Below are 72089 nucleotides of genomic sequence, written 5' to 3' on the forward strand. Positions count from 1 at the left end.
CAAAGGTATTTCTCATGAGAAGCTTCTGCTATATCACATCATGCTCCTTGCCTTTAAATTTTCCATACTAACGAAGGTTCCATCAATATGGAAGTGTTAATTCTCCTGGAATTACGAACAGGTTAATTCCCACATAATTATTAACTGGTTAATTCCCCCAGAATTACAGAAGGGTTTATTCCCCCAAAATTACGGACGGTTTAATTCCCCCAGACTTACGGACGGTTCAATTTCCCCCAAATTATGGATGGTTTAATTGCCCCCAGAATTATGGACTGGTTGAGTCCCCCATATTTACAGACGGGTTAATTCCTCCAAAAGTAGGGACGGGTTAATTCCTCCAAAAGTAGGGACGGGTTAATTCAGGGTGAAGTGGGGTGAAGCATAACTAGCAGTTTTCAACTCATTCCATACAGTGGTTCAAGAGTGCATACAAGTCAAACCTTTTAAGGGGTTAAAAAAAAATAGGTCTTGGGGGTTCAGAGAATGACTTTTTGCAGATTGTGGGTTTAATTGGTAAGATCTTATCATGTGAGCTTTTTCAAACTGGTGTCAAATCAGAGGTGGTGGGGGATGAGGGTGTGGTGTTACATTGTCCGAGATGTCCCCAAGGTGTCACATTGTCCGAGATAGCAGGTTGTCAGTCGAAGTAATTTTTTTATCCCCAAGTGAAACGATTAAACTGCCCGTCAGAACCATATCAAAGCAAAGCCTGTGAATTTACTCAACAGGATTTTGTTCCTAAGTCTGTTTAAAAGCATGAAGGAGTCAGAACCGTTTCTGCTTGAACCATTCCTTTTGTACAGACTGTTGAAGAGATGGGATTTTGCATGAGCTGCACTGAAGAGAAAATACACTTTCCACTTTTACAGTGAAACTGTCTCCAATTTCTGTGCTTGTGTTCAAATCATTCACCACCACCTGCCGCCGGCCGGTATGTTGATGAGCATAAATATACTTGGAGAACATCTTTAATACTTGTGAAATCAAAGATTCGCAAGTATATTGGTTTGTCCTGGTCTGTTATTACCCCGTGCGAACTGAAAACCGGGTGAAGCAATTGGTTCACTTTGTCTGTCTATATATCTGTCTGCAGACATCAGTCTATGATCAAGGAACAAGTTGATTTCAATTGAATGTTATATTTTGAACATTCTAGAACACAAATCAAAACCAGAATCGGAATACGGACGAACCTGCAGTTTAGCAGTGCTTTGGTTCTGAATTTGGCAAATTATACGGAATCTCGTCCCGAGCACGCACGCACATTGTGCTCGGTAAAGCAATTGCTTCAGTCTGTCTGCCTGGCAGTCAAATAAAATTGAAAATCATTCCAAACAGAAAACTTACTGTTTTTAGACGTCATAAAGGGCACAAACAACAAATTTAACGAATTAAATAAGGTGGTGGCTAAGAAGTTGCGTCAATTGTGACAAACTTCCGATTAAATGGTTTGTTTTCTTTTCTTTTCCAGCCTTTAAAACTCTTATTTTATTTCATTTGATTTATATACTTGAACACTACAGAACACAAATCGTCTCCTTGCCAATTTATAAAACCTCCAGTTTAGCAGTACTAGGACAAAATATAACAACATTTTACATCATCTTGACCAATGAAATTTGCCGCTTGTGTTCTCAGTGTTGGGGATTATCGAGATTCAAACAAAATCGTGGCATGTTGGAAATATAGATCATGTTCGGAAATGCAAAGCGAGAGTTGAAAAGAACCTACCCATGTCCTTTTTTTCAATACTGCACAAGGTAAGGTGTTATAAAATTTTTTTTTTTAAAAATCGAGTCATCGACTTCTACTCACCATTAAAGGTTGATGACTTTGTCCAGTCTGAGCGGTGTCCCAAAAGCTGTTGAAGCTTGAGTGCAGGTGAATAAAGTTACAAGTTCCAAAGGAAGCAAGAAATGGCGTATCACCAGTGGGCCAATACGGCATCATGTCCATGAAGTGATATGATCCATTTGAAGATGCGGGTGTCATAAATGTCCAGTGCCTGTGGGAATAAACTGCTCCCCAAAAGGGATATGATAGAAGTCCTGCAGTTAAAAGGAGAGAAAACCCACTGGAGATAGCGATCTACGATGCGGCACATGGTACAAAGCTCCATTAGTCAAGAGAGGAAATGCATCACTGACGATAGGACTGCAAATGTGTTTTAACTCCAGTGAACTCCAGAAAACCTCTGTTTAACTCCAGTGAAACTCAACTTTGTGAATCCTTTCCATGCCGGTGTAAAGTGGCGAGCTGCCAGGCAAGAAGAATGAGTCACCCTTCCGTTGAGGCTTTTCTCCCCGCTCGTCACCCTGAGGGGGAGGTCCTCGAGCCCAGTAGTAGTGTGGGGCAAAACAATTGGTTAGAAACACGTTAAAAACAACGCCTATGCTAATACTATTGGTTGGATAAGCAAATGGAACAAAGATCCTGTTGTAAAAGTACTAACAAATTGGCACAGATGAAAAGTACACTAGTGTTGTCTGAACTCTCCAGTTCTGTCAATTTGTTTGTCATCGCTTACTTTTTTGTTACTTTCAAAATCAAAGATGTGCCAGTATATTGGTTGATCTGGTCTGTTATTCTGTCTGTCCATCTCTATGTCAATTGCCTATAGTTCACAATTTTACTCCGATCTTCACAAACTTAAGCACCTGGTATGGGCAAGCACAAGCTGGGTTGCCTATTGTTTTTGAGGTCAAATTTCATCCCACTCACTTGATATCAATACCATCATACCTCTTATAACACTCAGGATGTGTTCCAGAGGAGTGAGTGCTATGTGAAAATAGCACTTTTTAAGATCGTTATAACATTGTGCTTTTGGAGTTGGCCACATCTTCCCCCCCCCCCCCCGTCACCCCATGAAATCATGACAGACCTCTGATTATACCTTCTGCCACGAGCTGTTTCTGACAATGTTGTTGACATTCTCTCAAGCTCCATCAATGATTTAAATTGCTTTCCTGGTGTTGAAATTCCTCCAGAACTCCTTGATGGACTCCTAACTCGAACCATCATTTTCATGGAAGAGCTGCCTTAACGTACATCACAGGTGATATGCCTTGAAGTTGGCGATTATCCCCTGGTCCATGGGCTGGAGGAGAGCATGTGCTGGGAGCAAGAACATGATTTCAACAGGTTGGGGAGTCCGGAGGCTGTCGAAGTGCTGTGGGTGGCCAAGAGTACTGTCCAGTAGCAACAATGCTTTTGCTTCACATTTTTTGTTCTTTGAAGTAATGCTTCACAGCAGGGAAAAATATGAAGTGTACCACTGCTGAAACAATTCCCTTGTCACCCAGGCCTTCTTGTTTGACCTCCAGATGACAGCAGTTGGTCATTTGACAGCACCTTTATCGCTCGTGGTCAACGGTGTACTGTATTTATAAAACCGGTAATTTCGAAAATGTATTTTTCGGTATACACACTTAAACCGAAAAACACAGATGGACACTGAATCCACAGAGATGAAGCCTCGTCAAAGTGAAGCCCCATCAAGGTGAAGCCTCTGTAGACCCAAGTGAGTGTCTTAGTTACATACTGGTTGAACCAAGTAAGACCGTAAATACATCTATTAATGGACCATGACTACCTCGATTAATTACATACTATTGGAATGTACCCCTTCAACACTTTGGCACCCCTTTAGACTCATTCGAACCTTTACACTGAATAGACCCGATAGTATAGACCACAACTTTGATTGGAAGATACCCTTTAGATGTTTTAGATATTTTAAGACCATTTCGACCCCTTGACCCTTTCTATCCTATCTACTCTTGGAACAGTCCCTTTAGACACTTAACCCTCATAGACCCTTTATACTACAATGGACCCTTTACACCCATTAGAGCTTACACCCTTTAGATACCCATTAGACCAATTTAGGCACACACCACAGAAACATCTATGGAATCTTTTTGCAATATACAGACTATACTTTTTTCAGCAAGTAATGCACAAAGGCCACTCACCCAGTGGGTAGGTACTCGGCTGGTTTGAGCTTAATTAACATATCGGTTCACTGAATTGGTTCATCAATCAAAAGGTCGAAGCCTGTTGTTTTTGAAGTCAAAGCGTAAGGTCAAATAAGTCGTTAATTTGCATCCAATTGACTTGAAATTGGAATAGGGTTTGCATATTGGATCAGCGAAGCGTATTGGTTTTGGGGTCAAAGGTCAAGGTCAGATAAAATCGTCAATTTTCATCTGATCAACTTGAAATGTGAACATAATTTGCATACTGGGTCACTGAATTAGTTCAATCAAAAGCTAGAATCCCATTGCTTTTGAGTTCAAAGGTCGAAGTTGCACAAAATAATCAATTTTCATCCAATTGACTTGCAATTTGAACAGGTTGTGCATATATTGGGTCACTGGATTGGTTCACCAAAAAACAGAATGAACAACAAAAAGAGCAAGCATACCCTCACCAAGATGTCTTGTGTGGTGTTTGTGTAGTTTTGCAAGGTGTATTTTGTGTGGCGTTTGTGTACTGGTGTGTTATGTAATTACGAGACATAATTAGAACTGCCACTTTATAACTGCTGGCAGTGATGACCGGGTACCAAGACGTCCCACTTTGATGCAACCCCACTTTGATCGGACACCTGACCCTGACCCATGACGTTTTTTAAAAATCATTCAATTGAATTTAAAATGGCATTAAAATAAATTCAATTCAGATCAATTGGAAGACCAAAGTCTTGCATTGGAGTAATCAGAAGGAACCCAAACAAGCAAAAAGAAAAGATGAAGTCATCAGGAGGAACTTGGATAGGATGCACATTTCAGCAGATACTCCTCTACCCTCAAACCAATCCAGGCACAGTCAAGTGAGCTTTATTACAATATATATATATATATATATATATATATATATATATATATATATATATATATATATATATATATATAAACCCACATCAAAAAAATTCAATAATTCTGGCTGCCAGACCATGTGGCCGATCAAGTTGATTTTAAAACGTATTCCCCATCACGACGAGATATCAATTGTGAAGTTTCATGTCTATTGATTCAGTGGTTCCAGAGAAAACATTATTTAATATTTTTGGTAAATCCAATATGGCTGCCAAACCATGTGACATAAATTATTCTTTAACAACCTTGTACACGCATGCCTTGGAGAACATTTATGTGAAGTTTCCCCTCGATCTGTCCAGCTGTTCTGGAGAAGATTTTTAAAATATATTTATGGTAAATCCAATATGGCTGCCAAACCATGTGACCTTCGACATCATATGTGTGAACCTTTTGTTCCTTATAGATAGACGGTCATATGTATGGTCCTTATAGATAGACGGTCACAAGTTTCACCTCAATCTGTTCAGCCATTTCAGAGATTTTTGAAGGTTAAAAAAAAAAAAAGATGGCTGCCAAATCACATGACTGATGACATCAAAAAAAAATTGCGACCATTTTATCCCGAGACAACCCTCAAAAAGTTTCACACTGAACACATGTGGCGTTCTACATATGCAATTATGATGTCATAATGAAGGCACCTATGACATCATAAAAATATCACAATCATTCCCCATGAGTACTTGCTATGCGCCAAGTTTCAATTTTTTCCGTAGTACGGTTTCAGAGACACAGAGGTCCAACGTTTTTCCAATACGGCTGGCACACCACTTGACCTATGACATCATAATTATCATCAATACATTCTACATGAGTAGTTGCAGCTATGGTGAAAATTTCCTCTCAATACGACAAGCGGTTGTGGAGAAAAACACAAAAGTTCTGTACAGACAAAGAAAGACAGACAGACAAACAAACAAACAAACAAACAAACAAACAAACACACCCAAATGCAATACCCTCTCCTTCGGAAAGGGTAATTATTTAGCCGTTTTAACATATCATTGGATTCTATGACAACAACTTCACCCCATTATAATAAAACGGAACTTTTTGTGATTTTATTATTCCATCCATCGTTATCATACTCTGTGCAGAGTGTTGGTGCTGCCTAAGCAGTCTCCTTGGTTATTGGGCACAATCCTGGACGGATCGCCACTCCGACACAGGGTACCAGCAAGCTGGCACTCATTTTACTGACCTCGAAAGGATGACAGGCAGAGTCAACCCCACCTGGTATTCATTCAACAGCCAAGGGGGATTTGAGCTCAGGATCCTAGGATCCCAAGCCCACCACCTGAACAATTAAGCCAACACCAGGCATGAGGTAACCCCCACGCCACCATTTTCCTTGTTCTTCCCTTGGGTGTTTGTTTCATATATTTCCTCTTGTATACATCAGTCTCGGTTTTGATTTATGAAGCGGAGACCCAATAATTTTGCCGCTGATGGTTGCAGGTAGGTCACGGGTATGTTTCTCAGGTTGGTTTTATGGATATGAACAACATGGTGGCTTGGAGTTTTGTGAATATAAATCCAATTGCTGCTTTCTCATGTGGTCTCCCGTCTCCAGAGTCCAAGGTGTCAGTGAGAGGGTTGCGACAGGTTCACCACTCAAAACCAATCCTCACGTGCACACCAAACTAAACTGTAATTTATCATTGAGCTTCTTGGTGCTCATCGATTTTATTATTGGCATACCTCAATCATTTTTCAACATGCCAAACTGAATCTTACACAGCCTGTTTTATGCAAGGAATGTGTGTGTAAAATTTGGTCAAAATTAGTCAAAGGTCAAGGCTATCCGAAAAATGCAAAACAACCATTAGGCCACGATTAGAAAATTTATCATCCAAAATTGTTACGTATATCATCTAGTAATGTGAAACAATTGAGAGGTCAAATTTTAGAAATTGCCAAATTGCTATTTCCATGGAAACTTTTATTTATTTGAATTTCGCAAGTATCGTGCTGTGCACGACATCTTTCTTGAATTGTTACCTCCACCACTGAAGGTGAAGGAGGTCATGTTTTAGAATTTTAAAAGTGATTTTTCAACATTGAGAGATGGGGCCAAAAATGATATGTAGCACGATATCTCAAAAAGTTGCGTACGGATTCGGATGAAACTTGGTGGACATGTTGGGTGTGTGACCATGACAAACTGATTCGGTTTTGGTGAAGATCTGAATCCGGATCTGGATACGATAATTTTTTTTTTTTTAGTGATTCTTCACCATTGAGGGATAGGGCCAAAAACGATGCATCGCATGATATTTCAAAAATGTATTGGGCCTGATATGTTCTCATGGATCAGGTATCAAGTGGTGAAGCTATGCGCTCTACTGAGTGTCCCCGTTACGTTTGTAAATATATGGCAGAACTTTTGAGTCACCCTTTCCCTCATGCACAGACCATCAATGTTTCAGTCTGGATCCCTCCGCCTCTTCACGAAGTATGCATTGGAACTTTTTCTTTACTATTCTATGTCACACTGTCAGAGCATCTTCTGCAATATTAAATATTTTGCCAAACAATGTATTGTTGGTTCCTGAAGACAGTAATTCCTTCCACCTTCAGGTCATCAATTGAATGGGAGGTTTGGTCTTTCACAAAACAATTGGCAAGGCCTGATGTTCAACTGAAGGTGGTAGGAATATATTTGCATCAGGGTGTCAGTCAGCGATAAGTCATCTGGTCTTTGTGCAAGAAACTGTGCAATCATTAACATCCACCAACAACCAGTGCTGGTAGACAGATAACCCAGCTTGTCGTCCTTCTGAGAGATGGTGAACACACTGATGAATCTCCCTGAATGCGAACCACCAGGATGACAGTTTATCGCTGGGACTGAGATTCCAACCAAGGATAGACAGCTCAAAGTAGATGAGTCGTGCAAATGTATCTGTCCTGAGCAGGAGTCATCCTGGGACATCCACTTCTTGGCATATTTTTGTTGATCCAGTGGCTTGATAACGCCTTCAGGGGTCATAAACAGTTCCTCTCCTCACGTTATAGAGCATTGCAACATGGCTAATGGAATACGCTGCTTGAAGGTGTCCAATTATTTGATTCCTTTCATTTTGCTGACAAACATGGCTTTGTAATGGATTGCTAAAGAATATAATTGTTGATCCATACAATGGTGTGTTGGATGGACCAAATTTGTGAGACTTTCAAAGACTCTCTGAAAGACTAACAAATTTTCTCAGAATACCTCATGTCACCTCTACAAACTGAAGAATACATGAGTTGCACATGATGAACAATTATTGCATGAAGAAATTACATAAGTGGAAACTTGCAATCAAGTGTTCTACACATCCCTTGTGCCAAAAAGGTACTTGGAATGAACGCTGGAACAGTTCTTCAACAATTACATTATCAATTCAACTACCTTTGCTCTTTATGGCAGGGTGTGTGTGTGTGTGTGTGTGTGTGTGTGTGTGTGTGTGTGTGTGTGTGTGTGTGTGTGTGTGTGTGTGTGTGTGTGTGTGTGTATATGTGTGTGTGTATGTATATGTGTGTGTGTATGTATATATATATATATATATATATATATATATATATATATATATATATATATATATATATATATATGTCTGACGAGAAAGCGTTTAAAAGCAGAAAGTTTTAATCATAAGCATCCATTAACGATCACCAAACTTGACAATTCAAGGCATTTAAGTAATCTTACAGAATGCTATCTATTGATTTCAAGCCAAAGTGGATGCTCAGTTTCATCAGAATCATTCACTTAATTGCTGATTGATCTGGAATTGTAAAAATGGAGATCTCGACTGGTGGGAGGAGGGGGTTGGAACAAGGTTGAAAAGACTGAGGAAAAGAGAGAGAGAGGACTGGAAGGTTCGGAGCATATTGTGGGTATGGTGGGAAGGGGGGAGGGGAGAGGGGGAGGATGAAGGGTGGGGAGTGGGGAATGGAAGGTAAATGAGAGTGTTTAAAATTTACCTTCATGGATATATGTTATGGTGGATACCTCACAAGCGGTATGCAATCTGACTCTGGAACGCGAATGTAGACAAAATGACCAGCACAATGTCTTCTTTACCTTATCATTATCTGTGCTGCATTACCAATCTTGACTTGAAAACACAATAGGAACTTTCAATCACAATTAAACCCACAAACATCAAACATGATTTTTAAAAATGATCCCATTAAAACCCCCAACATAAACTATTATAATCAAGACACAATCACATCATTTTCTCCTTTGATTGGCATGCAGTTTGCCTAGTACTGCATCACATAATTTGAAAATCTGTTAGAGATTCATAAAAGATAATCTTAGAAGTTTATCAGGTGGACCAACAGATTTCCTCACATTCTGACAGAGTCGAGCAGAACTGGAATCAATTGTTTTTTGATGCAATCACACTGTCTCCACTAGCAAATGCATACCATGCCTCCATGGGGCCCTGCAGCATCTCGACTCAATACAAATCACACTCAAATTGGTTCCAATCCAGGGATAATCTCTGCGACGAACCTTCCGGATAAGTTGGGTTTCATTTTGCCTTTGACGTTACGAATGTAATAATTGCGTGAACATGTCAAATATCATCATGTGCACGTCTCAAATTGCGTGGAGATAATGGCCTTGTTGTTTGGCCAAAGAAAAGGCTAACATAATACGGATGTTATCCATGAGTGCTACGTACAGATAGTATTTGTGAGTGCTACATGCAAACAGGGCTGACACAATAACCTACATGTATGTGCAATCACCTCGAGCTTTTTCGGCTGGGTTGGAATATCGATCCCGCCATAAACTGTCATCCGGACGTTTAACATGCAGGGCAATTCATCAATGTGTGTGCCGTTCGGGGGGGGGGGGGGAGGAAGTTAAGCCAGAGGGCCCGTCTGCCAGCACTAACCATTGGTGGATGTTAAGGATGAACAAATGACAAATTCCTGCCAAAACTGCGCGTATCAAGTGGGCTTGTCTTCTCGGATGTCCCTTGACATCAGCTTGCGCCTTGCACACCTTGCTATCTCAAAGTGATGATGATGACAAGCTAGCGAGTTCTCAGTGTTTCTGAAATTAGCCTGAAGAGTGAGAAACCCCTGAAAGAAACTTTTTAGACTCATCAATGTCCACAAATGTGGCCTGGGCTGTGGCAGTCAGAGTTCCTTCCCTGATTCACAAACTCACTTAACTAAGTAACCAAAAACAGAACGGTAGTTCCAGTTTTCATCCAATAATTTATCGACCAAAACAAATGTCGAAATTCCCCATCCAGCTCTGAGCAAATGTGTATTTTTTAAAATTGCTTTACACACCGTTTTGTTTCCATTATCACAGCATTTTATGTCTCCAGTAGTCGCCTTCTTCATGATTTTCAAAAGCATCGCATAATCGTGCAACAAAATCTGATCAGTGAATAACAGAAATTTTTCTTCATTCCAAACAGTTTCTGAATTTCGTAATCTATACAAACAATGGAATATGATTCTACATGCATTATAGTACGACATTGTTGATTTTTTTTTGCGGTCGGAAGATGGATGTAAACTGGATCAAATTCTCCCGAGAGTGGTGCGTTGTACAGTTGTGTACGACGCAATGGTTTAGGTTTCTTGTGATGCTATAATGGGGACAGAAAACCTGATTACTGCCCAATATGGTGCCGGCATGAATACGTTCCAAAATTGCTAGTGAAGATGAGGAATTGGAACCATCTTATATTTGTGTTCAAAAATGATCGAATCTCAACTTCCCACCTTTCCTCAACACATCGACCTCACATCTCCTTCGCTTTGCTCCTCTCACCGCCACATATTATCGACAGTTTATACTCCATCACTTCATTAACCTCGAAGCTCACTTCTTTCCTTCATCGTTTTCCTCCTTCTCTTCCTTTTCTCATTGTTATTTTTCCACATTATATAGAGATACAATATATAGATGGATCCTTCTTGCCACAGCATTCACCAGACATGCTTGTCAACCACATGAACCTTAATCACCTGAAATATATAGATAAATATATATATAGATATATATCATCACAAAAAACAAAAGTACTTCATTAGTGCATGACCAAGTGTCACAAATCAAAAACAATCAAGCACATACAACATTCAGACCAGAATTCAAGCTCTGGTAGCCGTAAGAAACAATGAATGCCCCAGAAAGTAAAAGACACCTTATGTCATAAAACATGATGATATAACTTCAAGCATGATTATTTCACCCGACCCATTACATTTTCAAGCATATTTCTCCCCGTCTCCCCACCACTCCTTTTCAAATAAAGAAGAAACCAGTTTCAAGCACATGAGTTTTCAACTCAAGAACAACTTTTCCAGCTGCTTCCTAGTGTCTTCTGGTGAGGTCACCGTGTGGCCAGTTGTACGCTCATCTTCAAATATCTCATGATCATTTCCTCCCTAGATACACACCAGTCAGCAAAATGAGCGGTCTGGTGCAGTCTATAGACGACCTTCAGTATATTTTATTGTGAACCGTCATTATTTACAATGAGCAACATTGCAATCACATGAAAATTTTTAAAAGCAAAGGGTGTTCATTTCTCCAATACAAAATACCCTTTTATAGTCAATTCTATTCAAACCCTACTTTGAAGTCACCTGAAAAACATAGCCGAACATTGATGAGTTCATGATTTTGTGTATAGCACATGGTTGCTGGTTTACATAATCGCTGGGAGTGCGGCTACACTGCTGATGCAGGGCCCTTTTGTATGTTGGAGTAGGAATTTTTTTGTTTTTTTTCAGAATGCCGGCGAAAACTCAACTTGTCGTCACGAAAGACACCATGAGGATCTTTAACATCCACAACCATTTGTGAGGATCTTTAACATCCACCAACTAATGCTGGCAGATGGGACATCCAGTTTAATGTCCATCCGAGGGATGTCACACACATCGATATCCTGCCCTGCCTAGGAAACAATAGGTTGACAGTTTATAGCTGGGCCAAGATTTGAACCCAGGATGGACAGCTCAGAGGCGAATGCCCATACCTCTCAGCTATCACTGACTCTCGTGTATATATATATATATATATTGGTAAAAATCTGAGTCCTTCCTCCCACTCCTGACTGTTGCATTCTGTTGCACTCCTGCACGCAATGGCTTATGATGAATTACTGCGACCTTGTCACAGCCTGCACTCCGTGACATTCTCCCCAAAAACTTTTAAACGGCAGTTTTAGCAGCTCATGTCGAGGCTTGGGGGAAATCTTCATGGATTTTGGGAGGATTAAAGGCTCCACAAAAAGATGCTGCAGGAACAGTAATCGATTAGCATCATGAATAATAAAAAAAACAAAAGGCTCCCTGCAGAGAGAAATGGAACAAAACCCAAGTACACAGGAATTTTACATAGAACAAAAAGGTGGCTCATGACAAAATGACATTTTAAGAAAAGCAGCAATGGAATCTGCCCCCAATGTGACACGAAATACATATTTAACTATATTTTATTGAATCTCTGGTTATTGTGGAAGGTCGTACATAAAACCACGCATGCCAATAACAACAATATATATTTGTGTACTTCTTCGACGACGTTAAGCAAAAGGTCATTGTTGGCTTTTGGCGCAGCGTAACATTCTGGAAACAAACAATTTTTGTGACCCTTTTGCAATCCCAAAACTACATCCGACTAGGAACTACACAGTAAGCTTTCGGAAGGGGTTTAAAAATAAATAAATAAATAAATAAATAAATAAATAAATAAATAACACCGACACCGACTGATATATTTTGGAAGTACAAACATCCCAGACATTTCTCGTTTTTCAGGGTTTTTTCATCCTGGATATCATTACAAAATAAATATTTCTGCACAAAAAATTAATAAATTAAGCAACAATTTTTAAACCGCGAAATAAACTGGATTTCAAATTACAGAAACATATTGGTCATGTGTACACGGAAATTGATGGAGAGTTACACTAATAGTACATGATAAAATGTACCATACTCTTTACAGAGACTTTGGTTCTGCGAAAGCCTAAAGCAGTTTACTGGCAAGGGTTATACTGGGTGGTGGTTTGCCATTGCCTTCCCAATGTGGTTTGTCCATGCTCTATCCTTTTAAATGCTAAGCTGAGAGCAAGGAAGCAATACGTACTATTTTTAGCTCACCTGAACTTTAGTCCGGTGATCTTATGCAATCGAGCAGTGTCCGTAGGTACCAAACGCACGGTTTTGATGAGACTTGGCCACAAGCTTCATATCTGATGCCAAACGAAGGTGGACTGACCGCATTAAAATTTGCACTCATTAACGGGTTGAAATCAGGTCTAAAACGCTCAAAAAAAAAACAATCCTGCCCGAACCTACAAGGGGCGTTGCACCTGTAAACATGTATTGCTGTAATCAGCATCGAGAGGGTTTCCATTCAAGCAATCATGTGATCAGATGCTGTGCCTGAACAAAAGTTTGATATTTTATTTTGTCATTGACTGTTGCTCCTGATCCAGGTGAGCTTCAGGACCCTTGGTCCTATTTTTTTTAATCTTTGGTAAGACTTGGATGGGTTTGAACTGCTGATCTCCCCCAGAGATAGAGTGGAAGCTCAAAGCATTACACCACCGACGACTGAGTAATTCATAATATATGTCTAGAGCCTGGTGTTGGCTTAGTGGTTAGGGTAGCCGGTTGGGATCCGAGGGTCCTGCGTTCAAGCCCCGTTGGGCCGCTGAATTAATACACCAGGGGGTTGACTCAGCCTGTCATCCTTCCAAGGTCGGCGAAATGAGTACCAGTGTGTACTGGTGGAAGGGCACTGCATTAGCGACACAGTCATGCTTCCAAAAAAATGAAAGCTACCCCAGCAGCTGAGCTGCCATCTCTTCCCAGCTCAATTTTCATCGTGGTGCCATTTCTAGGGTAGTGACCCAAATTGACAGTTCATGGAGAGACCTCGTTCACCCAAGGCTTACAACAATTCGTGAAGATCATCGTCTTGCCAACCTTGTCTTGTTTTTGCAGAAAGCATGAATCACCATTATTTATAAACAAACAAACAAACAAACACAAATAAACCATCTTTATGGGAAAACGATGACACCCAAGCACAACCACCAACCATTAACAGATCATCTTAGTTGTTTTTGATGTTTACAAGATACCCATTACAAGTTGTTGATCTGCCTTCTTCGCTCATCCTTGGATATGTTGTTTGGCCATTTCCCCCCCCCCCCCCCAATAATCCTCTTCCAGCCTCAGAGATCAAAATGATCTCGTTTTTGTTTACTTGTCTGCATCAGAATCCAGCACTCGACTTCATTCAATACTACAGGAATGAACACGGTATCATCGATCCTGAATTTTGCTTTTAGACACGCGTCTTCATTTCAGTGTGCTGTAATGGAGTTCTTAAAGGCTACATCGCTTTCTGTGAACTTGCTTCTCAGATAGACAAGGTGGCTGACCTTTTTCTAGCTTGCCTGATCCCATGACTTGGCGAAAACAAAATAATTAATGTCTGTGATGAAAGCTAAAAAAAATAAATCGATAAAAGATTCAAACCAAGTACGAACTTTCAATCCCGAACCCCTTTATCCCCAAACACAACAGAATTCACCATATTTGATAACTGTTGGTAAAAATCGAGGTGTACACAAGGGTCATCCCAAGCAATCTGTCATCCCACCGACATAAGTGACAGTACAATTGACAAACTTTATTCACGTCCCATTATTCTTCATATTCTCGATCCTCTTCGACGCACTTATGCCTGGTGTTGGCTTAGGATCCTAAGTTCCTGAGTTCAAACCCCCCTTGACTGTTGAATTAATACCAGGTGGGGTTCACTCGGCCTGTCATCCTTCCGAGGTCGGCAAAATGAGTGCCAGCTTGCTGGTATACCGTGTCGGAGTGGCGACCCGTCCAGGATTGTACCCAATAGCCAAGGAGACCGTTTAGGCAGCACCAACGCTCTGCACAGAGTATGGTCCCAATCTCCTCCTCCTTCAACGCACTTGATGCAGAGGTCAGCCAACTTTTTGATCCCAGCACAGGAGCGATACGCGTGGCTGTGTTAACCCCTTCATCAGATGCAAAGCATATTATCCTTCGCTAGTTTTTCATTTTGAAGAAGTGTAATAAAATGCATGGACTAAAATCCCTGCATATGTGTGCGAGGCAAAATTTTCCACTGCCAGAACTCTTTGAATTATTTGGTTACAATCACTCACAAGAGGATTCAAATGGGGGAAAAGAGCACAGTGGATGCAAATTAAGGATTTACATTAACCATTGAATTACCTATTGTTGTTACGTTGGAGTGGGATGATAATTAGGTGTTAGAAAGATGATAATTAGGTGGACCGTGTGCTTGAGTATATTTAAACACTCTTGTGTAACAGGGACCTGTAAGAAGACGTTGTCTTGTTATTATGTCTGCTGTGAGAGGGGCAGTGTTGAAATACGCATCAGGTAGGAAAGCAGTACTTGTTTTGTCTTTTCTGTAAACCAGGTGAGGCACCAGGTGAGTTAAGAAGAAAAAGAGGTGAATTCATAGGTGACAGCAATTCGTGTTTGGGCTGATAAACCCCCCCTTCATGGCATGAGCTCTTGGTAATGGGCGTTTTGACGTGGTGCGGGCATTACAAGGACCATGGGGGGAGGGGATAAAAGACCCTGTGCACGTGCTGTTCATTCTCTTGGGTCTGGCAGCCTATCCAGAACTCTTGCGTCTGCCGGCTTCACCTCATTTGGGTTCCGTGTTCTCCCTCCCTACTTATGGCAAGTGAGATCTCGCTGGCCACCTCAATTCCACTTGGGTCCCTCGTGTGATTCCGTCCATTCTGTAGGAACTTAATTACTAACCTACTATCAACCGGGTCGACATTAAAAGACCTGTAGACGTGACAGTAATTATTATTACTATTATTTGCAAAAATATATGTTGGTAAGTGACTCCGTAACCACAAGACTAAACCATAGTCATTGGCAGTTCACTGCTACTAACGTGGTGCTCGAGTTATTTAGCATATAATGTGATTTGTGCCAAGGATAACGTATCTTTTGCAGTTTGGGGAGTCCAAATTATCAGTGTTCGACACTATTTTTCAGAGGGGAGCCGCTTTTTCCGATAAGACGTGTGAGAGCCATTACACCACCTGCAGGACTCCATAATGACTGCTATTAAGCCCTGCACCCACATACTCTTCTTCGTTGTGGTTAAGTGGGCTGCAAGCATAATTGTTTCTATACTGCCATCTACTGATGTCGTAGTGTTATTTTTATACTTTGCGTTGGAACACTTATTTGAAACCATTGGGTCAATTTGATAGCATTTATGGCAGATTATGATGGAGTGTTTTCTCATTTGTGTATTATCGGCAGCATGCTCAGGGCCGCACTTTAGGCCACCAGGAGCTGCCAGTGGCTCGCGGGCCATGCAATGAAGAACAGAGGTCTTCTAATGGTGTCAGCAATGTTTTTAACTTGTTTCGGTGAGCTCTTCTTCACCAAACATGTTGCACCGATAACTGATGGTATCATGACAGTCCGGATGTCACACATCCACTGAATTTCAGTCTCTAAGTCCATAAATTAGGACAGACATTTGGTGTCTTTTGCTGTTACATTCTTTCACTCTGATGGGACAGATGCATCTCTCAAAAGGCACTGTATTATTCTTCCTGTCCTTAATAACGACGATTGGGTTGTCGGGCTTGATTACTTTGTCGGTGTGAATCATGATGAGGTACAAGATTGTTGCTTCTTCATTGAACGTGGTGCTCGAGTTATTTGAACCATTGAACGTGGTGCTATTTCATGGTTGATGTTGGTATCATCTTTCTCGTACACCAACGTTGTAATCCTTACAGATGTGCCAGTGTATATACTGCACAACTCCATTGCGTCAATGCACGTACTTGATTGCCACAGAGCGGCACACATTGCCATAATGTGATCAAGAGGGTAAATGTGTTCGTGGAAAGCCCCATAGGTACTGTTGCCGCACATTTTTAGGATACTCCCGTGGATGTATTTCGTGCTTCGTGCCCAATCTTGCATTGACTGCAATCAAGATAGTCTCACCTTGCAGATCACAACTTTGCACCCATCAGAATGACGCCGATTAGTCTATGAAAGCATGCTGCGAGTTCCATGGGAATTGCCCGTGAAATGTTTTCTTCGTCCTATGAGGCTCCATGGTTCTCTTCTTCCTTCTCATTGCCTTTTTGTTCCTCTTCACTACTTATACTCCTGATCTATCATAAGTATGTACCTGTTCTGGGCCCACTTCCACTGTGCGACGGTTGACCAGTCTTAGAAAAGAATAGGCAGAGAGTCTTGCTGATATTTTGAATTGAACTCGTCAAATCATACAGCTGATAATCTCTCATATCATAAGAATTGTGCCAATTATGACTAAAGCATGAAATTTCTACCAGTGTTTGTACATGCCATAAGCTTCATTTTCAGATCGAGAGGTAAGGCAGATTTGATCTCTGAGGACCGTGAGAGGTCAATGACCTCAAAGTATCAAAATATTGATGTTTGGCGTCATTGGTTTAATGGTAAACATGTTTATGATGTACAAACCATGCATTTGTGTTCCAATAAAAGTGTCTACATATTCCACACAGCGTTGGTAATTATTTACAGGTGTCTAGCTTTGACCTCTGAGGACAGTGAGAGGTCAATGACCTAAAAATATCAAAATATTGATGTTTGGCTTCATTCGTTAATGGTAAACATGTTTATGATGTACAAACCATGCATTTGTGTTCCAACAGAAGTGTCTACATATTCCACACAGTGTTGGTAGTTATTTACAGATGTCTAGCTTTGACCTACTGGTCCTTGACACGAGAGACATCATGGACACCCCAGTGGCAGAAACTGTGAGGAGCAGTACACAAAGTTTGTTGAAGAAAGACTGCAACTATGCACGAAGCCAGTTACAGAAACACTGCCCTAGAACAAGTTGCCACTCTTCAGTCGGCCACAGACCAAGACGTAGTCAAAGCAGCAGATCCAACTCGCCGCAGTGAAGAGTGACTGTAGTCTCTTCTCGAGGCTGTATATTGCCTGCCAATCACATGATGGGGATCTGGACCAGTTCTTCTGCCACGAGAACCAGGCAGCCCCACCAGCATTATCAACAGGAGGAAAACTGCGCCTTGGAGTCAAAGCAGATCCACTACACTGCCTGAAATCAGACCAACCCGAAACCACAAGCGCACCTGGGGTTGATGCCACAATCCTTGACGGAGCAGCTCTTTTTCAAATGCTCAATCCTGTAACGGCAAAGACCTTTGAAGAGTATGTGAACACAGTCTTTGCACCTTACATCTCCACTCAACTCGAAAAGGTCAACAGACTCGACCTCATCTGGGATGTATATCTACCTGACAGCCTGAAAGGCATGACCAGACAGAAGAGGGGCAAGGGCGTCAGGAAGAGAGTGGCTCCCTCTACCGTCATGCCTAAGAACTGGAAGGACTTCCTTCATGTGGATCAAAACAAGACTGAGCTCTTTGGTTTCCTGTCACGAGAGGCCATTCGTCTTCCAATAGTAGATGGCAAGGAAATGTATGCAACATGTGGAACTGAGGTCCTGTGCTCTCCTGCCGAGTCCGACTTGACCAGCCTTGCCCCATGTTCACACAAGGAGGCGGACACTCGCCTGCTTCTACATGTGGCAGATGCTGTGCAGAAGGGGATCAGGAAGGTGGCCATACGCACTGTGGATACTGATGTCGTGGTGCTGGCTGTGGCTTCATTCGACAACATCAATCCTGACGAGCTGTGGATAGCTCTTGGTACTGGATACAGCTTCCGGTACATAGCTGTTCACCAACTGGCTGCCGCCATGAACCAAAGACAATGTGCTACTCTCCCCATCTTCCATGCCCTCACAGGGTGCGACATTGTGTCTTTTTTTCGCTGGCAGAGGGAAGAATACTGCCTGGGAGATTTGGAAAGTGTTCCCACAGGTGACTGTTGTCTTTGAAGAACTCTTACGCATGCCAAGTGATGTCAGTGAGGAGTCAATGTCACTGCTGGAGCGCTTCGTTGTGCTGATGTATGACCGCACCAGTGACACCATGGAAGTGAACGATGCTAGGAAACAGCTCTTCGCACACAAGTCTAGGGCTCAAGAAAACATTCCCCCAACGCAGGCAGCACTCCAGCAGCACATCAAGTGTGCATCTCTCCAGGGCAACTGCTGGAACCAAACTCTGGTCCTGAATCCAGAGTTACCAATCCAATCTGACTGGGGCTGGACAAAGGAGGCCTCTGGGTGGCAGCCTCTTTGGACGACACTGCCAGAGGCATCAAAATCTTGCCACGAACTGATCCACTGCGGCTGCGAGAAGGGATGTACCGGCCGCTGCAAGCGCACCAAGGCTGCACACAAGTGCACTGCATTATGTGCATGTTCGGGAGACTGTTCGGTGCAATCAGACACCTTTATATTTATGCGTCTATATGGATAATGTGCGTGTATTACATGTACCGGTATGTACTATACGTGTGTCTGAGGTAACTGACCTCACTGTACCTTAAGCTTATAGACTATGTTCAGTGCACATTGAAAATTAAGGTTGCACAGATGATCTTACAACACGATTTCATGCAAGCTGTTCTGGACACCACAATAACCTAAATGTGTATTTCAATAAATTTGTTTTCTGAGGTCACTGACCTCATTTAAAGCACTTGTTCAGTCATGGTTGCATCCTGTGATTATGTATAAAGGTTCTCCAGAAGATAAAGGGACCAACACATGGCAACATACCTTTTTAATGATTCCCAAAACAGACAAACTGCACCAGAATCGTGAAAAAAATGACAATTTCAATGTAATTGAGGTCATTGACCTCTCACTATCCTCAGACCTCAAATCCGACTTACCTCCCGATCTGAAAATGAAGCTTATGGTGTGTACTAAAACTGGTAAAAAATTTCAAGCTTTAGTCGTAATTTGCACAATTGTTATGATTATCGGCTGCACTAAAATGTATTCATCGTGAGAACATTACAGATATGTGGCGAGGCCACCATCAAAATTTTATTAACAACAATTTTTAAAATATTATTATTATTAACACAACTCTGCAGCATTTGAAACTTCTTCATTTCATGAGCACGAACTAGAATTCTGGAGATGCTCCAATTAGCTGTAAACAGGCATTTTTGAAAGCAGGAAAGAGGTTAAAAGATGTCATGACCACAGAGAGAATTAATGTTCCTACCGGAGATGTTCTGTCACCAAAGAAGTGGATGCAGGCAAGGCCCTCCTTGGCTAGAATGTCCAAGCAAAAGCGCTTGTCCCAGCCATCCGGGAACACATCAAAACTAATCTGTCCCCCTGGAAAACCAAGAAGAAGAAGAAATAGAAGAACAAGAAGAACAACAACATCAACAGCAACATGGAACTCACATTCACCACAGTTAAAAGTTCAGTTTGCATATTTCAGCCTGATTTTAAATGAACTCGCATCGAAATATGGTCTAAATTTAGACAACTTACGGCAAGCTTCATCCATCACCGGCAAAACAGCATGTAAACAGCGCAACACAAACGCCAGAATTTGGGCCCGGTGGTAAAAAAAAAAGCGTGATGTTTACACAAATTGCTTGGTGAGACGTCGAAAGTGCATCGAGAAGTGTGAAGAGTCATCAAGGGTGGCAAGATCACACAGTCGGAAACCTGTTCATCATATTGTTGTTCAATTTGGATTCAAATCCCAATGGGTCAGATTTAACCAGAAACATCTGTTATGAACTGCAGGCCCTTATATTAGCACAGAACTGGAATAAGGAGTTGCTTATTCACAAACTAGTTAATCTCTTGTAAACTTGGATTGGTGTGTATGTGTGTGTGTGTGTGTGTGTGTGCGCGCCAGACGTCACCATTTTACTCAGAGATGGCAGAACGGATGTTCAACAAACCTCCAGATGTTCATCAGTAAGTGTCATGGAGTGTTTCAGGTCAAAAAAAAAGGAAAAATTGAAAATTTTGAAAAAATAAAATAAAATAAATGAATACATTTTTTTTTTTTTTTTAAAGATAAGAAATTTAAAATATATATATATATATCGCTTCTTAGTGCCTCATCCTTTGTAGCTGTGTGAAAGGTAATATTAAATGATCCCCTATTAATATTTCATATTAAATTGTAGCATCGGGCAATGCCGGGAATTCCTGCTCGACATTTAAAATTACTATATTCTTAATTGTTTTGCATTGTTTATTCCATAAATATTATCATCACTTATATAGCACATCCCAACTAACGTTTCAACATCTGATAAGGTATCGTGAGGTTTCATGGAGAAATCGTTTTGCTCATAGTTCAGTCGCTTGCAACAGGAGTGATAACTTAAGGTAGGAATTCGTTGTTTGGCCGGAATGCTGGCAATAACTTGCTGACACTTAATCAGAAGACATCATCGGATGAAACTGACGTTGAGGTCCATCTTAGGGAAATCCATCCATCCATTAGGACCATACTCTGTGCAGAGCGTTGGTGCTGCCTAAGCAGTCTCCTTGGCTCTTGGACACAATCCTGGACGGGTCGCCACTCCGACATAGGATACCAGCGTGCTGGCACTCATTTTGACAACCTTGGAAGGATGACAGGCAGTCAACCCCACCTGGTATTAATTCAACACCCAGTGGGTGAGGATGCCAAGCCCACCACCCTAACCATTAAGCCAACACCAGGCATCATCTTTGGGACAGCAAACTTCATAATCTAATGCTCTGTCTATGAAACACCAATCTGAGGTTTATAGTTGTGCCGAGAATCAAACCCAGACTAGGCAGCTCAAAAGTGAGTACACTACCTCTGTACCATGAATATATCGTTTATTACAGCGCGGCGACATCGCGCTGTTATATAATTGGCTATTGTCCTGTGTCTTCTGTCACGTCTTCTGTCACATTTATGGCCGTGTACATCCCTTTGATCTGAGGGCTATAAATAGGAATTTGTCCAATGTCACAACTCAAGGGTGCAAATTGACGGCCGCCCGGTCGCCAATGGCGCCTAACTTTTGTGCTGGGCGGGTACACAATACTGCCTTTCCTGCCCGGCTGGCGAATCACCGGTGATTCCTGTTATTTTGTACGAGCTTCTCTACTAGTTTTCTCAACTAGAACTACTGTTTTTGTCCGCAGAAATCCGTAGAAATCACCGGTAATTCTGTGGCGGCCATTTTGTCTTTTTTCATCTCGTTCCAAATCGCGCGTGATTGTGCGAGATTTGACGGTTTGGCGCGGTTTGGACGCATTTTCTCATTCCCAGGTTGGTTAAATGAGTGAATTTGGGTGAATGAGTGAGTTTGATGGGTGAGGTTAGGTGAATGAGTTGGATGAGCCTTTTGGGTTAATGAGTGAGGTTAGATGAATGAGTGAGTTTGATGGGTGAGGTTAGGTGGATGAGTGAGTTTATATGTCATGTTCGATGGACGAGTAGTACCCCCACCATTATCCATCACCCACAACCCCCCCCCCATCATCCATCAGCCACAACCACCCCCACAACCACAAAAATGCCTCCCCCACCCAGCACTACTCACAACCCCCTTGCCCCCCCCATCACCCACACAAAAAAGGTCCCCCCCCATCACCCACAATCTTCTCATCCCTGCATCATCCCCCCACCCCCACCCCACTCATCAAACTCACTCATGTGAGTATATTAAAAGTGTTTGATATCAAACTTGTGACTTTTGTCTTTATTTTATCGGGCCGGTAGAAATTCTGCTGGGCCGGTAACTTTTTCTAGTCACCGGCCCAGGATAAAAATGTTAATTTGCACCCCTGCAACTCTTCCCATCATGCATGCTAATTCACCGCGTCTACATTTAAATTTAATCACTGCAAAATTGTTTCATCATCCTTAACCTAGACTTTTACTGCCCCCAGCCGCGCGATATCGAAGTATTCGCTTCTTGTTCTTTTTAAATTTGCCTGTTTCATATTTTGGACATTAAATTTAAATTTGAACATTTTATCACATTATTACACAAGCAGGAGTTGTGAGTGCTGGTGAAGTGACTCGAGTTAAAAAATAATAATAATAATAATAATAATAATAATAATAATAATAATAATAATAAATTAGTGGCAAGCAATCCAAAGGTGTGCCAGAGTTCGCTCAATCAAATGACGATGATGATCACATTATTCAGACCGATTACCAAATAAAGGGTAGGTCTCTTCATGCCATGAAGGATGCCACCAAGTCCTGGTAGGTGTTTTTCTGGAAGTTAATCAATACAACACATCATGTAATTTGGCAAAGGAGGTTGAAGATAATAACCATGATTACATCATTAAAATTTATCCAAAAGATGCTTATTTGCCTCAACATCTAACTTCGGTAGCTACGGATGATGTGTAAAATTAATCGTGTTCTACAAGCCTTTCTGGCAGAAAAGTGGCAAGGTAGATGGATGCATTGTCATGCTGAAAGCAGCCTTAACTATCAGAATACAAATGCAACATTGTTAAGAGATTCACAATTCACCCTTAAAGATTCAAAGGAAATAAGATGACAAAAAAAACAAACAAACAAGTTCAAGTCTTTATAAACGATGGCTGTGGCCTAATTGTGCATCAAATGTGGGAAGCATATAACATCTCATCACATTTTATAATCTTCTTTACTGCCTTTGAGAACAAGGGACTTGATAATTAATTGTCAAAGGGACAATACTATGATGACTGAAAACACAGGTGACAACACAATGTAACCACAGGACGTCGCAGCAGGAATTCCTCAAAGCAGTATCTTTGGCCCAATATCTTCAGTTGTTTTATTAATGACCTTCCCCCCATAATAATATTCAGTAGCTGTCTCACGTTATGCTGAGAAGATGTTGGTAGGCCTTCTCTTCAAACTGCTGAAGTACGTGTGGGATCGGTTTGCCTGTGATGATACATTTCAGGTTGTTTTTTTTTTTCCAGCTATGCTGAAGTGGTGATATATGTTCAAATCAGAATGTTATACGACTTAAAGTGGAACTTGGAAGTGATGTCGTGCCAAGCATGATGCCACTCTTGTTGTTCCTGATGATATAGGTTGAGGTGCTGAACATGAAGTGTGGGTTTCTGCAGTGCATTGTTTAGGTAGCATACCCTGCAACCACAGATTACCAATAAGACAGGGTTGCCAACAAAGTAAGCACAGCTCTGTCCAAGATGGAATCAAATTTCCTAAATGCTATTTTAGATGATCCCATCCCCAAGTAAAAGAGTATGCATTCTTTGACACTCCTGATTTGACTCTTTTATATGGTATAGAGGTCTTGAAGGGGTCAGGAGGTGTGTCACTCATTGCATAGTGCCAATCCTCTGCCCTACTGCGACTACAGTGTTGATGTGGATGGCCCAGTTGAGTTTCTGGCAATTTCACGACTTTGCATGATGTTGCCATTGGAGAATTATTGGACGGTGGTGCCAATGAAAGTCTCGGATATCAAGCTAGGGTCTTTCTTGTTATTATCCGTCAAGACGTTCCTGCAGGCTGCCACGTGCTGCTTCATTATGAATGATGATGAAAACTGTGAGATATTAGCAAACAGCCTCACACTTGATCGAGCTAGTAGGAAGTGCCGCCTACATCCACTAAAAGATTAACAAAAATAAATGCTCACGAGATACCATCAGCGATGGTAAAGTCCTCAAAGCAAGCAGAGCAGTCCTGAGGTCATAACCCATCAGATATGGTTTACAAGTCATGAGGATAAAATTAATGAACACACAAGAGGTGACACATAGACTACCAGGTAAACCAAATTATAGATTTCATTACTTAGTAGCATCAGATCTAGTGTGGACTGAGGATCACTGCAAAACAAAACGTCACTCAAATGGAAGAAGTAATGCAAGTCCAGAGAAAAACTTGCTGAAAATGGCTGCTGTAGGACAAAGGTGCAGGCTAGTTTTGCCTGCCATCAAGAGTGATCAGTGAGGGTTGATGAATACACATGAGGACATACCAATGCTGAACTGCAGGCCTTTACCAGCGAACTCCCTCTGCAGATCCTCAACAAATTGTTTCCGAATGCCTTCTTTCTGCGGATAATGAAGTAAGAAAAGAAATACACGCATACGATAACAGAGCTCTCCAACCTTTTGTTTGTTTTTTTAAATCTCCACCACCAAAGGTGGACGGAGGTTATGTTTTCACCCCTGTCTGTCTGTCTGTCTGTCTGTGAGCAGGATTATCTAAAAAATTTAAAGACAGATTTGGACGAAACTTGGTGGACAGGTTGAGTGTGTGACAGGGACAAATTGTTAGATTTTGGTAAAGATCCAGATAATATAATTTTTAAAGTGATCCTTCACCATTGAGAGATAGGGCCAAAAACGATATATGGAACAGTATCTCAAAAAGTTGTGGATGCATTTTGACAAAAACTTGGTGGGATGAGTTGGATACAAAACAAACTGTTCAGCCTGGTGGAAGTATGCACTCAACTGAGTGCTGTTCTAGTTTTACCATGTTATATACAAAACGTTTTGGCAATCTGCACAAAAAAAAAAAATGGTGCATTTTCATTTAAATGCGAACGTTAAAAACAATGCAATTCAAACAGGAAGTTGTGGACATCGTCCTTTGATGCCCTTGCTGAAGCACAATTTACATGGATGCTGTGAGTAATCAACAACTGCATTATTAAAGACCAGGAACAGACAATGAAATAAACACCAGAATATTTTCATCAGTAAAATGCGTAAAGTAACCATTCAATTTACATCGGAATAATAATAATAACAGGAATTATTTTCTTTACAATTAGAATCAAGCTTTAAGACCTGTAGATGATGGGATTTTATTTTGAACCCTTCTTCTGAATAGGAATGGTATTGGCTGTCTTTCAGGCATCCAGAAGGCAGCTGAAGGTGAAGGACCGGTTGAATAGAGCACACAGAGGAGAAGCAAAAGCACCAGAGCAGGATTTTAAAACACAGGCATTGACGGCACTGGGCCCATTGTGATGCAGGGTCAAGAATGGAAGGTACTTTCCCTACCTTTAGGATATTAAAGGTACGAGTTCAGTGGGGTTGAATATATGGGATGTGAAGACAAACACTGAGTTTTGTGAAGACAAACACTTTGGCTTGCCTTCAGCAGTCTGTGATGAGGCTATTTGAAGCATAGGACGGGATGGAGGGGAAGCGTACACGAGAGACAGACATGGCAAGGCACCACTACGACTTTGAGGAAGGAGACTGGATGGAGAGATCAGCCTTGATATTAGTAAGATGTCTTCTGCCTCTCTAAGGATGGACACGCACTTGTTACGAGCTTTATGCAGGAACCAAAGTTGTCCTCAGTCAAGTTTGGCCTTCCATTTGGAGGAAAATCAAGCTGCTTCACCGTAACTGCGTTGCTCCAGCATTCAGTGCATCATGGCAAAGATGACGGATTGGGCAACTGAAGATGGGACGGGATAATCAGGGCATGGGAGACAATAGGCTTTTGTGAAACTATTCCCTTGTGGAATGAATATCAGATGCAATGGAGATGGAAGCCCAATCGTTTTGCGAGAGTGCAAATTGCATCGCCTGCCAGGTGGCCTGTGCAAACAGCCAGATTCTGCAGTGTTGAGCTTGTTCTCTAACAATAGCTGGAGAGATTTGGGCTTTGACAAGAATATGATCAGAAGAGGCAAGAGCGGCAGAGGAGGAATTGGAGTGGTTCGCTGGAAGGTTCATCATTCCCAGGTCTAGAAGGACATACTGGTAGCAAAAATTCAGGTTGGAAAATTCAGATTGGATTTGACCCATACAATTGATAAAGGTCTTTGTAGCAATGCAGCTGCTGTTGTTGCATTAACAATTCCTAGCCAACTGATATGATGGCAGTTGAATACCCAACATATGAGCAAGAGTGTGTTAGGATAGTTGGTTACTCGTGGATCCATGTTCGAAAAAAAAGAAAATAAAAAAGATGATAGAATATGGAGTCATCATTATTCGGTGTGGGGTGCACCATACCGACAGACATATCAGGTTGTTGCAGAGAGGAATGCACAAGCAGAAGTATTGTAGTGGGCTTGGACAAGTTAGCATGTCAATGTGCAGTGAAGAACGGAATTCTCAATAGAGCAACACAATTATTATGATGGTGGAAGGACCTATCAAAACAGAAGAGAGAATAGCTCAGGAGAGCAAAGGGAACATTGGCAGACATCCTGTTGGAACAAAGTTTGAGTTGAACAATGTCCATAGCTGCAGTGAAAGCTGAAGCGAAATGGAGAGATCAGTGGCATTAGAATAAAGATCTCAAATATTTCTGGACCACACCGTTAAAGGTCAGTGTGGGGGGGGGGGGAGAGGTGGAGGGGAGATAAGAGCTGAGGGGGCAAGGGGATGAGTTTTTTGTGAAGATCCACATCCGTATGCAGATACTGGAATTTCATTATTTTTAAAGTGATTCTTTACCATTGAGAGACAGGGCCAAAAACAATATATAACACGATGTATCAAAAGATTATGGAGGTTTTTGGACGAAACTTGGTGGTCGAGTTGGTTAGGTGATGAGAACAAGTCGATTCGATTTTGGCTCAGGTCCGGATCCAGATCCGGTCTACTGGTGGGAGACAAAACGTAAACAGTTCAGCCCATCAGAGGTATGTGCCATTCGAGTTTAAAGGACGTTTTGAATGGGAAGAAAGTGCTGTAAGTAAGAAAGGAGTAAGAAAGAAGTAAGTATTAAAAAGGAGAAGGATGAAGAAAGGATCGGAGAGGGAAGAGAGTGAGGAGGATTAAAAGTGGTTGTGTTTTTTTTTACTTGATACCTCAACAAATTCATTTATGTCCATTATTTACCAATGCTATGTCATTATGCCTGATGTTGGCTTAATGGTTAGATTGGTGGGCTTGGGACCCTAGGGTCTTGAGTTCAAATCCTGCTCCACTGTTGAATTAATACCAGGTGGGGTTAACTCGGTCTGTCATCCTTCCGAGGTCGGCAAAATGAGTGCCAGCATGCTGGTATACCGTGTCGGAGTGGCGACCGGTCCAGGATTGTACCCAATAGCCAAGGAGACTGCTTAGGCAGCACCAACGCTCTGCACAGAGTATGGTCCCAATCTCCTCCTCTTATGTCATTTGTAATCGGGCTTCCAGCTCATTTTAATTTGAATGCAGTTATATAACAGCTATTAACGTTGGGTTGTTTTATGGTGTTTTGAAATTCCAAAATACTCTGGGATGTTTTGTCAAAATAAATTAATTCCATAAGCATGTTCATTATCATCTTTAGCATCATTATGATTATTATTATTATTATTATTATTATTATAAGCCTGGTGTTGGCGTAGTGGTTAGGGTAGCGGCTTGGGATCCAAAAGGTCCTGAGTTCAAGCCCCGTTGTCGCTTGAATTAATACACACCAGGAGGTTGACTCAGCCTGTCATCCTTCCGAGGTCGGCGAAGTGAGTACCAGTGTACTGGGCCCGGTGTATGCCCCGGTTAGAATAGGTGTTCCATATCCCTGTGTCGTAAGAGGAGACCAGGGTTGCGTCAGGAAGGGTATCCGGCATAAAACCTGTGCCAAATCATTATGCGGATCATAACGGATGATCCGCTGTGGTCACCCGTAATGGGAGCAGCCGAAAGAAGAAGATTATTGTTATTATACAATTCTGATGGTCACTGACTTAATTTTCCTGCAACACAAGTGCCACTTTTTCCATATGACATGGTGCAAATTCAGGTGGTAAACACAAAATAAGATTAGAATGGCACTCGGTAGAGTGCACACCTTTGCCGGGCTGAACATTTTTTATCCCACTGATAGGCTGGATCTGGATCCAGACCTGAACCAAAATCTAATCGGCTTGTTCTTGTCACCAAGCCAACTCATCCACAAAGTTTTGACCAAATCTGTCCAAAATTTTTAAAATATCCTACTGTATGTCGTTATCGGTTGGCCCTATCTCTCAATGATGAAGAATCACTTGAAAAATTAAAAAAAAAAAATTTGAGTATCCGGATCTGTATCCAGACATTAACCAAAATCAAATCCATTTGTCCCCGTCACAAACCCAACCTGTCCACAAAATTGTCTGAATCCGTCCATAACATTTAGAGATATCCTGCTCACAAACAAACACACAAGGGTGAATACATAACCTTCGGTGATGGAGGTTAACAATAAAAATCAAATAAAAATAGTTCTCTTTTATTTATTCATTAGTTCTCTTTATTATTATTTGTTCTCAATGTTGTCTTTTATTTATTTATTTATTTATTTATATTTTTCCATCGTTTCATAGTTGAGTCCATATTTTGTTATGTATGTGAACATGGCAGAATTCTCACATGCTCCATACATGGCCCATCCTCTTCCCTCCCTTTACTCATTCGTCCTCCTTGTTTCCCACTTATTTCCTCACTCTTCCCACACTCATCTTCATTTTCTCCAATCATCTTTCATTCTACTCTTTTTCTCGTTTTATATTTTCTCAACTGAGCCCTTCACCCACCCCCCACCCTCCACCTTCTACCCATATGTGGCTCCCAAAGTTTTCCAGAAATACATTATTGAAAGAAGAATGACATATAATCGAGAGAACTGACAAATGGATGTTAAGGTTGAGTTTAAACCGGTGTATCATGAGGCAAAAATTTTAAACGTGAAACCAACAGTGCCAACTTTAAGTTGCCTGCTTGTACCACACTGTGCAGAAAGAATGAAGAACGACCAGGATAAAGCAGAACCACAATAAATTATCGACTATTATTTGCTGGAAAGCAGTCAGATGGAACCATGTTGAAGGTGCGATGCTATTATATCACGCACGCACGCGCACGCACACGCGCGCGCGCGCGCGCACGCACGCACGCACGCACGCACGCACGCACGCACGCACGCACGCACGCACGCACGCACACACACACACACACACACACACACACACACACACACACACACACACACACACACACACACACGCACGCACGCACGCACGCACACACACACACATTGTCGCGGCCGCGCCGGTTAACTTAATTCCCCCGATCCAATTGTCGTGGACGGGTGAAATAGCCGAACAATTCCCCTTGGAGGCGAACAGCCGAGTTTTTCAGGGATTATAGCGTGCATGGGACGGGAGGCGGTGAAACATGTACCAGAGGCGTTCGCCAGGACGGTGGGACAAGGGTTTAAACTCGAAACCACGACAAATAGACAATACAAGCAACTTAAATACATACGGGGACTTAATGAAAATAAATCACACATTTACAATGGTAATAATTCAAAGTGTAATAATAAAAATGGAACGCGAGGTAAGACTAATTTCCTATTCGAGGCGCCTCCACACAGATTTTAACACAAACAAGGGGACAGAATAAATAAATAAATTTATTTTATTTATTTCTCCCGGCATTTAGCTTCGGGTCCAGAAGTGATCTTTTAGGGGTTGACGATCGAACCGCGGTGTCCTGCACAGAAAACCGCACCCGAAATGGCACCGAGCCGCTCTCTGAGCGAGAAACATACGTGAGGTATTCGTGCGGCGGTATTCAACACCAGGGCTCAGAAACCGCCGTGCAGCTTCTTTTCAAGAGCGAATATGCCGACAGTTCCTCTCTTGCACCAGGTCCGTTCACCACAATCACCTTCCTTCCTCCTTGACCATACGACGAGATGATTTCTGAGGTCCCATGATCTACCCCCACATTCCTCAATCTACCCCCACAACCGCAACATAGCTCCACTCCACCCCCCCCCCCCTTGGGACAGTAAGCATCAAGGCACTTTACCCTAAGTGCAAGTCATCGCAGGTTGGTCAGGTCCAAGAGCGTCATCCACCTCCTCTAGTTTTCTTCACACCCTTCCAATCCACCCCTGTGGATTCATTGCTTTCTATCTCCCTGGATTCCATACTCTTTGTAGACTTCATGCATGACCTTGAGGAGATGTCAGAGAATCAGATCGGCCACAGGAACTGCGTCTTCAAACTTTCTTCCGAGAGGCAGCAGGATCGATGCCTGCAACCCCCCCCTCACTCCAGGATCTGGTTGACCCAAATTTCTTTCATCCACTCCCAAGATGTCTGCATCTTCCTCCAGGATCTGGTGGACCCAAATTTCTCTCATATACCCCCCAGAAGCCTACATCCTCCTCCAGGATCTGGTAGACCTTGAGTTCTCTCATCCTGTGTCTTGTCAGCTATGAGTTTCTCCAATAGCTGGAGTTCTGAATCAGAAAAGGCTAGGGTTCTGGTTCCGGCTCAAGTTCTGGCTCTTCCTCGCCTGGAGTCGCCACAACTGGACCCACATGCTCAGCCACAGAAAGAAACAAGGGCTACGCCAAATCCTTTTTTCTGATTTGCCTCTTGGCAAGTGTTCATTTCAGTCAGAGATATTTTAGAAAGCTCATCTTCCTCATCCATCTCCTTCTTGCCTCCAATCCAACAATCATCATCCAATGGTTCACTCCCCACGACACATTCCTCAACGTCAAACTCCCTCTCAAGTGGCACAATTCCTGGAGTATCCTTCCCAACCAATGGATTGAAAAAAGACTGACAAAGTCCCTCACAAAATTCAGCACAGTTCTCACTGCCGAAAAGTCCAGAATTTGTTAATTCACCCTTGTCATGCAATTCATCCAGCTGTTTCTCAATCCCCCTTTCTGATGAATCTATCGGTCTGACGTCTGGAAAGGTTTCCTGGGGTACATCAGCAACTGCAAGTTCATCCAATGAAAAATTCTGAGCATCATCTTCATCACGAGAATCCTCTACATTCGCACTGAGTGGGGGCATCCTCTGCTCAAAGCTTGCACTCGACTCACCCTGGTTTGATTCAAGATCAGCCTCTTGCTCAACCAACAGGAAGCCACAGTTGCTGCAACTCTCCTCCTCAACCCCTCCTTCCTGGGATTGCTCCAATCCTGGCTCAACAAAACAAACTTCGGGATCTGCATTCCTGTAATTGCCAAGTTCAGGGAGCGATGCTTTAGGAAGATCACTTTCATCACCCAGCACCTTTGCAACTTCAATGTCCTTTCCCTTCACATCATCCAATGCATCATTCCCGACTGTACAATCATGAAGAAACATTTCTGTAGATCTACTCCCAACTACAGCTGTACGATCTTCTGTTACAACAGCGAGAAGCACTAGACTCGTCATAACCTTCCGCCTTGGCATCACTTCCACAAGATTCATAAACAGTGAGTAATTGGTTTTCACAACTATTATCTGGATCTGAACTCTGGGATTGGTTCTGCTGGTGTAAAATTCCTCCCCCTGCTGACTGTGTGGGTTTAATTAGTCCTTGGTTTGGAATAGGCAATGTCTGCACACGCTGAGCATTCCACTTGAATTGCAAGTTTGAAATATTTGGACTCAACGAGGACCCTGTCTCCGACTGTTGGAGTCTTCCCCTTCACCTCACTGAGCTGGAAGAACACATCATCAACAAAGCCAAAGTTATCATGTAACTTGGTAACAATGCCTGTGAACAATTGCTGATTCTGTGGTTGAATGTAGGACAATGCATCCTGAACCTTCGAACGCTGGAACTGTTGCCCTTCCAAGCATCCATTCCCTTCCCTTATTTCTTCCCTTCATCAACAATTTTGTTTCCCATTTCCCTCATTTTATTTCCTTGTCCATCAATTTGTCTCCTCAATTCACGAGTCATTTGTTCCATCACTTTATGCCTGTGTTCATTTTGTCTCTTCACTTCACCTCCAATTCTGTCTTTAAATCGTTCATTCCCTTCCATTATTTCCTTTCTTTGTTCTCCAACATGAACTGGAGAACCAACGCACCCGTTTTCTGACTCGACGGCCCATACCAGGAATGGGGAAGGTTCCTATCCTATCGTCATCACCTGGCTCTACCGCCGGCTCGCTTCCTTCATACTCGCCATCTTCCCGCCAAAACGCCATCTCGTGAACGTCCGCCATTTCCCGTGCATGGTTCAATACCCTCCGAAAAAAAATTCCCTTAAATTTCCAAGCGTTCTTTTCTCCCGACGCCAATTAACTGTACAATTTGTACCTCAGTCACTGCAACTCCCGCTCCCTTGATGGGAGAGAGGTGATTATTTAAAAATTAAGATTCCCAATTCTTTTCTTCTTTTTTTTTAGCTTAGCTCGCTCCGACACCAAATGTCGTTGTCCCGATGGATTAAAAAATCCCCAAATCGATGCCAATTGTCGTGGTTGGGGGCTCGAAAAATTCAACGCCAGGACTCAGAAACCGCCGTGCAGCTTCATTTTACGAGTGAATATGCCAACCGTTTCTCTCGTGCACCAGGTCTGCTCACCAAGATCACCCTCCATCCTCCTCGACCATACGACGAGACGATTTCTGAGGCCCCATGATCAGGGACACGAGGCACGCTCTTCTTCTCTCCTCAGAAACGTACACGCTTCACGGCTCAGCCGAACAGTCAATGGTTCGCGACTTGCTCCAGCATGTGGGCAAATTCACGCAGCACGAACATGAGAATCGTGCAGCCTTCTTCATCATGTCAAGGAGAAGCAACTGTAATGCCCTTCTCTTCCAACCGCCAACTATTCACTCGCTTCTCTCCTGAATCTTCTGACATCCACTGACCAATCATAAGCCTTGGGGTGTGGCTCGTTGGCACGAAATGAGAAGACGGCTCTGCTGGTGATGTTGTTATAAGAACGTCATTCTTACATTTCCGGTTTTGTAAATGCAAAACATAGGAAAAGGTCACGGGGGCAATCACATACTGGGAGAATTTGGCCTTAATCCCCACCGAGTTAACACATAACCGCCCCCCCCCCCAACCGTATACTGACAGTTTCCCTACTTAAGTTACATCAAGATGTCTTCTGCTCGTCCATGGACCATGCTACTCTATACAATCCTTACTTTGCTATGAAATTCCTCCCTCTACCCCCAAAACTATATATATATATATATATATATATATATATATATATATATATATATATATATATATATATATATATATATATATATATATAAAATCGCACCATCGACATGCAGATCAAACATTGCAAAGAAGAAGAAATATCAGTGTCGCGATCTAACCTGATCTAGTTGATAAAACTCCATCCTCTCGTCAAGACTGCAGCTTCGACCCACTGGAGAAACGTTGAGCATTCCATTCCTGAACTCAATAAAGGTTCCTCTGAAAGACAGGCCAGGTATGTTGTTATAGCTCCCCTTCATTAACAGTGTGTTCTCTCAAAAATCAATTTGTGCATCCCTGGAAATCAAATGGGAAAAAAAAAAGGAAGAAACACTTTCCTAGCAATGTAACACACTTTGAAAGAAGGTCAACCAATGATGAATAAATGCAATGACATTAATTTCAACCAAAACACAAGTGTGAAACAGCGTCAAGGTACAGGTACAGATCATTGATTCTTAAAAGGAGAAGTGTGTGTGTGTGTGTGTGTGTGTGTGTGTGTGTGTGTGTGTGTGTGTGTGTGTGTGTGTGTGTGTGTGTGTGTGTGTGTGTGTGTGTGTGTGTGTGTGTGTGTGCGTGCAGAAAGAGTACACAAAATTATTTATAGCAATGCTTCTAGAAGCAATAGAAAAATATATAAAAGTACAATAAAAGAGCACACAAACACCAACAACAACAACCACAGCCATCATGACAGCGACAGCAGCAGCACCACCACCACCAACTCGTGTTGCAAAAGATCCCTTTTCACACTTTTCACTTCATTTTACATCCAACATGTTCTCTTTTGGTGAAACCCATCAGCGAGGTGACGAGTCTTAAATGCTAGTTCCTCATGACAAAAGAATAAAGAGCACATCCATACATGCCGTTACAGCTGTATTTGTTTGAATGTGTGAAGCTATTGTTTCAGGCTAACTCGGTCCTTACATCAGGGTCCAGCGTTTTATGATTCAAATCCAAAAGATTTGGGCAACCAGATAATGCATACACGGTTAAGTATATGACCATCATGGCATCTGTCAACCTGTGGAACAGAGTCGTTTCTAAGACGATGCATTGATAAAAACAAGACGCTTGATTCTTTCCTTCCTTCACATGTATACCAGTGGAGCCACTTGAATTTTCTCATCAAGGAGAACGGTTTTGATGCCAAGCCATGATGCAGGCATGTGATCACTTGTGTTGGTTTCTCAATTAAAATTTTTGGCTCATTTTTGGAGATTTTCATTGGCTCAAGAGCAAACGGTTGCATTTCATGGTGAGAATGTATGCAAATGTTCAGAAATTAAACCCCACATGCCCTGTTAAACAAACCAAAAGAAAGTCTCATGCAAATACAAATCCGTTGGGACCATTACGGAGCATTGGTGCTGCCTCGGCAGTCCCCTGGGCTATTGGGCACAATCCTGGACGGGTCACCACTCCGATACAGGATACTCGAATGGCTCAATCGTCCCAGCAAGCTGGTACTCATTTTGCTGACCTCAGAAGGATGACAGGCTGAGTCAACCCCACCTGGTATTAATTCAACAGCCAAGCAAGATTTGAATTCAGGATCCTAAAACCCCAAGCCCACCACCCTTACCACTAAGCCAACACCAGGCATAATGTCTCGTGCAGCCTCCAAGTCTCATCTCAAACATCTTTACAAGTTACAAACTAAGGGTATGTGTAAATGAGAAGAGTGAGAGGAAGATGTAACTACTTAGTGTCAGGACTTGAGAAAAGGCTGCTGAACGGGCAATTTTGGTTCACGCAAAACATCTTTTTACAAATTGAAAACCAAACCTTTTGCGAGGCAGTCGGATCTGAGAGATGTATTTCAAACAATAGTTAATAAAGTCCTGCAGCAGGTCTTCACCGAGGTGGTCTTGAATGCTCTATTAATGACAAAAAGAGGCCTTCAAACAAAACAACTGCCAATTAAATAACGTAAGTAATAAAAATTAAAAAAGAAGACATTGACAGCATCAATATGATCCAAACTCTTATTACATAACTACCTCTCTTTAGAGTTGCCGATAAAAAGAGGTGACAAAAAAAAAGTAACACCAACTGTGGGATCAAAGTGGTCAACTGAAAACCTTCTCAGGATGTCATGAGCATTCTTGTAATTCTTAAGTGAAGGACATCAGAACAATTTTTGAGTTTATTTCTGTAAATCCTTTCAACTTTAGATTATGCATCACTACTTCTAAATGTGCTTAACGGTTAAGGCAAATAGGCTGGCAGGATGGCCATGAGGTTTGCATAGTCACCTTTAAGCTGTCTAACCAGGGTATGAATCCCAACCCAGCTATAACCTGTCAGTGCTGTGTTTCACAGGCAGGGTGATTAATAAGTGTGTGTGCCATCTCTCGGATGGATGTAAAATGCACATCCAGTCTGCCGGCATTAGTTAGTAGATGTTAAAGATCCCACGGTGTCCTTCGCGAAGAGTAGGCAAGCAATCGCCGGCAACATGGCCAAAAAAAAAAAAAAAATCCTGCCCTAACCTCACATTCCTCCTCTCCCAAGGGAACAAAGTGCAAAGGGGTCAACCCCCCAAAGAGGGTCACTACACCCCTTAGCTGGGCATGCAGATTGGTCGTAGTTGTAGTCGTAGCAGTAATTAATGCAGTTGGCTGAGGATCTTAAGGTCCTGATTTCAAGCCACAGCCGTGCCAGAGTAGTTGACACAGCTTGTCATCCTTTCAAAGTTGGCAAATTGAGTACCAGCTTGATGGGAAAAGTGAGCTAGTCGAGTACCCTGTGTCAGAGAGGCAACCCATCTAGGAAACTACCTCGGCAGCCTTATGTCCCTAATGTGCAATCGCCCCATGACAATCATCATGCACGATTTGGTAGGAAAAGCCAGTGATGTTCTCCTTCCACTTATACCATACTGTTACTGCAGAGTGCCAGTTCTGTCAAAGCAGTCTCAAAGGACCCAACTTAGCAGCCATGGCTATCAAACCCACACTGACAAGGGTAATGCAACAAACATGATGATGCTTGCCAGTGATGCTACTTCCCACTAAATCCACAAATCAAGAAGATAGATAAGAACATTGTGAGAACTTCTAAAAGAAAAATCTGCATTCAATCACTTTCATGATTTTGTTGCATGAAACAACATATTTGAAATATTTTCAGAGGGGTGGTGTGTGTTGTTCATATTTAAGTTCCGGCCCCAAAAAATAAAAAATAAAAATAAAAAAAAATCGGACTTTGAGAAACCATCAACTATTTTTTTAACTCTTATGTGAAAATCAGAGATAGGAAAAATATGGAGTTCATGGGAGACAAACATTGAAATCAGTCATGATTACCATCGATTACACAGCAATATTGGCATATCTGCCTTTCAAACAAAATAAATTTCAGGCAAACTTTGCAGAGAAAAAGCATGGCTGAATCTTCTGAATGAAATCACTGTACTGGTCAAGGAAAATCAGAGACAGGAAGAGGCTATTTGGCCCATCATGCCTGTGCCCTATCCACACCCCATTAAGTTAATCTGTTAATTTACTTATCTTCTCTGTACAGACCTGCTCTTTAATTCTTAAAACTATGAGAGTACTCAAGTACTTTCTCGAGAGTTGATCAACCCTTTACAATGGTGTGCTGTGAAGTTGAACAGAGTAATTAAATCCTGTACTTTTGTTTCCTTTTAAGGGACGGCAAATAGGATAACGTCTCAAATCACAGTCCCTTTCATATAGCCATATTATATGAATACCAAATGTAATGTCAATAAACCTAAATGTCCCCAAAGAAGAGTAAAAAGACAAGAGTGAAATATCCAAAAACAAGAGGTTCTTGATGAAGGCTTGAATTGGACACAAACCCAGGATGGATGAGAGGGTTTAGAGAAGTTTCATCTGCTATGATGTTGGAAAGTTGAACCAAGGAGTAAAATTACCTTTGTAAAAGGGAAAACATAAAATGCCTGCTTAAGTTCCATAAGAAAGTTGATGATGAAAATCTGTACAATGTGATGAAATAAAATTGATAGCTTTGTTCGTTCTTGCATCTTACCTTTTTTGCAAAGAGCTGACCATATTTATAGGCCACGAGACCATTCTCCACAAACACGTAGTCATACTTTGTCAGCACTGCAAGAAAACAATGTAAGTTTCATTCAATCTTTATTAGTCTAATTTCTCTTCTCACAATTGTAACTACTTCCTGCTATAAAACTTGACAAACCAAGGAAACTTGAAATTATACCCAGAAAGCCCTTAAAAACAAACGAAAGACTTTATCCTATAAAACAAGGTCTTCTTAGATAGGCATTCTTACTCCAGAGCAAATAACATTATGACTCATGTAAAGGGGTGTTTGTTTGTTTTTGCCATGCTCAAGTAGCACCCCTTTATACGAGGAGCAACCCACCCACCATGGGATAATAAAATGGTCATAATGACACAAGTGATGAATCACTGCTTTTGTGCATTTAGTGTCATTGTTGTGATCACGGAGGTGATGATGTGTTGTCTTCTCCCATCCCTCCCCACCCCCCGCCCCCCTCGCAGAGACAAGGTCCATCCGTTCGTCCCCGTCCCTCTGTCTCTCCCTCTCGCTGCGTCCCTCTCTCTAATCTCACAACTTCACTTTTGATGTTGAGGTGTACCAAAATAAAAATGTGTCATTTTGTTTAAAAAAAAAACAAAACAAAAAGCGTTGCACCTTGGAATTGTGCAAGTACGGCAAAAGGATTTATCAACTGCAGGTTGACAATGCTGTGCTAACTACCATGGGAAGCAGGTAAAGCAGACATTTCAGTCATTGCAATTAGCATACCTTTGTTAACCTTCAGATGATAAATCTGATTATTATCCCAACGCTTTTTGGAAAAAACAAACAAAAAAAAAAACAACATAATTGTAATCGGCTCATTCTTTTTGTCTGTCCGTCACACTATTTCCCCCTAAACGGTTGTGCAGGAATTCACCAAACTTGGTAGTTATAATCATCACGTGGCAAGAAGATGATAGAGCAGTATAATTTTGGCCCCACCCCCAAGGCAGGTTCTAAAGGTCAAATACCTAAACAATGCGATTACAAGCACATTTAAAAACATTTTTTTTTCATGAAACTTTGTATAAGCAATCAACATTTGGGGACGCATGAAATATGTAACGATTTTGGGGGATTTGAATGCTCCAGGGGGGTGAGGACTCAGGTCACAGGGTTCAAAACGGGAAAATAAAATTAAAAAAAAACTCAAAATTTGATATTGGGACATTCCTGGTGGAACTTTTTGCCATCTTTCAACTTTGCTTTTGGTGGGAAATGTGGGAATTTGCGATGGGGCGCCATTGACTTCGCTGTCGTGAAATTTGTCTTCCAATGCAGACCCCACATTTGCTTTGACAAAGTCTAGCATTCCTCTAATTCAGCACTATTTTTGATTATTTGTAGCACTTGACAGATCTGAAAAAAAAAATGAATAAAATTAATCGACAGAAAAAGTGATGAAGCTGACCATGCCTGTGCTGTTTCACTCCACAAATGTAATTCCACTTACCATCCTTTCCCAGCTGCTCAGATACTTTGCTGAAGTCTGAGCCACTGACAACCCCCAACATGACTTTGTCTTGCATTTCACGAAGGAAGGAGTCCATTTCAGGGTTTATAACCTGCAAGGTATCAGTACGGACATTGGGCAGAGGGAGGCTCTTTGAAACTTTGTTCCGCAACATTTTACAACAGTCGCAACGGTTTTACTGGCATCTCTAATTTTCCAGCATGTTTATTCCTTTCAGCAATAATTGCCACCAAATGCTTTTGCCTGACATGGCAGTCTGATGAACAGCTCCAGATTGATAACATGTGCAGGTGTGAAAGAAATGTGCCACACTTTATTTGGCCATTTGACCTGCCCTCACGGTCAATAATCACAGCAAAACAAAATCTTCCCAACTCCACTTTGTAACCAACAAGGTGTCATCATCTCCTTCAGAAATAAATAAAAATAAGGCTCAACAAGCATACGCCTACAGTAAACCACACACCAGGCCACACTGACATTCATACGCAAATAACGCTATCAAGAGAACAAGCAAAATCCATTGATGAACACACAAAGTAGGCAAACTTTTAGGAGTTTAAGATTAACTAACAAATCTGAATCAACAAGCGACTATATCTACAACAAAAATTCCAGATATCGATGGCGTCACATGGATATCTTGACAGTAATACGTGCCGCAAAATACGTCCTCGCTTTTCCCATCGATGGAACCACCTTCCAAAGGCTTTTCCGTCTCACTTTTCCCTCAAGGGCTTCAAGCAAGCAATGCATCACCATCCATTGTCACCTCCAATTCTGACGCATGATCTTAATTACGTCCATTAACGTTTCCCAACCCAACCCTCTTGCTTGCGAGGTTCAGCATTTCCTCCCCTCCACCTTTCTCCCCATTTCCTGGTCGGTTATCTGATTTCACTGAAATGTGGGGTCTGCATTGGAAGACAAATTTCACGACAGCGAAGTCAATGGGCCCCATCGCAAATCCCCACATTTCCCACCAAAAGCAAAGTTGAAAGATGGCAAAAAGTTCCACCAGGAATGTCCCAATATCATTACCTTGAGGTTTTTCCCCACTATCAGGTCTACCTCTTGCTCTTCCATGAGCATAACTGGTAAAGAAAAATAATTATATCCATTTACTGAACTACTTACTGGAAAAAGGGATGTATTTGTACAATCAGCAGGACAACTAAGGGATGTGGACACATAAGCCACATAATACAGTACCCAGACACAGTTTTGTGGACTTGATTATGTGCCGTATAATAACAACAGCAATGGATGGCCGTACTCTTTCCGAGAGATTCACGGGGTTCAACACGATAAGTTGAGAAAAGTTCCAAGGCTAGAACCAATCCTGGACAGATGGCCACTCCCATCGCAGGATACTCGAATGAAAGTGACAGGAATTTCTAATTTGTTCTGGGGTGCTGGTGATAACATGCATCCTATTCAGGAAAGGCTGTAGGATATTTAAGCTCCGCCAAGAACCAGTAATAGTAGACAGGTCCTCCGGCTTAAGATCCTTCTGATGGACGGCGCACACAATGAAGCATTGATCACCCTCCATTTAAACCACCAGGATGACAGTTTATAGCTGGCTCAGGATTTAAACTCAGGCTAGAAAGTGAATGCACATTCCTCCAAGCTATTGTGCCAGCCCTGTGTCTTTTTAGCAAAATAAATAAGATTCACCAATTCCCCTACTATCGATCGTGCCCAGATTATCAACATGATGCACAATAGAGTAGATGTCAGGAATGTCGATGATAAAAGGGTCATTCGATTTTTTTTTTTTCCAAATAAGATAAAACTTACTCATAATACGCCACTTTTGAAATGACGCATTTCTTTTTTAATGCATAGTCGAGGCTCATGGAAGAGCTAGAACACCGAATGAATCAGGATGTAACAGGACGCAAAAGGAACAGTAGAGAGAAGGGGGAAACACAAACATCAGAGTTGAGGGTCTAGATATTGGGAGAATTGGTCAACAATGGGTGTGGGGAGAATTGGCGGAAGGAGAGGATGCATGGGGTGGACATGATGGATACAGAAGGAAACTCCAAGGGGGAACATCTATAAATTTCGAAGGAGGAGAGATTGAGGTGGGGGGGGGAGAGGAAGGGTTGAAGAGGTTATAAAAGATCATAGGTTTGGATTGTGGACGGTCTGAGATGGTTGCGAACAGCTGTCTTGAAGACCTGGAGAGAAGACTGAGATTGAAGAGATTGTGGAAATTGGTTCCACAGGTGGGGAAAAAAAAAAAAAGAGGAACAAATGAGTTGAGGTGAGCAGTGATCCAGAATTTAGATACTTTCATCAGAAGGGGGTTGATGGTGGACCGTGTGTGCCCTGCAGAAAGCTGTGTAGAGACAAAGCACTGAAAGAGCAGAGGGTGCAAGACCAGAAAAGAGGCGGGAGAAGACAGAGAGACCACTGACTAATCTGCGATGTTGAAGTAATAGGTCCACAGACTCAGCTTCATCGTAGGAGATTCCGATAATCATGAAGAACTTGGTTTCCACAGCGTCAAGCAGAACAAGATGTGAGGCAGGGGAGCCAGGCCAGAGGTGAGAACAGTACTCCATCAAGCTGAAGATGAAGGCGTTTAAGGGAGCTACGAGTTCAGGTGTACCAAGGAAGGACTTTGTACGGCGGAGGATGCCCGGTTTTGGAGCTTTGAAGGCTGGCTTTTGAGGTCAACTTTGAAATGTGGTTCGTCCAAGAAAGATCATGGCTGATAGTGAGACCCAGGAGTTTGAATGACTGAAACTCCTCAAGAGGATTGTAAAGAAAGTGGATAGGAGGGTTTGCCAGACGGTCCTTTCGGAGAGAGATGGAGAGTGTGAGATTTATCAGGATTGAAAAAAATATTCCAAGTGTTTGACCAGCATGTCATTTTTTTTTCAAGGTCTGAAGGGAGGGAAGAGGCTGCAGCCTTCCTGTCTGAATGATGAGGGATGTCATGGCAGAGGGTGAAGTCATCAGCAGATAGAGAGGGTTTTCCAGAGGTTCAGAAAGATCATTTATGAAGATCAGGAATAGGAATAGGCCAAAAACACTGCCTTGTGGCACTCCAGCCTTGACAGGGAGAGGAGATGAAAGGATTCCGTTGAGAGCCACACGTTGGCTATGAGAGGGGAGTTAGTAAAGCATGTGTGGCATTGGCCTTGGATGCCAAAGGCAGAGAGTTTGCAGAGTAAAACAGGATGCCAGACTGTATTGAAAGCATGAGATATGTCCAGAGAGATGGCCCTGAACTAATTTCTGATATTGAGGGCCTCCATCCATTGTTGGGTGAGTAGAAGCAGCGTGTCCTACCTGGAGTAACCTAATCTGAATCCAAATTGATGATCTGAGATGAGGTTGTTGGATAAAAGGAAAGCTTTCATATCAACTGCAATGATGGATTCCATGACATTGCTGATGATTGGAAGTAAGCTAATCGGTCTGTAATCAAGGAGACCAGTTAGTTTGAAGGCCTCATTAGGAATGAATGCCAAACGAGGCCTTTTGCACATGTGCTGTGTGTGTGTGTGTGTGTGTGTGTGTGTGTGTGTGTGTGTGTGTGTGTGTGTGTGTGTGTGTGTGTGTGTGTGTGTGTGTGTGTGTGTGTGTGTGTTTGCAGTGACTCAGTTCTACTCTCAAGGCACTTTAAGCTGCCTTTGCGAGCACAAATTCTGCGATTCAAATAGTCTATTAAATATAATTTTCAGCATTCAGACGAGAGAATGGCAATTTCACGGAAGTTAACCATAATTGTTCTGTTTGTAAATGTAAATCAGACGTGCAGAAATATAGGAACACAAGAAACATCCGTGGAAGAGAGGACTTGGGTTTATACCAGGTCAGGTCAGGTATGGGAGCATGTGCCAGAACAGCGCGTCGCTGCGTCCACTTTCCGTCGGTACTCCAGGGGCCTCCGTCTGGCCATCCCCCAGGCAGATGCCAGGCCCATCCCCATCTCCTTGAGATGGTGGTCAACCTGCTGCAACCATGAGGCACGTGGTCGGCCCACTGGCCTCCTCCACTCATGAGACTCCCTCGCTGAGAGAATCTGGTGAGCAGAATCAGCATCAGGAAAACGAGCCACATGTCCATACAGCCGCAACTGACGCTCACGGACTATGCAGGTAACAAATCTCATCCGAGTCTCTCTCAGCAACCGCTCGTTGGACACAAAATCCGACCAGCGATAGCCAAGGATTCTCCGAAGACACCTGGTACCAAAGGAATTAAGTCTCCGTCTCAGATCCTTGGTCAGAGTCCAAGTCTCGCACCCATAGAGCAAGACTGGAAGTACCAAGGACCTGAAGACTCGGACTTTCGTCCTCCCGCACAGGTACCGGCAGCGCCACACCCCATGATCCAGTGAATCCATGACTCCCCAGGCCCGACCCAGACGTCTATTGACCTCTGACTCGCAGCCAGCAGAGACATGAATATCACTGCCAAGGTAAGTGAATCTCTCCACGACCTCAACATCCTCACCACAAACAGACACAGACAGGACAGCAGCATCCAAGATGTCACTGAAAGCCTGGATCTTAGTTTTGACCCAAGAAACCCGTAATCCCAACGGCTCCGACTCTTCATTCAGCACCTCGAGGGCCCCCAAGAGGATGTCTAAAGTCTCCGCAAAGATGACTGCATCATCTGCAAAATCAAGGTCCGAGATCTTGACATTCCCAAACGATGCACCGCAGCTTGATCTCTCCAACATCCTCCCTAAAATCCAGTCCATACGAGTGCTGAAAAGTGTGGGGGCAAGTACACATCCCTGACGAACTCCAGTAACAACTGGAAATAAGTCAGAGATGGTACCACCACACTTCACAGGACTCTCAGTACCAGAGTAGAGTTCAGACATCAGATCGATCAGTTTTGGTGGCACCCCACGAAGACCAAGAATCCTCCAGAGGACATCCCGATTCACTGAATCGAACGCTTTACAGAGATCAACATAGGCTGCAAGCAGCCCCTGCCGAAACTCTCGTCTGCGTTCGGTGAGGACACGAAGGGCAAGGATACGGGCAATCGTTGACCTCTTTGATGTAAAGCCTGACTGCTCTGGACGCTGGTGCTCAAGCAGATGGTGGCGAACCCGATCAAGAATTATCCGAGCAAAGACCTTGCCCGGCACTGAGAGCAGCGTCACCCCTCGGTAGTTGTTGCAGTCTTGGCACTCACCCTTCCCTTTCCAGAGAGGGACAACAAGGCCCCTCTTCCAGTCAGTTGGGATGATGCCTGTGTTCCGGGCAGAGCACAAAACTGCATGCAACGACACGAGTGCAGCATTTCCACCAGCCTTGAGAAGTTCGGCATGGATGCCACAAATCCCTGGAGCTTTGCCCCGTTTCAACTGGTTCACCGCAGCCCGTGTTTCCACAAGCGAAGGTGGACCACAGTTGATTCGTGGGTCAGCAACAGGGATTGTAACACCCTTGACGTCCAACTCGACAGCTGGGGGATCAGCCTGGTACAACCGCTCAAAGTAACCGGCCCAGCGGGCCTTCACTTCAGACTCCTCTGTCAAGAGCCTACCACTCTCTGCTCGAACTGCAGTGCTCCGAGGGATGGGCTTGGATGAACGTAATGCGCGAATTCCCCTGTAAGCGGGACGAGAATCACCTGTCCACAGGTGATGCTCTACCCCCTCACAGATTCCTCGCACATAGGCCTCCTTGTTCACCCTCAGTGCACGTACAGTTTTACGCCTCAGCTCCCTGAACAGCTCAGCTCTGCCATTCAGCCTGGCCCTGCGACTCTGGTCAATGGTATCCAGTGTCCCTTGAGAGACAAAATTCTTCTTTGCCCTGCGGTGAGCTCCAAGACATCCACCGGCAACATCAAGGACGGTGGTCTTAAAGGCGCTCCACAACTCTTCAGGACCCCCCAAAGCACCCAGACCCCCCAAGTGTCCACTCAGCCTGTTCGCAAACTCCTCAGCTACTCTCTCATCCCTGAGCTTGGCAACATCCAGCCTAGGCTGGGATGGTACCATTCTCCAGGATTTAAGGTGCAGCTTTAGAGTTGCTACAACAAGCCTGTGGTCAGTATTGAGGAACTGAGCACTCCGGTAGACCCTGCAGTTCTGGATCAGCCTCCAATGACCGTCAATGAGGACATGGTCAATCTCCTTTGCCACACCGCCAGCTTTGGAATACCAAGTCCAGCGATGAGCTTGTGGGCGCTGAAACCATGAACCAGCCACCCTAAGTCCATGACTTCTTGCAAAGTCAAGGAACTTAGTGCTATTCTGGTTCATAGTTCCTGACCCATGGGGACCAACACACACCTCATAACCATCCCTATCAGTTCCAGTCGATGCATTGAAATCTCCCAAGACTAGAAGTGTATCTCGTCTGGGGCACTGATCAACCACAGACTCGAGTGTGGCGTAGAATGTATCCTTCACGGTGAGGTCACTCGCCTCTGTCGGAGCATAAACAGAGACCAGGGAAATGATATCTCAGGAGTGACGAATCCTTAATCTCATCATACGCTCGTTGACCGGTGTTACCTCAATTATCATTGGGGTCAGCTTATTGGACACAGCTACAGCAACTCCTTGGGTATGGTAACCATCAGAGCGACCAGACCAATAGTAGGTGTAATCACCCACCATTATCTCGCCGCAATCCGGTCTCCGAACCTCAGAGAGAGCTGCAATCCCGATGTCCAAACGCTTGAGCTCAGATGATAACAGAGACAGGTGATCATCCTCTCTTAGGGATAGGACATTCCAGGCACCCACCCGAAGGGACCGCCTCAGGTTAACCCAAGGAGACCGCCGTCTGGTGGACGACACCTCAGCACCACTCCGACACACTCTCCCGCAATCTGACCCAGGGATGTTACCCCGTGGTTTCCCTCCTATCAAATATTGGAGGTCCCGAAGGCTTTGCCCCAATCCCGTCATCCGGTGAAACAGCTTGGTTTGTACCATTTCCTGTTAATACAATTAGCTCACGGTGGCCGTGGTTATAACACACATACACACACAATTCTATTAGTATCGATATCGGTAGTTCTAATTATTACCCATATAACTGTATCTGTATTATATACAATACTATGAATGACTATCATTACTTTTCAGGAAATATTAACCTACTCTGGGCCAGCCTATTGCATGCTATTGTACAACATGCTCGAAACATGGTGTCGGCCGAACCGTTAGGGTGGCTGGCTTGGGATCTCAGGGTCCTGAGTTCGAGTCCCTGTCTGCCGTTGAATGAACACAAGGTGGGGTTGTCTCAGCCTGTCATCCTTCCAAAGTCGGCAAAATGCGTACCAGCTTATTGGCATTCGGGGCACAGCCGCACCCTCAGCCAATGAAGATACTCGCAGCCTTGCGCTCCACACGAAGGAGGTGGAGGAGGTGCAAGATGCTTCATAATGCTGCGACTCCACATTGGAATCCCACGTCCTGCGTCGATTTGCATCGTCTTCCACCGTCATCATGATCGATGCGTACAATCAGCCTCAAGCATTTAGACACTAAAACAATAGCACACGAGCTTTGTCATTGTTGTAGATGTCGTGCGTGTACACATCGAGGATCACAATAAACAAGGCTTGGATAATAAACAATGCGAAGGCAGTTTATACCACCAAGGGAAGCAACATGGGAAATCGCCAAACCGTTTGACAAAGCCAACATCTCAGCTTGGTTATGAGGCATTGCAAACTGGAATACAGGCAGACAGCGTGTACAATATCGCAGAAATGAGGACAACGTTACAAACCGATACAAATGGACATTTGTCGAACGAGCTCACAAGATTATAAACCTGCAAATGAGCTTTTCTACCCCCATTAACCCAAACCCATTGCTTGCAGGTTATTGTGTTTCCTCCCCTCTTTTATATCTATCTCTCTATCTCTATCTCTATCTCTATCTCTATCTCTATCTCTATCTCTATCTCTATCTCTCTCTCTCTCTCTCTCTCTCTCTCTCTCTCTCTCTCTCTCTCTCCTGCCCGTTCGTTTTCACACTTGTTTGCATCCAACTGTTGCCCCCCCCATTGCCCCCCTAATTGCCCCCCACTGACAGGTAGTCGTTGCCCAGGTACGTTGCACGTTTGTATGGAATGGAGAGCAAGAAAGAATTTAAATGTGTTCATGTGGACGTGTAAAGCCGGTGGTACTTTGAATGGTACAAGCGCCGATCGGGGACGTACCTGCCGCGGTGCTGTGAGCGTGCCGTCCACGTCGAACAGGCACAGGGTGCGCGTGCCCGCCATGGTAGACGCGCGTGACACGCACCACGTGCGGGGTGCACCGGGGACCCGCGAAACGAGTCAAGATAATCAACTGGGGGGGCGGGGGAGGGGGCAAGACAATGGAGGGAAAAATGAGCAGTGGATAAAAAAAATCTTCATTCGTACACGAGCTCTGTCTGTGCAGACATTCGATTCGTCTGGTCCACTAATGGGACTCGGCATGGACGACAGAATCACGATGGTCGGTTCATGAAACACGTGGCAGGTGAGAACACCCCCCCCCCACGCCCCGTTCTTCACCTTTTGATAGGTACTCCCGCAGTACCTGAGGAAGGTCGTGGGTCCGAGTTCAAATGAAAATAAGTCAGCCGAGCTTGGTGAACCTCTTCCGAACCGGTTTTCCGCCCAAACAGTTCCGCATTCACGAGCAAACTTCGAGCCTCGATGTTGAACCCTCCCTCTTCCCCCCTCTAGTGGTTCATCACGTGGTGGACCTGAAAGACTCCACAGCGGCTCTCGTGAATTGTCGGCGAGTCATCGCCGGCACCCTGAAGCGTTACACTCGTTACACTCAAAAATGTCTCTGTCCGGTTTCGAACCGGGGACCTTTGGCGTGTCTGGCGAATGTGTTAACCACGACACTCCGGAAACCTCGCCGACCACCTCTTACCGTGTACCTCTTACCGTGTACCTCTTACCGTGTACCACTTACCGTGTACCTCTTACCGTGCACCTCTTACCGTGTACCTCTTACCGTGCACCTCTTACCGTGTACCACTTACCGTGTACCTCTTACCGTGCACCTCTTACCGTGTACCTCTTACCGTGTACCTCTTACCGTGTACCACTTACCGTGTACCTCTTACCGTGCACCTCTTACCGTGTACCTCTTACCGTGCACCTCTTACCGTGCACCTCTTACCGTGTACGTACACGATGTACAGCATTAAACCCGTTCGTTTACGGGGCTCGGACAAATCGGAATGGAAAGGCTGCACTCACTGTAAATCCCAATGAATCGTCACTGCACACGCATACGATAGTACAACGGCCCCACGGGCACGCTACGTCTATTTAATACGTACTGATCGACGTCGCGGATGGATTGAGTAAATTAATGAAACTCATGAATTCGAGTGAACAGGGGCTCCAAATTTACGGTGCATGAAAACGATCAACTAAGTACGTATTAAATAAATGTAAGGTCTCCAAGGCCGTGACCTTTATAATACAACACGGAACCACAAGTTTGTAGTGATAACAACTGAATTGTTGTTTCCATGTTTGGTGATTAAAATTATCCATCAAAATTAAACTTGATATCCATCACTATTATTAACTCGCAAATACATGTACCAGCCATCGCTTCGCTGGGAATACTCAAGGGAGGAGGGAGAAAAAAATGGGTGGAAGGGGAAGGGGAGGGAGAGAGGAGGAGCGGGAGGGGTGGGGGAATGGGGAGGGAGAGGGAGAGGGAGAGGAGCGAGGAGGGGTGGGGGATGGGGGAAGAGGGAGCGAGGAGGGGTGGGGGATGGGGGAAGAGGGAGGGAGGAGGGTGGGGGATGGGGGAAGAGGGAGGGAGGAGGGGTGGGGGATGGGGGAAGAGGGAGGGAGGAGGGGTGGGGGATGGGGGAAGAGGGAGGGAGGAGGGGTGGGGGATGGGGGAAGAGGGAGGGAGGAGGGGTGGGGAATGGGGGAAGAGGGAGGGAGGAGGGGTGGGGGGAAGAGGGAGGGAGGAGGGGTGGGGGAAGAGGGAGGGAGGAGGGGTGGGGGGAAGAGGGAGGGAGGAGGGGTGGGGGGAAGAGGGAGGGAGGAGGGTGGGGGGAAGAGGGAGGGAGGAGGGGTGGGGGAAGAGGGAGGGAGGAGGGGTGGGGGGAAGAGGGAGGGAGGAGGGGTGGGGGGAAGAGGGAGGGAGGAGGGTGGGGGGAAGAGGGAGGGAGGAGGGAGGGAGGAGGGGTGGGGGAAGAGGGAGGGAGGTGGGGGAAGAGGGAGGGAGGAGGGGTGGGGGAAGAGGGAGGGAGGAGGGGTGGGGAAGAGGGAGGGAGGAGGGGTGGGGGAAGAGGGAGGGAGGAGGGGTGGGGGGGAAGAGGGAGGGAGGAGGGGTGGGGGGAAGAGGGAGGGAGGAGGGGTGGGGGGAAGAGGGGTGGGGGAGGAGGGGTGGGAGAAAGAGGGGTGGGGGGAGGAGGGGTGGGAGAAAGAGGGGTGGGGGGAAGAGGGGTGGGGGGAAGAGGGAGGGAGGAGGGGTGGGGGGCAGAGGGAGGGAGGAGGGGTGGGGGGAAGAGGGAGGGAGGAGGGGTGGGGGGAAGAGGGAGGGAGGAGGGGTGGGGGGAAGAGGGAGGGAGGAGGGGTGGGGGGAAGAGGGAGGGAGGAGGGGTGGGGGGAAGAGGGAGGGAGGAGGGGTGGGAGAAAGAGGGGTGGGGGAAGAGGGGTGGGGGGAAGAGGGAGGGAGGAGGGAGGGAGGAGGGGTGGGGGGGAGGAGGGAGGGAGGAGGGGTGGGGGAAGAGGGAGGGAGGAGGGGAGGGGTGGGGGAAGAGGGAGAGAGGAGGGGAGGGGTGGGGGAAGAGGGAGAGAGGAGGGGAGGGGTGGGGGAAGAGGGAGAGAGGAGGGAGGGTGGGGGGAAGAGGGAGAGAGGAGGGAGGGGTGGGGGAGAGAGGAGAGAGGTGGGGAGGGGTGGGGGAAGAGGGAGAGAGGAGGGGAGGGGTGGGGGAGAGAGGAGGAGGGGAGGGTGGGGGAAGAGGGAGAGAGGAGGGAGGGTGGGGGAAGAGGGAGAGAGGAGGGGAAGGGTGGGGGAAGAGGGAGAGAGGAGGGGAAGGGTGGGGGAAGAGGGAGAGAGGAGGGGAAGGGTGGGGGAAGAGGAAGAGGGAGAGAGGAGGGAGGGGTGGGGGAAGAGGGAGAGAGGAGGGGAAGGGTGGGGGAAGAGGGAGAGAGGAGGGAGGGGTGGGGGAAGAGGAAGAGAGAGAGAGGAGGGGAGGGGTGGGGGAAGAGGGAGAGAGGAGGGGAGGGGTGGGGGAAGAGGGAGAGAGGAGAGGAGGGAGGGGTGGGGGAAGAGGGAGAGAGGAGGGGAGGGGTGGGGGAAGAGGGAGAGAGGAGGGGAGGGGTGGGGGAAGAGGGAGAGAGGAGGGGAGGGGTGGGGGAAGAGGGAGAGAGGAGGGAGGGGTGGGGGAAGAGGGAGAGAGGAGGGGAGGGGTGGGGGAAGAGGGAGAGAGGAGGGGAGGGGTGGGGGAAGAGGGAGAGAGGAGGGGAGGGGTGGGGGAAGAGGGAGAGAGGATGGGAGGGGTGGGGGAAGAGGGAGAGAGGAGGAGAGGGGTGGGGGAGAGAGGAGGGGAGGGGTGGGGGAAGAGGGAGAGAGGATGGGAGGGGTGGGGGATGAGGGAGAGAGGATGGGAGGGGTGGGGGATGAGGGAGAGAGGAGGGGAGGGGTGGGGGAAGAGGGAGAGAGGAGGGTGGGGGAAGAGGGAGGGAGAGGGAGAGCAGGGGAAGGGGAGGGAAAGAGGAGTGAGGAGGGGTGGGGGAAGGGGGAGGGAGAGTGAGAGAGGAGAGGAGTGAGGAGGGGTGGGGGAAGGGGGAGGGAGAGTGAGAGAGGAGAGGAGTGAGGAGGGTGGGGGAAAGGGGAGGGAGAGTGAGAGAGGAGAGGAGTGAGGAGGGGTGGGGGAAGGCAAGATAGTGTGAGGTGAGAAGAAGGGAAGCCAGACAGACGGTGGAGCGTTAATTACCGCCCAGACGTGTCTGCAGCCAAGCCAGCCGGAAACAAACACCGCTTGGACACTTCCGGAGACAAATTCCCGTATGGACATAAACATCGCCGGAAAACGTCCAGAGACAAACCCCGCCCAGACATAACCACCGTCCGGATATGTCGTGAGAAAGAGAGAGAGAAAGAGAGGGGGGAGAAAGAGAGGTGGGGGGGGAGAAAGAGAGGTGGGGGGGGAGAAAGAGAGGTGGGGGGGAGAAAGAGAGGTGGGGGGGAGAAAGAGAGGTGGGGGGGAGAAAGAGAGGTGGGGGGGAGAAAGAGAGGTGGGGGGGGAGAAAGAGAGGTGGGGGGGAGAAAGAGAGGTGGGGGGGGAGAAAGAGTTGGGGAGGGAGAAAGAGAGTTGGGGGGGAGAAAGAGAGTTGGGGGGGAGAAAGAGAAAGAGAGGTGGGGGGAGAAAGAGAGTTGGGGGGGGAGAAAGAGAAAGAGAGATGGGGGGAGAAAGGGAAAGAGAGGTGGGGGGGAGAAAGAGAGTTGGGGGGAGAAAGAGAAAGAGAGGTGGGGGGAGAAAGAGAGTTGGGGGGAAAGAGAAAGAGGTGGGGGGAGAAAGAGAAAGAGAGGTGGGGGGGGAGAAAGAGAGGTGGGGGGAGAAAGAGAGTTGGGGGGAGAAAGAGAAAGAGAGGTGGGGGGGAGAAAGAGAGGTGGGGGGGAGAAAGAGAGGTGGGGGGGGAGAAAGAGAGTTGAGGGGGGAAAGAGAGTTGGGGGGGAGAAAGAGAAAGAGAGGTGGGGGGAGAAAGAGAGGTGGGGGGGAGAAAGAGAGGTGGGGGGGGAGAAAGAGAGTTGGGGGGGAGAAAGAGAAAGAGAGGTGGGGGGGGGAGAAAGAGAGGTGGGGGGAGAAAGAGAGTTGGGGGGGAGAAAGAGAAAGAGAGGTGGGGGGGAGAAAGAGAGTTGGGGGGGAGAAAGAGAAAGAGAGATGGGGGGGGAAAGAGAATTGGGGGGGAGAAAGAGAAAGAGAGGTGGGGGGAGAAAGAGAGTTGGGGGGGGAGAAAGAGAAAGAGAGGTGGGGGGAGAAAGAGAAAGAGGTGGGGGGGGGAAAAAAGAGAGTTGGGGGGGAGAAAGAGAAAGAGGTGGGGGGAGAAAGAGAAAGAGAGGTGGGGGAGAAAGAGAGGTGGGGGGGAGAAAGAGAGTTGGGGGGAGAAAGAGAAAGAGAGGTGGGGGAGAAAGAGAAAGAGAGGTGGGGGGGGAGAAAGAGAGGTGGGGGGGGAGAAAGAGAAAGAGAGGTGGTGGGGGGGGAGAAAGACACAGACACAGACACAGACAGAGACTTTTCTTCTCTTTATTGCAAGGAAGTTCATATAGGCATCAAAAATAAAACAACCAGGAAAGGAAGGGGTAACAAAGAAGTAATATTTAAATTTATAAATTGATTGTCAGAGTACCACCAACCATGCCACATGAAGATTGCTTCGCACACCACCGGTTTTTAAATAAAACAGGATCTTGAATTTCAAACTCAAAAAGAACACGCGATGTAACCAATGCTTTAAAAATAGTTAAAACTTCATCAGCTAAAACGTCAGTGTTCTGCAGTTCTCGTTTCCTGGATAGATAGATGGCTAGTTTTGCCTCAGAACACAAAAACTTTTCTAAAAGACATTCATTTCTACATTGATACAAGACATTGAAACCAAATATAAAAACACAATGTGTAAAAGTCGAACCGAGCCCCCGGATCGCACGCGACATGATTCCAAAAAGTGAGGCCAACCCTGAACATTCAATGAAAATGTGAAAAATGGTCTCTGGGGTGTTGCAAAAGGGGCACAATTCCGAGTTTTCAGGACGTACACGGTAGGATAGGATGTTACAAGGCACGATGTTGTGTGCTAGCCGCCATTGTAAATTGCCTGAGCGCTTGACAATCGGTTCTTTATACATCACCTGCCATTTAATTGTTGTGGAAACGTTAGCTTGAAGCAGCGATCGCCAATGAGCTTGTGGCTCTGTGGGTTTGCCAGGAAAAAGGGTGAGAACACATAGATTGCACACTGAGGATTTCTCCATCTGGTGAAAAAACCTAAAACTTTGAAATAAAATAAAAAGATTTGGGAAAGGACATTGGGATAAATTGAGGGCATCTTCTATGCCTGGGTCCCATTTTAACCCTGTCTGCTTAAAAGTCCGTAAAATCACAGAGAAAATTCTGCCAATAACTGTGATGGACCTCACACTGGTGGCCACGGCAATATCAGCAGCTGGCTTCCATCTATGTACAAGGGGGTTCCTGAGGTGTTTAACTCCGGTAACGCCGACATCAATAAACTTTTGCATGAAAGATCTGTCACTACAGACCCCATCGAAAAAAGAATTTTAAAATATTGGTTCATTTGAAAACATCTGAAGGGAGTAAGCACTGGTATCACAGTGAAAAGAAAGCCTGCCATGCTTCCAGCATGCTTCGGTAAAACAGAGGGATCGATGTCATATCCACGCACTTCGTATCAAGAAGAAAAAGCTCGTCACCATAGCCTAGTTTCCCAGCTCGCTTCAGCAAGCAATGGGCAAAGGCTTTCCATGGGACGTCAGAGTATAGAAGTCTTCGTACTGAAAGGAGGCGGAAAGCCATTACTTTGCTCGTCACATCTATTAGCCCCTGTTCACCTTCTGCAATCGGCAGGCTTAGTATCCCTGGCCGGAGCCAGTGCTTCCCCTCCCCCCAGAAAAAATCTACAAAAAAGCTTTGAAGTTTTTTAAGGATAAAAACTGGGGCCTGCAGTGCCTTGAAAACATGCCATAGCATTGATGCCGCAAGATTATTAATGACCAGAGTATGACCCCGGTAGGAAAGCTGCCTCAATAATCCCTCCATTTTATCAAGCGCTGCTCAGTTTTGGTAATCAACGATTTCCAGTTTTTTGAAATAAAATCTTGAGGTCCAAGAAAGACACCGAGTTAGTATATTCCTTCATTGGTCCATTCAAGCTGCCCTGGTAGGGTTGGAGGGGGAGTTTCATTCTGTGGACCGAAGTAAAAAGCTTTGCTCTTTTCCAAATTAACTTTAGCCGAGCTGGCCAAGCTAAATTCCTTGACAGACTCAACCAAAACACGAACATCGTCACCAGAGTGCACAATTGCACAGAGATCATCCGCATAAGCAATGGTCTTTACGGGATTTTCTAATGGCAGAGGATAAAACCCTTGTAGCCGTGTACGTAAACGATGTAGTAAAGGTTCAATTGATAGGGAGTATAGAAGGCCAGACAGGGGACACCCTTGACGAATACCCCTGGTAACAGGGAAAGGCTGACTTAAGATGTTATTTACTTTGAGCAAGCTAAAAATATAATTATACAATAGTTTCATATAACAAATAAAATTTTCCTTAAAACCAAACCCTCGTAAAACAGCAAAGATATAAGAATGATCAATCGTGTCGAAAGCTTTTTCTTGGTCTAAAAACACTACACCAACATTTCTATGTTCAGCAATACAAATATCGATCATGTCACGTACAAGAAAAATGCTATCATGTATTGTCCTTTTAGGGATGCAATAAGATTGATCAGGGTGTACAATCTCCCCAATCAGAGGTTTGAGGCGGTTGGCAAGAACTTTCGAGAAGATCTTGTAGTCCGTGCAGAGGAGCGAAATGGGACGCCAATTTTTAAGTTGCTGGAGGTCTCCTTTCTTAGGTATGAGAGCAAGTATAGCCCTGCGACAGCTGAGTGGTAGCAAGCCTGATTGTAGGCTATCAGTTAAGAGGTCAAGCAACTTGGGTCCCAACAAATCCCAGAAGGCTTTGTAGAACTCTGCAGGGATTCCATCAAGTCCAGAAGCTTCACTTGTGGGCAAAGTTTGCAAAGCTGTAAAAAGTTCATCAACAGTCACTTCCTTGTCAAGTTGTTGGCATGAAGATTCGGACAAGGTGGGCAAAGAAGTGGTTAAGGAACGAATCATGTCTTCTTTCGTGTTTCTGGCGCAATACAAGTCAGAGAAGTATTGTTTTGTCAAGCTTCTGATGTCTTTTGGATCGTGTGTTGTTCGGCCTCCTGGTGCCTGCAGCGAAGTTATTTGCTGGTTTCTCTTTTTTTGCGCTTCCAAAGCAAAGAAAAATTTGGAAGGAGTATCAATAGAGCTGTAGTTCTCCATTCGCAGCCTAATTAGAGCCCCTCTGGCTTGTTTTGCACAGAGTTGAGCAAGGAGGGCTTTCTTCGTTGCTATTAGAGAAACAGTCCTTTCAGCACTGGGAGTTGGAAGGCTTGACTGGAGGGACAATATTTCTTTGGCAATTAGAGATTGCAGCGCAGATTCATTCTTTGTACAAAAGGAACTATATTGCTGACAAAAGGTTCTAATATGGGTCTTCGCATTGTCCCACCATTGTGTGAGGCAGGAGTAGGAAGGCTTCCGTAGTAGTAGAACTCCCCAAAAGGTTCGAAAGGCGACAGAAAACGCGTCATCTTACAGAAGACTCACATTGAAGGTCCAATGGGTAGTGCCACGATTTCGAGCCGGGGAAGTAAGTATATGAAGAACAACCATGTGGTGGTCCGAAAAGCCACTTGGAGTGGTGTCAATATGGTCTATGACATTCAGAGTCATTATTAATGTAAAATCTGTCTAGCCTTGCAAGAGATAGCCGGCCATTTGCAAATCGGCACCACGTGTATTGCCGTGCAGATGGGTTCTGGAGTCTCCATACATCCATAAGGGAGAATTTAGACGATGCTCTCTTTAAGGGTGTTGTACTTGATGGGTGGGGCTCTTCTCCATTACGGTCAAGGGTGGGATACAATGTGCAGTTAAAGTCCCCACACAGACAAACAAGACCATCAAAATCAAGGTGTGCGAGGAACATTTCTAACTGTGTGAAAAATTCTATTCTTTCCATTCTCGTACAAGGTGAGTATACATTTATTGAAGTGTGTTTATAACCGTTATAAAGGAAATTAACTGAAGCTAAGTGCCCTTTAATAATCCCCACAAAAGTGACATTTTCAGGACAGAGAGAAGGATTGAAGAAAAAGCCACTCCAGCACGAGGACAGGTCAAGCTACTAAAGACCCATTGTCCTTTCATGATGCGAGTCCATTCACTCGAGCACGAGGAGCTACATCTTGTTTCTTGCAAAAGAACAACATCAAAATGTTTTTGCTCGACAAGCAACTTTACCTGAGCTTTTCGCAGGGGTGAACGTCCCCCATTTATATTTAAAGTTACAATAGAGAAGGTCATCGTGTCGGTAGGGAAGGTTTGTCAGGTCAAGGAAAGTTGGGTTGCGCTTGTAGCTCCTTCCGAGCTTTCAATACACACTTTCTAAGGCGGAAAACTTGTGACTCAGTCACACCAAGTTGTTCAGCCGGAAGGAGGAGACGTTTTGAGGAGTTTATAAAGCCAGACAGGTTTGGGAAGAAGGTTATAATTTTAACGTTTTTCTTTCGAAAAATGTCCTGAAGAAACTTTAGGATTTCCATGGGCGATACATCATCATCATCACCCTCCAGTTCCTTGGCTATTGCTGGGTCATTCCAGACCTTGCTACCAGCACTAGAGGCAAGCGACGAGGCCCCATCTGAGTCATAATCCGAGTGGCCTTTATTTTTCTCCTCACACACCGAAGCCGATGCTCTTACAACGGGAAAATCGTCTTCTACTAAAAGTGTAGCTGTTTGCACAGCGGGAGTTTTAAAAACCGTAACAGGGATTACTGTTTATATATCAGAGGCTTCGCACTCTCCCTCTGGGGCTGCCACCTCTTCTGCCTCCATTACCTCAGACACTTCGTCGTCAGCAGCAGATATTTGCAGATATTTTCGTCAGCAGATATTTTCAGGGAAATTTGTCAAAATCAGATCCAGAAGAGATGGAGTACCATTGGTTGAGATCCATGTCGGGAAATTGCCGATCGAGTCAGTCGCAATGAGTCGCAGAAAGCTTTTGCTGAAGTGCCATGACAGGTGAGAGAGGTACCCACACCTAGCCAACTGGCATGATGTTTTCGGATAGTGAGGTGTAGATGTTGTCATCACTGTTAGGTGGACGGTACAGTACACATATAAACGAGGTGGGAGTGGAGGGGAAGCCGTAGCCAGAGGTATTCCTGGGGGTGTGGGGGAGTGAGGGCAGTGCTTGAAGAGTGAGGAATAGAGTCTTTGATGAAGAAAGCAACTCCTCCACCAGGACGAGGCTCAGGTCTGTCATACCGGAGGAGGGAGTAACCAGGGAGAGATACTTGGGAGTCAGAGACGTCTTGAGGGAGGAAAGTTTCTGTTCGGCAGATTATGTCTGGTTTGTCAGTGGCAACCTGTATGGAAAGATCTGAAAGGTTTGAGCAAAGGCCCTGGATATTTGAGGTCCACACTGTTAATGAAGAGGGAGGGGAGGAGGCTTTGGGTCCAGGGGGATGGGAGGGGATATCCTTGTGCGATAAATAGACTTATTTGCTGTGGCAATGAGAAAATTGGCCAGAATCACTTCCAGTGGATGCGATGGAGTCAAAGCCAAAAATAAAAACTTTTAAAGTGAACTTCAAAGAAAGCTTGGAGCACAATTCAAAAAGCAAACCAAACAAATGGATCAAGTGTGCACATTCAACATAAGCATGTGACAAGGTCTCGAGAGTTGCACAGAAGGGACATTGGTCAGGTATTTCAGGGGAAAAAACATGCAGGAGTTTATTGGTCGGTAATACCCAATGTGCCAGCCTCCAAGACAGGTCAGCAGTTTTCTTTGGGATGAGAACATGGGGAAAGGCTTTCCAGTTAGGTTGGAAGGGGTATTCTGGAGGAAAGTAGTTGTGCCACTTCCTTGACTGCCAAGTTCCTAAAGAAGGTCGAATTGCTTTCACACAGGCCTGGTAAATGTGACGTTTTCTCAAACCTACTTGTGGTGTGATTCCAAAATGTATTTTTGGTAAATATTTTACAATTGAACCGGAAATCATGACAGTGGGAGTGAGTTCGAGATTTGGGAAGAGAGGATTTGATTCGCAAACAGTTGAGCCATCGCCAGTGTGAGGAGATCTCTCCCAGTGTACCTTAACTCTCTGGTACACCTGAAGTACTTCACATAATAAAAAAGATATTTGGCGGTAGGACCATATGCCAACCTTGGTTGCTGGTGCTGCAGCACTCAACCATCTCGTGTTGTCAATCATTCGATCAGAAATGCAATGGACACCGTTCTGAATAAAATGATCGATAAAAGAACGCTCCGTTCTTATTCTTTTAAAAAGAGAGTTGTGAAAGAGAGGTTCCTTCAAAAACATATCTTTGGTGTTGGAAAGATAATCACGGTCGACTATAAAAACACGCCAAGCATTTAAAATGCTGTTATAAAAAGGTGGAAGCAAGGACAAATCAATACATTTCATATTCATTAAAAATAATCCTGATGAAAAGTCAAGCATACCAGCTTGACGAGGGATGTGAAGGGCGGCGGACCTCCAGACTAAGTCCGACGGACCGTAGAGAAGCCGCCAGATTGAGGCGACGCCGAAGGCCATTGCCCTGCACGCAATGTCCACAAGACCCTGTCCACCTTCCTCCAATGGAAGATTCAGGATCTGTGGACGAAGCCAGTGTTTTCCACTCCAGAAAAAAGTTCATTATGTTTTTCTATATATTCAACAAAAAATGTTCAGGAGGTGGTATGGCTTTGATCCTGTGCCACAATAGAGATGCTGCTAAGTTGTTGATGACCAGGACTCGGCCTCGATAAGAGAGCAAAGTCAGTAAGCCTTTCCATTTCAGCAGCTTTTGTTCGAGGGCTTCAGCGAGACCCTCCCAATTCTTTACTTGTGTTGCTGCATCACCGATGAAAACGCCAAGGTACTTCATTCCGTTGTTCGACCAGGTGAGGCGTTCCGGAAGAACAGGCATGGGCAGTTGGCATGGGCCGATCCACAGTGCCTGGCACTTATTCCAGTTTATTTTAGCTGAAGAAGCTAAACCATAATAGTTCAAACAGTCCACCAGTTTCTTGATGTCCTTGCTTGTGCGTACAATGACACAAATATCATCAGCATAGGCAGAAACTTCCACAGGTTTTACTTGCAGCTTTGTGTAACCAGTTAAGAAGCTGCGAACTTTGATTAGGAAAGGCTCGATAGTAAGAGAGTACAAAATGCCAGACAAAGGAGATCCTTGGCGGATACCCCTTCCAACCTTTACAAGTGAAGTCAGTTCAGAGTTTACTCTGAGTACTGAGGAAATGCCATGATAAAAGAGTTTTATCAGGGAGGTAAACCTGGGACCAAGTCCAAAACGCTCGAGAACCTTGAAAAGATATACATGACTAACACGGTCAAAAGCTTTCTCTTGGTCGAGCACAATCAAACCAAGATTATCATTTTTAGCTTTACACACATCCCAAAGATCTCTTATTAGGAATATGTTATCATGTATCTGTCTGTTAGGGATACAGTAGAACTGATCACTCTGAATCAAGGATTCTCGAAGGGGGAGATGCGTCGAGCGAGAGCTTTGGAAAATATTTTATAGTCGGAAGTTAAAAGAGAGTTTGGGCGCCAGTTACCAACAAGCTGAGGGTCCCATTTTTTAGGGAATAAACTAATTACTGCTCAATGACAGCTCATTGGCAATTCACCACATTGTAAAGAGCTAGACCTAATCAAGGTCAAAAGGATTTACAAAACTCGACTGGGAGGCCAACTCGACCAGGAGATGTTCCAGTCAGCAGGAGAGCTGATCAATCAAGGAAAGAAGGAGAGGCAGAGGGAGGAGAGGAGAGAGGGGAGAGGAAGAGGGGGGGAGGGGAGGGGAGAGGGTGAGAGTGGGAGAGTGGGAGGGGGAGAGGGGGAGGGGAGAGAGTGGGAGGGGAGAGTGGGAGGGGAGAGTGGGAGGGGAGAGTGGGAGGGGGAGGGGAAAGGAGAGGGAGGAGGAGAGGGGGAGGGGAGAGGGAGGGGAGAGGAAGAGAGGAAGAGGGGGAGGGGAGAGGGGGAGAGGGTGAGAGGTGAGAGTGGGAGGGGAGGGGAGAGGGGAGGAGGAGAGGGGAGGGGAGAGGGGAGGGGAGAGGGAGCGGAGAGGGGAGGAGAGGTGGAGGGGAAGGGAGAGGGAGAGGGGGACGGAGAGGAGAGAGGAGAGGGAGAGGGAGGGGAAGAGGGAGAGAGAGGGGAGAGGAAAGAGGGGAGAGGTGGAGGGGAGAGGGAGGAGGAGGGAGATATGCTTTATGAACAACACACAGACACAGACACAGACACAGACACAGACACAGACACAGACACAGACACAGACACAGACACACACACACACACACTTAAAATTCCCGGATTCAGATCTTCACAAAATCTAATCGATTCGTCCTCATCACACACCCAACCTGAACCTGTCCACCAAGTTTCATCCGAATTCTCCCATTCAACGTCACGGCTTAACCGGCCGTTCCTTATCAACAGTTTCGAGTGGAGTGCTTAAGCCACTTGGCGAGCGCTCCACAAGAAACTATGAAACTGAACACTTCTCTGGTTACGGTCGGAACTCCAATGAGTGCCCTCATCGTCTCCAACATGCGGTTGTTGATGATCGATAATAAAATGTTATTTTCTTATTAATTTACGTCTGTTCAATATTATTTGTCCTTCGATATCTTACAATTCGAGAGATGTGTTCATTGGCGACCTCTTCAATTTAGGGATGTATCGCACGATTCAACTTGTGATTTCTCCCGCTTCTCCGTCTTATCTCTGAGAAGATCCGATTGATGCTTTTCTTGTGTTTTTCTCAGAGGAAAAGCATAATTTATTTATTCACTTCAACACACGTGTAGCGCACGTCATTTGGAGTATATCATGCTTTGGGCGGTGTATTGGTGAAGCCAGTTGTTGTCTGGTACGTATTCCAACGTCGCGTTCTCGCATTGATTAGTAATTATCGAACTTCTGTAGGTTTAATGAACAACGCGAGGCCTTTATTTCGATGTTTTCAGTTACATTCATCAAATTAGAAATACTTTCGGGCTCGACGTCGCCTATTTGGAATTTGTGAATTTTATCCTTAATGTCAAATGAAATTGAGTATTTTGCTTGTTTGGGATCGACAGATTAATTCGGTGTTAATTCAGTGCCAATGGGGCTCAAACTCAGGACCCCAGGATCCCAAGCCACCACCCGAGCCGCCAAGACAACACCAGGCGACCCCACCCGTTGAATTAATACCAGGTGGGGTTGACTCTGCCTGTCATCCTTCTGAGGTCAGCAAAATGAGTGCCAGATTGTTGGTATCCTGTGTCGGAGTGGCGAACCGTCCAGGATTGTACCCACTGGCCAAGGAGACTGCTTTGGCAGCACCAATGCTCTGCACAGAGTATGGTCCCAGTGGATCGACAGATGAAAACTTGAGAATACCATGAACTAACGTTGCCACTCGCATTTTGTTATTGCAGTTTGGTGTCTACACCAAGAGGAAAAACAAGCTCGAATGAGCTAAAATCCTCGTCCTCTTCATGATGACGTCATAAAAACGAATATGACGTCATTGTGATGTATCAGGTTTGCGATAAATTATCTGTGCTAATGCCCGGCTTGATTCCCGCAAACAAAATTCAAACAGCTTGCCTAGTTTCGGAGATAATGGTATAGGCGATTACCATTAGAGGCGATATTATGACGTCAACTTTTTTTTCTTGGAAGAATTTCCAAAATCGGAGATGGTTACTGCCTGCGGATGGGCTTTCTGCATATACATGGCAAGTTTCAGGAAGATCCGATGAAAACTCTGGGTTATGAAACAAAAAGTGTTAAAAAAAATAGGAATGACGTCATAAAAATTGATATGACGTCATAGTGATGTATCATATGTGCGGTAATTCATCTCTGCTGATGTCCTGTTCGATTCCCATAAACAGAATTCAAAAAGCTTGCCGAGTTTCGGAGATAATTTTTTCGGCGATTTCCATTAGTGGAGATATTTTGACGTCATAACTTTTTTTCTGGGAGGAATTTTCAAAATCGGAGATCGTTACACTCTGCGCGGGGTATTTTTACATATATATGCCAAGTTTCAGGAAGTTTCGATGAAAACTGTAGGCTGTGAAACAAAAGGTCCACAAGAACAACAACGTGAGTAAGACTTGGAGATCCTCCACGAGGATCTAAAAAAAGAAAGTTGGATTCGACATGCTGCTCCTAGTCTTACACAAGGATACATGAGGCTCGTTAGCGCACGAGTAGTTCATTCGGCCCATCATGGCCGTGCTGCACCAACCCCAACATCATCACCCATCCACCGACGCCGGATTTAGGACTGTTGAGGTCTGTGTGCGGTTTCGGACTTTGGGTGGTTTAAGGCTGTGGAGGCCCGCGTGCGGCTTAGGGCAGCGGAGGCCCACGGGCACACAGGGCCACGGGCGGCATGGGGTCACCCCCTCTGCTGCCATTACCTTTCCAGGGAGACAATTTCATGCATTAGTCACTCTCCTATTGATGGATCCTTGTCTTAAAACTGTCCTCACTCTCTTCTTCTTTACCCTCAAACTATGGCCCTTGGTCCCAACACTATCAAGTCTGCTTATTTCTGAAGAATATTGGGCACTACTCACAGTATTGTTTCTGAACTACGATCACATTTTAAAACTTCTCGGCCCCATTGTTCCCCCAAATTGACCTCTTCCCACATTGGTTGTAGTTATGAACTCGGCCTGTTTCACTTCAGTTGCTTTTATGTAGTTTTTCTACATGGGGCGTTGAAAATGAAATCCTCATTTACTCGTTCGATGGCCCCTCCACAAAATTCAGTGCACAGCTTTTGTCATTGCTTGCTTTGGGTTATGAAGGTTAAAGATCTTTCAGTATCTCTTGAAAGGAGTGGGTAATTGTTTACCAGTATGCCTGTAGACTTTGTCCGATAATGTTGATGTTTTTTGTTGTTTTTTTTTTTCACGCAAGATCAAGTTTCAAGCAAGATAGAGGGTAAAACAAGACAATAAGCAGAGGTGCCACGTTTGGATACGAGCAAGGGAATGAATGGACAGAAAAAGTGGAAGAAAGGAAATGAAAGTGCAAGTAAGAGGGTTGTTTTCTTACACAGTGTCAAGGCTCATGGAAGAACGAGAACACTGAATGTATCAGGACGCAACAACAAACGAAGCAGTAGAGAGAGGGGGAAAACACCAACAGCAGAGTTCAAGGACAAAATAGAGGGAGACGGACAAACATTGGATGTGGGGAGGAATGAGGGGTGTCGGTGAGGCCACATGGGGTGGACAAGATGGATACAGAAGGAAATGTTCACAAAGGAAAAACAATAAATTTCGAAGGAGGTGGGCTTGGGGGTGGGTGGAAAGGTTAATGGGGGTAAAAACCAACATTGTTTTGGATGGGGTGGGAACAGGGGGTGGGGTGATCTGAGATTTTGGTCAACAGTTATCTTGATGACCATCAGGGTCGAATGAAATTGAAGAGAATGTGGAAGTTGGTTCCACAAGCAGGAAAAAATAAGAACAAATCAGTGTAGGTGAGCAGTGATTGTGGTTTAGTGTTAATGGGGGTAGAAAAGATTGCAGATCGGGGTGGGTGGTGACATGAGATTGTGATGTACCACCTCCTTGAAGCCCTGAAGGGAATAGTGGGATTCAGGAGGGCAGTTCTACAAACAGGAGAATCAAGAACAGAGTGGAGGTGTGAATTGACTCATTTTAGGAAGTCTTCCCAGGTGGGATTGCTGGATGAACATTTGCCTTCTGCAGGAGCTGTGGAGGGTCGGTTTGTTAAGAGAGAAGACAGTGCGTAGGTGGTAAACATCGGGGCAATACCCCTGGGTGCTCACCTGGTAGTGGCTGGATAAGATAACCAGGGAACTACTGGTAGGCATGGATGACCCACAAAATATATAATGCAGAAGAAAGTAAATACTGATGGATTATTTTTTATGCCATGAACAAACTTTAGTACATCACAGATCATAAAGGTTGCGGGAAAGTTTCATCAAAATTGTGGATGTGATTTCAGAAAAGAAAGCAAACACATATTTTATGGGGGAGGGGGCAACCCCCACGTAGAATCCCTTAGACCCCCATTTATTTTTAATGGCGTGAACAAACTTTGGTACATGTACAGAAATACACGTTGTGGTAAAGTTTTGTCAATCGTATGTGTAGTGTCAGAGAAGAAGTTGAAAGTATTTGTGGACGGACGGACGACGTGCCATCCCATAAGCTCCCCGGAACTTCATTCCAGGTGAGCTAAAAATCAGAGGCCAATGATTTTGTACTGTGCAAGAAACAGGCGTTGTGCTTCGTCATCATTGCGAGAAATGCCAATAACGTTGAGTTTGAGGTTTTGTTGATTTTATTTTTGTTTGTTTGTTTATGTAATACAGGCATCAAACTTGTGGGGGAGTTGTCGAAGAACAGGAAGAAAAGGATAAACAGACAAAGTTGGGCAAAGGGGAATTGGAGGACATGTATACACCAAAACATGAGCAGGCATTGCAAGTGAAAGATAGACAAGGTCTTAGTGGATGTCACAAAGCTGATAAGTGGGAATTGGAGAGACCATGGGCTGTCACTCGACAGCAGATCTGAAGAAATCTTGGAAAAGTGTGTGATGGCCAACTCAGAAAGATTGTTCCACATGTGAAAGAGGGGGCATGGGATGAATGAATGGAGCGAGCATTAAACTTGGACTTGACAGGTGTAACACAGTTGGGGGTTCTGGTGGAAGGGTTGTGACTTGGAGGGGCATGGGTTGTGCAAAGAGGTGAGGGCAGGAGTAGGAAGACAAATACAACTGGTAAAGAGAAAGAAGCAGACCCTGAAACGGTCTCCTATCAGAAAATGCCAATGACTTGGAGGGCCTAAGACTCTACATCCTCAAGGTCGGCACGATGGTTCCAGTAACTGGTTCCTTTGTGACGAGATGCAAACCTTCTCTGTAATAAATTCTTCAAAAGCTGAGGATGCCTGTTCCGGCATTGTCTTGCTTGGTGGTTTTTTTTTCTTTTGTTATTGGTAATTACTTCTGCCACTTAAGGTGCGTGGGGGTTTTGTGTTTACCCGTGTTTGTCTTGTCTCTTTGTCTGTCTGTGAGCAGGATATCCCAGAAAGTTGTGGACAGATTCTGAAGAAACGTGGTGGACAGATTGGGTGTGTGATGAGGACGCATTAATTAGATATTGGTGAAGATCTGCTTCTGGATCCAATAATTTAACAAAGACAAATGTGTCCAAGAGCCGTGTCCTAAAGGTTTTGTCTTCACCAGAAGAAGAAGAACAAGAACAAGAACAAGAGGAAGAAGAAGAAAAAACAATGACACAAAATAAAACAACAACAACTTCCGATATTTCATCACGTGCCTTGATTAAGCCAATAGCAAGACCTGTCATAGTGTATTTACGTATTTACGAAATAAATAGTGTATTTACGAAATAAATAGTGTATTTACGAAATTACAATACATTAAATGGAATAATCTTTAAATAGTAACGTGAACTTTTCGAAACTTTAAAGCAAAAGACCGAATATATTTAAAAGTTCATGATAGACGCTCTCAAAAGGCACCGTCTATGTGAGGATGTGTACATGTGCTCAGTATTTAAGGAGATCCGGATCCTGTATATAAAAGAGCCGAGTCCTAATATAAAGGTTTTGTCTTCACAAGAAGAAGAAGAAGAAGAACAACAACAACAACAACAACAACAACGCCGAGCTCTCTTAGAGCTTTGCGAGATGCGGCTAAAAATTAATTCTTCATCATTGAGAGAAGGGGCCAAAAACGATACATAGCACTATATCTCAAAGAGTTTTGGACAGGTTATGACAAAACTTGGTGGATGAGTTAGTTAGGTAACAAGAACAAGCCGATTCGATTTTGGTAAAGGTCTGGATCTACATCCGGCCTATCGGTGGGATACAACACATAAACTGCTCAGCTTGGCGGAGGTATGCGCTTTACCAAACCAAATGCCATTGTCGTTACCTCCGCCACCGAAGGTGAAGGAGGTTATGTTTTCACCCCTTTCTGTCTGTTTGTCTGTCTGTTTGTGGACAGTATATCTCAAAAACTTGTCGACGGATCTGGATGAAATTTTGTGGACAGGTTCAGTGTGTGACAAGGAGGAATTGATTAGATTTTGGTGATGATCCGGATCCGGATCCGACTACTAGAATTTTTAAAGTGATTCTTCACCATTGAGAGATGGGGCCAAAAACGATATATAGCACGATATCTCAAAAATGTATTGGGCCCGATATGTTCTCGTCGATCAGGCATTACGGGGAAGAGGTATGCGCTCAACCGAATGCCCTTCTAGTTTGTTCATGTAATGCATTTACGTGTCTCATTGAGTACTTTTGCGTGTACATTTATGCCAGATATGTGTATCCTTGGTCAGGCCATGTGCTCTTGTCTGCCTCATTCATATCTGTTACTGTTTCCTCTCCTTCCTCTTCTTTTTGTTAACCCCCCCCCCCCCTTGCTTGCTGCTTCACTGTTGGTGTGTTTCCCTTTTGCCCTCTTTCACCTTGTTAATATTGTAGAAAAAAATTGGGACATAGCAGCATCACTCCACAGGGAAGAGCCATTTTCCATGATACATGTATGAAGGCCATACAGACCGACGTAAGCTGAAGAAGGTTATGGCCAGAGGGAGATTTTTGAGGTGGTGGCCAGCTTTGGAGCTATGTTCGAGCATATGGTGAGGCCCAGGTGTTGTGAAGGTGGTACCTCTTCCAGAGGATGAACACAAACAATTTAGGGGATTTATCAGCTGATTCTATTTTTGTGAGGGACAAAGTGAGAGTGTGGATCTTTCCCACATTAAAAAGACGCTTTGCTGGTAGATGACCAATTTATTATACGAGAAGCAATCGCTCCCGCCGGGAGCAGCCAGGGGACTATATTATTATCCTTGTTCAAACTACCGTTCCAAAACACCTCTCACTGTGTAGCCTAATTTAAAATACCTCACTGCACTGGAAAACGTGTGGACAGGAATACTGTACTGTAAAGGGTGGGGACTTGTGATGCCCTCTCCCACCTGGAGTGGCACTACAGTACTACACGGTACACATTTCCATAGATAATTTGTGTCCCTCCGACACACCGCTAAGACCACCATCAGATAAAACACCCCTGTGTACTAATTGGGGTCATGTTGATCCTATGTCGCAAGTCTGGATGTAATCGGCCCAGAACTGTAGGAGTAACGTGACAAAAACACACAAAGAAACACACACTGATCTGTGACTTGTAGTAAGGATTCTCAAGAATTGTAGATAGGTGTGTTGCATCATCCTGTTTGAAGGAGAGGTGAGGAACTATCCTGCAGAGAGTGAAGTCATTGGGTCAAGTAACACAATGGATTTTCCAATGATGATGTGATGTAATTTTGATGGAGACGAAGGAAAGGATTGATTCCAGTGTAGCACCTTGACGGTTGCCGGCCTCGGGAGGTAACACATGCAAAGCAACATGCTGCTTTCCAGTGTACCATTTGAGGAGGGGACTTTAGATGCCATCAGCTGATGCTTTGGAAAGCAGGATGCCAGGCATAATCAAAGGAAATGGCACAGGAAAGGGCCAGTGAGGTGGCCCTTAACTCTTGTTTGAGATTGATTACTGATCCATTATTAATATAGAAGCGTCAGCATGTCCAGGGTGGAATAACCTGTGCAGAAGCCAAACCGATGATTGGTGACAGAGTATAGAGATGAGTGTTGAGGTCAGGAATGGTCGATCCCATTACTTTGTAATGGTGGTAATGCTGACTGGTTTATATTTGAGGAAGTCAGTTTTGTACCATTCTAATGAATTGGGGTAAAAACCTTAGTGATTTTGCATGATGCACATTTTGATGATAGATAGCCCATGGAGAATAATGTAAAAAAAAAACAAAAAAACCGAGAACATTGTCAAAGCATTTATATCATCAGGCCGAGTACCATTGGAGGAGTCAAAATCGGCTTGTCATTCTCCCACCTTTGCGGGAGGGAAGCCCATTTGTTGGAAAGTTTTCATTGAGGTGGTTGTGAGATGAGTACCAGAAGAGAGGCCAAAAGATCTTCACCACTTCTGCAACATTAAGGGATTTGGCCGTAGTCTAAGCACTCCGTCATTCAAAAGTTTCCATTGTCATTCTTCCCTCCAGGTATTCATGACAGCTGTTCACCACCATTTCAGATAATCCCCCCCCCATCCAAAACCATGATCTTTTCTACCCCCATTAACCCCTTCCCCCCAAACCCCAAGCCCACTCCTTCCAAATTTCCAGTTTTTCCTTCATCAAAGTCTGTATCCATAAGATAAGAACTTTATTTCACCACGAGACGACCCGTGAATTCCTGTTGGATTCCCGTTGTCACAGCAGTTGATGAAAAAATAATTTCAACAAAAAAAATCTCCAGGGAACTATACCGCTGAGGTTGTTTGCATTGATCAAATTCTCCCGAAGAGTACCTGACTGAATTGGGAATTGATTTTTTAATATTATTTTTTCGTTGCCTGATTTGAACGAAACTTGATACTGCACACCGCAGGAGAATGGTGAGTAAGATGGCCCTAAAATTTTTGCGCTATCGTGTACCGTTTTGGCTGTATTTCGGGAACATACATACATACATACATATGTACAAGATGAGAGTTTTAGTAATATATAGATAGATAGATAGATGTGTAAAAACAAGCAACATTTTGTCGTTCCCATGCATCCTTCCATAATCCCTACCTCTCATTCCTCCCACATTCCTTATTTTAAAAGCCTCCCCCTATGCCTATAGGATAGGGGAGGTTTGTACCTATTGTAGAGTTTGTTCCTACAATTGGTGCCTCCAGTTTGTAATGGTACCTCAGAGTTACTTACACCTCAAGGAATATAAAACCACCATTTAGGTTTTTCTCCCTGTTTTTCTGCCAATGTCCGAGCTGCATCTCGGATCCAAGTGTGACATTTCGGAATGACATTTTGCATCTATGATAGGAATAAAAAATATGCAGGGCGACATAATGTTTTTTGACCTTGACATAATTTTTTTAGAGCATGACATAATTATAGACATTTGAACATTATTCACCATAAGTCAACAAAGGTATGTCCAATCAGAATGAAATTTCCCTCTCTTGATAGCCTAGAGTAAACCGCAATTAACATCATATCCCTCCAGGTGAAAGGTCAAGGTCAAATGGCGGGTTTTTTTTGTCATCGGTCAACTTTGCCAATGCGAAATCTCAAAGACCACTTGGCCTTCCAAGATGCGCTTGCATCATAATTGTGTACCTGCATTGAAGTTGTGCACCTGATATTTGCTAACTCGGTTCGGCTTGCCAGGCACTTTTAACCTGTTGATGCAAGCACTAACTCTCTAATTCAAGTTGTCTTTTTGGCCCCTGCCCCTTGGACAAGGTCGGAGACGGGGGACTTTAAAATGAGCTCGTTCCGACCGACCGATCGTCTGTCCTTGTACTTTTGTGTATGCCATATTTCAAAAACCGTTGAACATTTAGCTTTCATATTGCTGATATGTATTCCTCATGACATTATCTCGACCTGATTAGATCACGGCTGTGATTGGCTGAATTATGTTGCCCTGGCAATCATCTCGGTAATTTGGCTTGTGCACACGGTTTTTCAAAAACTGTTCAAGATTTAGCTTTCATATTACACAGATCTATTCATCATACGATCGAAAAGGCGGGGACCTAGAGTATCAGCTTCTTGTTAACATGATTTTTAGCACTTGGACGAAAGAGTGGAAATTTCAAAATAGTTAAGCACAATTGTGTTCCTGGATGCAAATTGGACTCACGGAAATGTAGGAAATACGAGAAATATCCATGGATGAGAGGTGTCAGTTTCATACCATTTACTGTTACTAGAGGTGAGCAGCAGCAGTGGATATGATATAACACACACACACACACACACACACACACACACACACACACACACACACACACACACACACACACACACACACACACACACACACACACACACACACACACACACACACACACACACACACACACAAAGTCTGAGAGTCCGATGTTTGTTTTAATTGTTCGAATTTAGAAATGAAAGGGTGATTGAGTTTTGCCTTCAGTTTATGTCTGCCTTATGTACGTGGAATGCTTAACAGGGTGGTATAAGCATCCGACGTGGAATCTTTAAATCCAGCAGCTGGACATGGTCGCTATTCTGCCGGCTTGCCCGTGTGCACGCTCTCATCACACGGTAGGAGCTGCTACACGCTACACCCCGTCAAATGTACCTTTTGTTGCCGGAAAGACAAATATAATAGAGTATGTGGTGAGGAATGGCATGGCTTTTCGTGTACTGACAGGACAGAATACTGCTTCAGGCCATGGAGAACTCCGAGTGTGCTTGGTGGGCCCTCATTTCGCATTATTTGCCAGCAGACCACAAGATTACCATCTCGTCATTCTACGTGGTTTGCAATCTTTGGGAACAGGCAAAACTTCCCATCTCATGTCCGACATTCTCATGGTGAAAGGCCTGCTGATGGTAATATGACAAGTGGGGACTGTCACGTAATTTACCAGCTGCCATCCATTCGAGTGTTGCGACTGATCATGCGTCTGAAGCTATTTCAAACAGCCATTGTAGTGCTGGCTGTGCCGCCCGTGTGCTATATGTATAGTCAAGAGCAGCTCAGCAGCACAAATGCCAGCCTCATAGTTGGCACGGCCACGTTTGCCATCTTCATGCTGTATGCAATGAGCTTCTGGCTGCGGAGGATGATTGGCCGGCTTAGCCTTAACACCACAGGAGACATGGTACATCTGGCACACATGACATTCTGGGGACGGCGTAAGGAAGTAATCCTGCCCGTGAGGAACTTGATGGCATTGTCGGCGAAGACTCGTCGTGGTGAACCCCTGGTCCAGATTCGACGCTACGACTCACAAGAAGTGTTCTACCTTTCATTGCGTTTTGGACGCATTGTAGACAAGAGACGGTTTGAGCAGGTTTTTGGCTCAATTAAATGATGCAATTCATTTCTTAAATTTTGTTTTTTGTCAATTTGAAGAATAAATATCATTTTTGATAAAAGGAGGTTATAAGATGGAGATAAAACGGAGACGTTGTGAAGATAAAGGTATTGCCATTCAAAAGGACTTTACTTGTGATGCCGTAAGGAAACGTTCTTGGTACGAACAAAAAAAGTGAGAGTAACCTTGTTTGTTCTTATTTATAAAGGTGTTTCGAACTAATGTATGTTTATTTCTGATTAAATGTTTCAGGACTCCTCTGAAGATAGTTTCCTGATTCCTCGAAGTGTAGGCAACTTTTCATTCGACAATAAATGGATTTTGTGAACAACTTTTCAACAATAAATTATGACAACACACAAAATCGATCCTACAGGATTATTGCTCATGACACCTGTTACATTTGCAGCAAAATAAAAGAGCATTTTAGGTCTTTCGTTTTCTACTTATTCTGGACATGATGTTTTAAGTTTCTAAAGGCCTCCAGTAAATCTTATTTGTTCAGAGAGATCGCAGAGCACCACCATGGACTCCATAACCAAAGGGGACTGCTGTGTACAATCGTCATGGATTTGCATAAGTTTAAATATAAACAACAGTTTTTGATTGCAGGGTTTTTCTATTGAGAGGTACCACATGATGCTTATTTTTTTTTAATTTCACAAAGCTGAACAAGTGCACTGTAGTTTAAGTGGTCATACAAATCTGTGATAAAGTATAAAGCAATACTCATGTACCTTACCCCAAAGACCAAAATTCATGATCATTCAAAGTACATCCATTCTTTCTCTGTTTGAGAAATGGCTATATTTTTTTTAAGGTGAAAATCTTGTAAATAATTTCGAGGGTTCGTGGGCTTGTTTGTGCGTTTGT

General features: G+C 44.3%; 3 protein-coding genes across 7 annotated transcripts in view; 2 read left to right on the plus strand and 1 right to left on the minus strand.

Annotated features, from left to right (window-relative positions):
* LOC147034648 (neuronal pentraxin-2-like) overlaps positions 1-1172 on the plus strand; it is a 149105-nt gene extending 147933 nt beyond the window's left edge. The window contains exon 5 of the mRNA XM_085886728.1: positions 1-1172. This exon is cut by the window's left edge and continues 1072 nt beyond it. The gene's annotated coding sequence lies outside the window, so the exon portion shown is untranslated.
* A 7333-nt stretch (positions 1173-8505) lies between these two features.
* Positions 8506-51403, minus strand: PMM2 (phosphomannomutase 2). Of its 5 annotated transcripts, none has more exons than XM_085886775.1 (9): positions 47866-48042; positions 47524-47656; positions 39329-39440; positions 37837-37913; positions 35605-35696; positions 33933-34032; positions 24870-24945; positions 20111-20226; positions 8506-11306 (listed from the first exon to the last, which is right to left on the minus strand). In XM_085886775.1, exons 2-9 carry the CDS (start codon positions 47584-47586, stop codon positions 11202-11204), a joined length of 741 nt encoding a protein of 246 aa, XP_085742901.1. In that variant the 5' UTR covers positions 47587-47656; positions 47866-48042; the 3' UTR covers positions 8506-11201. The 5 variants fall into 5 exon arrangements, with proteins under 5 accessions (XP_085742901.1, XP_085742888.1, XP_085742893.1 ...); XM_085886762.1 differs by lacking the exons at positions 8506-11306; positions 47866-48042 and adding exons at positions 11354-12163; positions 51279-51403; XM_085886767.1 differs by lacking the exons at positions 8506-11306; positions 47866-48042 and adding exons at positions 11354-12163; positions 47731-47858.
* A 5322-nt stretch (positions 51404-56725) lies between these two features.
* Positions 56726-71660, plus strand: TMEM186 (transmembrane protein 186). Its single transcript, XM_085855018.1, has 5 exons — positions 56726-56806; positions 61040-61101; positions 64367-64445; positions 70343-70437; positions 70547-71660. Exons 1-5 carry the CDS (start codon positions 56726-56728, stop codon positions 71211-71213), a joined length of 984 nt encoding a protein of 327 aa, XP_085711144.1. The 3' UTR covers positions 71214-71660.
* The last annotated feature ends 429 nt before the right edge of the window (positions 71661-72089 follow it).

Source organism: Eptatretus burgeri, chromosome 1, assembly GCF_056783735.1.
Source record: "Eptatretus burgeri isolate ZD-2024b chromosome 1, Ebu_testis_v1, whole genome shotgun sequence".
NCBI classification, from domain to species: Eukaryota; Metazoa; Chordata; class Myxini; order Myxiniformes; family Myxinidae; genus Eptatretus; species Eptatretus burgeri.

What these genes read in the sequence shown, in the direction of transcription:
- PMM2 (XM_085886762.1), bottom strand. Translation starts at nt 47,586, where the DNA reads ATGGCGGGCACGCGCACCCTGTGCCTGTTCGACGTGGACGGCACGCTC. An exon ending in ATCCGACTGCCTCGCAAAAG is followed by an intron (nt 34,033 to 35,604) that starts GTTTGGTTTTCA and finishes CCTGTCTTTCAG; the next exon opens with AGGAACCTTTATTGAGTTCA. An exon ending in TTGGTGACAGAACATCTCCG is followed by an intron (nt 12,164 to 20,110) that starts GTAGGAACATTA and finishes CTGTTCCTGCAG; the next exon opens with CATCTTTTTGTGGAGCCTTT.
- TMEM186 (XM_085855018.1), top strand. Translation starts at nt 56,726, where the DNA reads ATGGGCGATACATCATCATCATCACCCTCCAGTTCCTTGGCTATTGCT. An exon ending in CCTTGCTACCAGCACTAGAG is followed by an intron (nt 56,807 to 61,039) that starts GCAAGCGACGAG and finishes ACACACGTGTAG; the next exon opens with CGCACGTCATTTGGAGTATA. An exon ending in TCCCCGGAACTTCATTCCAG is followed by an intron (nt 64,446 to 70,342) that starts GTGAGCTAAAAA and finishes AATGCTTAACAG; the next exon opens with GGTGGTATAAGCATCCGACG.